This window comes from Mus caroli, unplaced genomic scaffold (assembly GCF_978045245.1).
Source record: "Mus caroli unplaced genomic scaffold, Mus_caroli_1 scaffold_13, whole genome shotgun sequence".
NCBI lineage: Eukaryota > Metazoa > Chordata > Mammalia > Rodentia > Muridae > Mus > Mus caroli.
The window spans coordinates 14932-87020 of NW_028227268.1; the positions used below are offsets into that span (position 1 = coordinate 14932).

A 72089-nucleotide genomic window follows, 5' to 3' on the forward strand; every position below is an offset into this window, starting at 1 on the left:
TTGCATATTCATAGGACAAGGACTTCCAGTCTAAATACTGTCCGGACGACAAACAAGCCCAAGTAATATTATTCCAGTCCCCTGGGGTGAGGCAATATCTAGCAAGCGCCTCGACCTGTGCAACTACAAAAGCTGCACTCACCCCGTAGGTACGGACTGACTCAGCCAGTTGCTTAATAGTTTTAAAACCTATTGGCTCATGATACTGTCGTCCCTGGCCATCTAAGAAGACAGGGAAAGTCAGTCCAACTTCCTTCCAAACCTCTGGGCAAAATGAGGTACCTTGTTTACCAGCTTTTGTGGATTCCTTTTTTCCTGTATACTCAGGGTTAAGAGGTGGAGCGGTCGGCACTTTCGATTTTACTCTTTTGCCAGCCGACCCCCCTCTTATTAAAGGATTGGTTTTGTATGACCAGTCTGGATCATACCTATCCCTCTCATACTGAGCTGCCTCTTCTTCTAGGTCAACTTCCTCATCTTTATCAAGCTCTGAGTCACTGGAGTCAGAACTTGCTGAACTTATTGTTAAGTCTTTTAATGAGGGATATATTTTTGCTATTTCCTTTTCTTTCTTATTATTTCTTTTCCTTTTGAATTTGCCTTTTCTCCCTTCTCCTTTTCTCTCTCTTTTTCGCCCCTTTTCTTTCTTTTGCTTATGCATTTCCTATCTTCCTCTGACATACTTTCTTGTTGTTCCATAAGAATTTTCTGACCTGCCTTAACTGCTTCTATCAAACAAAAGCAGAGGCCAGAAATCACAAAAAACGAAACAACAAAGTTAAGAGCTACCCACACTGGGTACACGGGTGAGAAAAACATATCCCCTCTTTTAATCGGGGATCATTTTGGGAGACTTACCAGTACTGCCGTTCCTCAGCTGAAGAGTTCTGAATCCATGAGATCCTCGGGTCCCCGTGCCGGCCACCAATTTGTTGCGCCCACCTTGTCTGTCAGGCAAGGAAAATACAACATGGTCGGATACTTCTCAACAGCTTTATTGCAGGAACGCCTTGATGCTACAGGAACCCCGGCCACCCAGGGAGGATTCCTTATATACACCCCAGCACAGGGAAAAGCTTTGTGTCCTCCTGGGATTGGTCAGTCTGCCGGCACCTTAATTTGCATGTACCTGCTCGGGAGGGGTTGGTGCCAGATTCGGGCTAGCACCTGTGCAGTGGTGTTGCGACAGTGTACCAGAGACTGGCGCCATCTTTTAGGCATCGGCTGCCTACAGTTATATTAAAGTACATAAAAGAATTCATACTGGAGAGAAACCTTACAAATGTAATCAATGTGGTAAAGTCTTTACCTGTAACAGTGAACTTTGAATACATGAAAGAATTCATACTGGAGAGAAACCTTACAAATGTAATCAATGTGGTAAAGCCTTTTTACGTCATGATGCTCTTCAAAGACATGAAAGAATACATACTAGAGTGAAACATGAAGAATGTAATCAACTAGTAAATCCTTTGCTTCTCCTGCTCAACTTCGAAAACATGAAAGAATTCATTCCTTACACATGTAGTCAATGTGGTAAAGCTTTTGTACATCAATATGATCTTCAAAGACATGAAAGGATACATACTGGAGAAAAACCATATGAATGTAAGCAATGTAGTAAATCCCTTGCTTCTCATAATAAACTTCAAATACATGAAAGAATTCATACTGGAGAGAAACCTTACAAATGTAATCAGTGTGGTAAAGACTTTGCCTATCATAGAACTTTCTAAGTACAAAAAAGAACAATACTGGAGAGAAGCCCTATGAGTGTAATAAATGTGTCAAAGCCTTTGCATATCAAAATTATTTCCAATTACATAAAACTATACATACTGGAGAGAAATCCTCTGAATGTAAGCAATGTAGTAAATCCTTTGTTTCTCATGTTTCATGTGGGAAACATGAAAGAATTCATACTGGAAAGAAAGATTATAAATGTAGACAATGTGGTAAAGTCTACTCATAATCAAGTCACCTCCAACTACATAAAAGAACATGTACTAAAGAGTAACCCTATGAATATAGCCAAAGTGGTAAAGCCTTTACAGTGTTATTGAAAGCTCATGGCAAGTGGCTGTATTTGGAAGTATGGCCTTTCTGGAGTAGATGTGACAATTGAGAAAGTATGTCACTGTGGGGTTGGACTCTGAGATCCTAATTAAGCTCCACCAAGTGCAGAAGACTATTCTGGCTGCCTTCTGATCAAGAGGTCAAATTCTCGTCTCCTCCAGCACCATGTCTACTTAGACACTGACATTTTTTTTTCAGCCTTGATGATAATAGAGTGAACATCTGCATCTATACACTTCTCCCAATTAAATGTTCTTTATAAGAGTTGCCCTGGGCCGGGCGTGGTGGCGCGCGCCTTTAATCCCAGCACTCGGGAGGCAGAGGCAGGCGGATTTCTGAGTTCAAGGCCAGCCTGGTCTACAGCGTGAGTTCCAGGACAGCCAGGGCTATACAGAGAAACCCTGTCTCGAAAAAACTAAAAAAAAAAAAGAGTTGCCTTGGTCATGGTTTCTCTTCACAGCAATAAAACCTAAATTAAGACAAACAGCATAAAAGATATCACACTGGATAGAAACTGACAAGCAGATAGTTCTCTGCATGTTTGATTACAGACATAACATGTTTTAAATAGTCTCTTCCATCTCCTCTTCTTCCCTTAACATTTTCCTCATCTATATTCTTCTACATCTCCTTTTCCTTGCCATTTCCTTTTTCTTCCCCATGAGGACAGTGATGTATTAAGGTAGAATCTCATATGTATTCCAGAGTAGTCTTGAATTAAAAATCCTCCTACTTCTACCTCTTGTAGGCTGAGGTTATAGTTGCGTATATCATGCCCATGTTTTTCAAGAGAAATCCATGGATGTGGAACCCTGAGCTAGAAAATAACTGTCTAATCTTTGGAAAATTGCTAAGGTGATGGCAATATTGAGGAATAAACTCAGAGAGTACAGTCATGCCTCCACTTCTGTTAGCTCTTGGAAGCCAACTACTGTAGAGATATGGCGTAAGCTTAGGCAGAATTATAAAGCTGCCTGTTTGACATGAGACAATAAGAGGCAACAAAATGACCAAGAGGGACTAGAGCTTAAAGCACAGTAAAGGCCTTCTCAAGGCAGACAAGGACTCCAGGAGATGCTCTAACAGATTCATTGATCCTTTGCCTGAGACTACCAACCCCTTTGTGGTAGGAGGTGTATGAGAGGGTTCCAAGGTGCTTCCATCTAGCTTCAGATAGTGATTATTTTATTTAAACACTACTGTTTATTTAAACCCAAATACATATTGGATAGAGTAGTGATGATTTTCTTTAACATGGCAGTCTTTCTAGACCATCATCCATGTCCAAAGGGCATCAGAACATGGGATCTACTGCTGACACACTGAAGCAATTCCAGAAATATCCCTGTTTGTAAATGTTTGTTTTTGAAATGTTTAATTCCAAGTTTCTTCAGAATTTGGAAGGCTCATAGAAAGAACACACAGTGCCCAGAGTTGGCTATGTTACTGATCAACAGGGAAAGGAACATCTTGTGGGTTTTCCTTAAAGGTTTCCTTCCTGAGTTCTTCTACATCATGCAAAGCATGAACTATGATTGTTCTCTGAGGTCTTGCACTGTTTCTCCTTGTTAATATTTCCTGATGAGCTTATAATTAATTCTGGTCTTCAATGAGCATGCAGAGATCAAGATTTCCTAATTATTCAATGTGTTTTTTTAGAATCAACATTGTACTGAATATGTAAAACATCTAAACTGATTTACAGTGTAAGTAGGATTTGTCTGTGTTCTGTGCTAATACTACACAATTCTACATGCATTGAGTGTAGTTTAACTCCAATACATTGTTTTGGCTGCTCACTATTACTTATTGATCATCTATCTCCCAGAAAGTACATTATACAATGAAAGTATCCATTCAATGTGTTATTTCATAAAATTTGCACTAGCAAATATTAAATTAAAAAGTGTTATTTCTTTGGAGTGTGCTCACCAATTCATTTTGTATCAGCAAATTAAGAGAGCAGCTTTCAGATGCACACATTCACAGTTAACAGAGTCTGCTATTGAAAACTGTTGTCAAGTGCAATGCATACTTCTTCCTTCTAGTCATATTGATCTACTACAAATTTGTTCATTCTCAGAAAATTAAATTTAAGTAATTACCTAAATTATGGATATGGTGATACTGGGAAATTATTTTAAGAATAAAAATGCACTGGAGAGATGGCTTAGAGTTTGAATGGACTGACTGCTCTTCCAGAATTCAATTCCCAGCAAGCACATGGTGGCTCACAAGTATTTGTAACATGATCTTGATGCCCTCTTGTGGCGTGCAGGCAGAACACTAAACAGAATAAAGGAATAAATCTTTAATAATAATAAAAGGAAAATAAAAACCCTTGCCCAAAAAGGGGAGAATTCTTGTCTTCCCTTCCTAAGAAGGTAGGTGAAATTTATTTGAGATAGCAAAAGGCTCTATGGCTATTTGAAGAAGATGGTGTGTTACCTAGATGCTTTATTAGCACCTAACCTAAAGTGCAGATCAGAATATTCCCTTTTATCTGGGAGGACAGTCATGCAAAATACATGTAAATGAGCAAGTTTGCACATCTTATCCTCCAGCTAGAGTGCTGATTACATTGTAATAAACTACTGAAAATGTGCTTCAAATACTCACCCAGAAACAATTTTTCTTTTAAAATTAAAGACTGTGAAAACTTTTTTACATTTAATTTTTATTTTAAAAATGTATTTATATATATGATATAACCATTAAATTAAATTATTTATAAAGTTCTTATAAATTTTTTCCCAAGTGTAATTATGTTGTGGACAATATTGACCATCTCTATCCTAATTTCTTGGTGAATGAACTCATTCTCAAACAGAAGCAAAGATTTGAGGAAAAGAGGTTCAAATTGGACCACTCAGTGGGTAGCACCAATGGGCATAGGTGGCAAATATTTCAAAATCTACTATAGGCACAAAGGTGGGAAGTTTCACAACCACAGCAGTATACCCTGCCAACATTCTGCTAAAAAAACATGTCCTTCCGGAACTATTACAATCTATATTTCTGTCGGGGGGAGCAATTTTCGCGTCAGCCTCTCTGGTACCCAAATCGGGTGTTCTTGACCCTGTGGAAAAACACAAACAGCTCCCCTGGATATCGAAATAACGGGATCTGGGCCATACCATTTTCCAGTGAGGACATCTTTCCATTTTGACATCCTGTTTAAGGATAGGCGAGGTCATGGCATGCCTATCTGCAGCCGAACGACCATGTTCGTCCAGAATTAAAAAATTTAAAGTAAAGAGAGCTAAAGATAATTGTTCTTTGGGTGGCCGGCCATCAGCGATTCCCCCTTTTTGTTTTTGTAATAGTTCTTTTAGGGTTTGATGTGCTCTTTCCACAATGCCTTGGCCCTGTGGATTGTAGGGAAGACCAGTAGAGTGACTAACCTGCATTATTTTGCAAAAGGTTTGGAATGATTTTGATGTATATGCGGGGCCATTATCAGTTTTTAAACTATCTGGCCTTCCCCAAGCTGCCCAGGCTTCTAGGCAATGGCCAACCATGTTGTGGGATTTCTCACCGGACATGGGGGAGACAAAAATGACACCTGAACAGGTGTCAATTGAAACATGAACATATTTTAATTTTCCAAATGCTAAGGCTCGAGAGATATCAAATTTCTGCTGCAGTGTGGCAGCAGGAACATGATACAATTGATGAAAATTTTTTGCAAGCTCCAGTGGGGTGGTATGAAAAATAAATTCCATGCGAGTGCTAGCATCCACTAAGGCATTTCTTTCTGCCATAGGGCCTGGCAAGGTAGAGTGAGCTCGAATATGTTGAATGAAGAATTTATGTGTTCTTTTCCAAATCAATTTTTGTAACTCTAATAAGATGGTGCACACAGGGCTGGTGGGTCTAATGGGTCCTGCAATTTCTAATGCACGCACTGCATTTACTACATAAGCTGAATCAGAGACTAGATTAAAAGATTCCTTAAAAGCTTTGAATACTTCCAACACAATTTTACATTCAGTAAGTTGCGGGGTGCCAGGATTGTATTGAAAAAGAACAGGTTTTTGAGAATTAACTACATAGGCACCAACACCTGTTTTAGAATCATCTGTATAAATATCCAATGCACCCGATATGGGTTTAGATGCTGTGATTTTTGGAAAAATCACTGGATGTTCACTAAAAAATTGTAGCAAAGGATCTTTGGGATAATGATTATCTAATTCCCCATCAAAACTACAGCACAATAGGGCCCAATCATCTATCAAAGAACTTAGAATCTGTATTTAATTAGCATTATAAGGTGTAATGATTTTCTGAGGGGGCACTCCAAAATGTTGAATACATGATTTAATGCCCAAAATCGCTAATTGAGCTACAGCAATGGGATAATATTCAAGGGTTTTATTGGGAGACACATGAAGATAAATCCACAATAGAGGACCTGACTGCCACAACACTCCTGTTGGTTGACGGAATGTCTTCAAAACGCATAGGAGGATGTCCTCTCCTTCTTTCCATCTATACAGCTTGGACTTTTCTAAACACCTTTCTACCTTTTCTAATGCTACTCAGGCCTCAGGGTTGAGAGCACGAGGTGATGAAAGCTGTGGATCGCCCTTCAATATATCAAAAAGAGGGATTAATTCAAAATTTGATAGCCTCATATATGGATGAATCCAATTTATATCTTCCAACAACTTCTGGAAATCATTCAATGTTTTCAAATGATCTTTACACAATTCTATCTTTTGAGGTGTAATAAAATGTGGAGTAATTCTAGTACCCAAGAACTCTCCTAAATTTCCCATTTGAACTTTATCAGGAGCTATAAATAATTGTTTCATTTCTAATTCTTTTACTAGCTTAATATAGGCTTCACCTAAACTTTCTTTATTCTTTGAGGCAAGAAGGACATCATCTATATAATGTACTATCCTTAATTTTGGGAATGCATCACGGACAGGTTGTAGAGCTTCTCTTACAAAAAGTTGACACATAGTAGGACTGTTTGCCATCCCTTGAGGTAAAACTATCCACTGATACCGTTTATCAGGCCCTTCATTATTCACAGAAGGAATAGTCAAGGCAAAGCACTCGCTATCACACAATGCAAGGGGAATAGAGAAAAAACAATTCTTAATATCAATGATTATAATAGGCCACTCTTTGGGCAAACTAGAAAGTAGGGCCAGACCCCTCTGTATGGGGCCCATAATCTGCATTTGATTATTAATGGCTCGAAGATCATGCAGGAGCCTCCATTTGCCTGATTTTTTCTTAATCACAAATATGGGTGTATTCCAAGGTGACTAGGAAGGTTTAATATGTCCTAATTTCAATTGTTCCTCTACTAATTATCTGGCAGCTACTAATTTTCAGAGGAAAGAGGCCATTGAGGAACCCATACAGGCTCCTCTGTTTTCCAAGTAATGGGTATACCACCCTCAATGGCCCCTAGGAAAAACCCAATCCCCTTTTATCTTGTTTGAACTTTGCAGGCACTGGCATAGTCATGCCTTGTAATGACTTTCCTAACCCTTTTCCTGGAGTGTAGCCCATACTAGACATAATTTCTTGGGCTTGTGGGGAATACTCATTAGTTAGTCTAAGATCCATTTTGGTTAAGACATCCCTACCCCATAGGGTCACAGGAATATCCACAATATAAGGAAAAAATTTCCCTGACTTACCTTCCTCATTTTTCCAAGTTAATTCCTTAGCACTTATAAGGGAAGCAGTCTCATAACCTAGACCACGGAGGCTTTGAGATGAGGTTTGTGAAGGCCACTTTGATGGCCAATCATGAGTGGAGATAATACTGCGATCTGCACCTGTGTCTTACAACCCCAGAAAGGATCGTCCTTCAACCTCCAAAGTTAACATGGGGCGATCTCCTAATTCCATTGATAAGAAAGTGAACCGAGAACCTGTAGAACCTAGTCCACTCTCTCCTCTTATTTTATTATTTGCTGGAAAATATTTATGCAAACTTGGCAACAGTAATAATTGAGCAATTCTATCTCCTGGGGAGATAGCTGAAATGCCACTGGGGGAGGCCACTAAGATTTTTCACAACCCCAGTATAGTCTGGATCAATCACTCCAGGGGTAATTTGTAATCCTTTTAAAGCAGAAGATGAGCGGCCAAGCAATAGTCCTACAGTATCTTTGGGAAGGGGGCCTTTAAAATCTGTATCTATGGGTTGTACCCCCATCTGTGGGGTTAATACGAGTCTGGTGGTGGAGTGGAGGTCCAATCCTGTGGAGCCAGTAGTGGCTCTCCGTGGTCTCTCGGATGATGGAGAGATGGCCAAGGTTTCTTCTGGTCTTTCTAAAGAGCCCCATGTATTTGAGGGCCCTGGGGACATGGACCCCGCTGTCCGTTTTTTGGCCTAGTGCCACCATATCCTGCTTGTAATGGTCGGCCTTCTATGTCATTTGTTGATCTGCACTCATTAGCCCAATGTTTTCCTTTTCTACATTTATGGCATATTCCTGGCTGTCTAGGTTTATCTAATGGAGTCCTTTTCTCATTTTTGGGGCATTGTCTTCTAAAATGTCCTCTCTGGCCACATTTATAACAAGTATCATTATTAGATCTACCCAACTGCACTACAGCTGCTGCCAGGCCTGCATTGGTTAACGGGCCCCCTAGTTCTCTGCAAACCTTCATCCAAACTTCTAAACCTTTATGTTTATAGGGTGTAATGGCTGCTCTGCATTCTTTAGTACATTGCTCGTATAATAGCTGCTTCACCAAAGGCATAGCTGTATTAGGGTCTCCAAAAATTCTAGCAGCTGCTTCAACGAGGCGTGCTACAAAGTCTGAAAATGGTTCTGTGGGACCCTGCAAGATTTTTGTAAGATTGACTGAGACTGTGCCTTTGTTTGGCAATGCCTTCCAGGCTTTGGTAGCTAACTCATTTATTTGGGCATAGACCGCTTCAGGATAATTTGTTTGATGTAAAGCAAAACGTCCTAAACCCAGAAGCATGTCTGCATCCCAATGTCTCTGAGGATCTTGTCCTGTGGCTAAATTTGCTGCTGCCTGACTGTTTGCATATTCATAGGACAAGGACTTCCAGTCTAAATACTGTCCGGACGACAAACAAGCCCAAGTAATATTATTCCAGTCCCCTGGGGTGAGGCAATATCTAGCAAGCGCCTCGACCTGTGCAACTACAAAAGCTGCACTCACCCCGTAGGTACGGACTGACTCAGCCAGTTGCTTAATAGTTTTAAAACCTATTGGCTCATGATACTGTCGTCCCTGGCCATCTAAGAAGACAGGGAAAGTCAGTCCAACTTCCTTCCAAACCTCTGGGCAAAATGAGGTACCTTGTTTACCAGCTTTTGTGGATTCCTTTTTTCCTGTATACTCAGGGTTAAGAGGTGGAGCGGTCGGCACTTTCGATTTTACTCTTTTGCCAGCCGACCCCCCTCTTATTAAAGGATTGGTTTTGTATGACCAGTCTGGATCATACCTATCCCTCTCATACTGAGCTGCCTCTTCTTCTAGGTCAACTTCCTCATCTTTATCAAGCTCTGAGTCACTGGAGTCAGAACTTGCTGAACTTATTGTTAAGTCTTTTAATGAGGGATATATTTTTGCTATTTCCTTTTCTTTCTTATTATTTCTTTTCCTTTTGAATTTGCCTTTTCTCCCTTCTCCTTTTCTCTCTCTTTTTCGCCCCTTTTCTTTCTTTTGCTTATGCATTTCCTATCTTCCTCTGACATACTTTCTTGTTGTTCCATAAGAATTTTCTGACCTGCCTTAACTGCTTCTATCAAACAAAAGCAGAGGCCAGAAATCACAAAAAACGAAACAACAAAGTTAAGAGCTACCCACACTGGGTACACGGGTGAGAAAAACATATCCCCTCTTTTAATCGGGGATCATTTTGGGAGACTTACCAGTACTGCCGTTCCTCAGCTGAAGAGTTCTGAATCCATGAGATCCTCGGGTCCCCGTGCCGGCCACCAATTTGTTGCGCCCACCTTGTCTGTCAGGCAAGGAAAATACAACATGGTCGGATACTTCTCAACAGCTTTATTGCAGGAACGCCTTGATGCTACAGGAACCCCGGCCACCCAGGGAGGATTCCTTATATACACCCCAGCACAGGGAAAAGCTTTGTGTCCTCCTGGGATTGGTCAGTCTGCCGGCACCTTAATTTGCATGTACCTGCTCGGGAGGGGTTGGTGCCAGATTCGGGCTAGCACCTGTGCAGTGGTGTTGCGACAGTGTACCAGAGACTGGCGCCATCTTTTAGGCATCGGCTGCCTACAGTTATATTAAAGTACATAAAAGAATTCATACTGGAGAGAAACCTTACAAATGTAATCAATGTGGTAAAGTCTTTACCTGTAACAGTGAACTTTGAATACATGAAAGAATTCATACTGGAGAGAAACCTTACAAATGTAATCAATGTGGTAAAGCCTTTTTACGTCATGATGCTCTTCAAAGACATGAAAGAATACATACTAGAGTGAAACATGAAGAATGTAATCAACTAGTAAATCCTTTGCTTCTCCTGCTCAACTTCGAAAACATGAAAGAATTCATTCCTTACACATGTAGTCAATGTGGTAAAGCTTTTGTACATCAATATGATCTTCAAAGACATGAAAGGATACATACTGGAGAAAAACCATATGAATGTAAGCAATGTAGTAAATCCCTTGCTTCTCATAATAAACTTCAAATACATGAAAGAATTCATACTGGAGAGAAACCTTACAAATGTAATCAGTGTGGTAAAGACTTTGCCTATCATAGAACTTTCTAAGTACAAAAAAGAACAATACTGGAGAGAAGCCCTATGAGTGTAATAAATGTGTCAAAGCCTTTGCATATCAAAATTATTTCCAATTACATAAAACTATACATACTGGAGAGAAATCCTCTGAATGTAAGCAATGTAGTAAATCCTTTGTTTCTCATGTTTCATGTGGGAAACATGAAAGAATTCATACTGGAAAGAAAGATTATAAATGTAGACAATGTGGTAAAGTCTACTCATAATCAAGTCACCTCCAACTACATAAAAGAACATGTACTAAAGAGTAACCCTATGAATATAGCCAAAGTGGTAAAGCCTTTACAGTGTTATTGAAAGCTCATGGCAAGTGGCTGTATTTGGAAGTATGGCCTTTCTGGAGTAGATGTGACAATTGAGAAAGTATGTCACTGTGGGGTTGGACTCTGAGATCCTAATTAAGCTCCACCAAGTGCAGAAGACTATTCTGGCTGCCTTCTGATCAAGAGGTCAAATTCTCGTCTCCTCCAGCACCATGTCTACTTAGACACTGACATTTTTTTTTCAGCCTTGATGATAATAGAGTGAACATCTGCATCTATACACTTCTCCCAATTAAATGTTCTTTATAAGAGTTGCCCTGGGCCGGGCGTGGTGGCGCGCGCCTTTAATCCCAGCACTCGGGAGGCAGAGGCAGGCGGATTTCTGAGTTCAAGGCCAGCCTGGTCTACAGCGTGAGTTCCAGGACAGCCAGGGCTATACAGAGAAACCCTGTCTCGAAAAAACTAAAAAAAAAAAAGAGTTGCCTTGGTCATGGTTTCTCTTCACAGCAATAAAACCTAAATTAAGACAAACAGCATAAAAGATATCACACTGGATAGAAACTGACAAGCAGATAGTTCTCTGCATGTTTGATTACAGACATAACATGTTTTAAATAGTCTCTTCCATCTCCTCTTCTTCCCTTAACATTTTCCTCATCTATATTCTTCTACATCTCCTTTTCCTTGCCATTTCCTTTTTCTTCCCCATGAGGACAGTGATGTATTAAGGTAGAATCTCATATGTATTCCAGAGTAGTCTTGAATTAAAAATCCTCCTACTTCTACCTCTTGTAGGCTGAGGTTATAGTTGCGTATATCATGCCCATGTTTTTCAAGAGAAATCCATGGATGTGGAACCCTGAGCTAGAAAATAACTGTCTAATCTTTGGAAAATTGCTAAGGTGATGGCAATATTGAGGAATAAACTCAGAGAGTACAGTCATGCCTCCACTTCTGTTAGCTCTTGGAAGCCAACTACTGTAGAGATATGGCGTAAGCTTAGGCAGAATTATAAAGCTGCCTGTTTGACATGAGACAATAAGAGGCAACAAAATGACCAAGAGGGACTAGAGCTTAAAGCACAGTAAAGGCCTTCTCAAGGCAGACAAGGACTCCAGGAGATGCTCTAACAGATTCATTGATCCTTTGCCTGAGACTACCAACCCCTTTGTGGTAGGAGGTGTATGAGAGGGTTCCAAGGTGCTTCCATCTAGCTTCAGATAGTGATTATTTTATTTAAACACTACTGTTTATTTAAACCCAAATACATATTGGATAGAGTAGTGATGATTTTCTTTAACATGGCAGTCTTTCTAGACCATCATCCATGTCCAAAGGGCATCAGAACATGGGATCTACTGCTGACACACTGAAGCAATTCCAGAAATATCCCTGTTTGTAAATGTTTGTTTTTGAAATGTTTAATTCCAAGTTTCTTCAGAATTTGGAAGGCTCATAGAAAGAACACACAGTGCCCAGAGTTGGCTATGTTACTGATCAACAGGGAAAGGAACATCTTGTGGGTTTTCCTTAAAGGTTTCCTTCCTGAGTTCTTCTACATCATGCAAAGCATGAACTATGATTGTTCTCTGAGGTCTTGCACTGTTTCTCCTTGTTAATATTTCCTGATGAGCTTATAATTAATTCTGGTCTTCAATGAGCATGCAGAGATCAAGATTTCCTAATTATTCAATGTGTTTTTTTAGAATCAACATTGTACTGAATATGTAAAACATCTAAACTGATTTACAGTGTAAGTAGGATTTGTCTGTGTTCTGTGCTAATACTACACAATTCTACATGCATTGAGTGTAGTTTAACTCCAATACATTGTTTTGGCTGCTCACTATTACTTATTGATCATCTATCTCCCAGAAAGTACATTATACAATGAAAGTATCCATTCAATGTGTTATTTCATAAAATTTGCACTAGCAAATATTAAATTAAAAAGTGTTATTTCTTTGGAGTGTGCTCACCAATTCATTTTGTATCAGCAAATTAAGAGAGCAGCTTTCAGATGCACACATTCACAGTTAACAGAGTCTGCTATTGAAAACTGTTGTCAAGTGCAATGCATACTTCTTCCTTCTAGTCATATTGATCTACTACAAATTTGTTCATTCTCAGAAAATTAAATTTAAGTAATTACCTAAATTATGGATATGGTGATACTGGGAAATTATTTTAAGAATAAAAATGCACTGGAGAGATGGCTTAGAGTTTGAATGGACTGACTGCTCTTCCAGAATTCAATTCCCAGCAAGCACATGGTGGCTCACAAGTATTTGTAACATGATCTTGATGCCCTCTTGTGGCGTGCAGGCAGAACACTAAACAGAATAAAGGAATAAATCTTTAATAATAATAAAAGGAAAATAAAAACCCTTGCCCAAAAAGGGGAGAATTCTTGTCTTCCCTTCCTAAGAAGGTAGGTGAAATTTATTTGAGATAGCAAAAGGCTCTATGGCTATTTGAAGAAGATGGTGTGTTACCTAGATGCTTTATTAGCACCTAACCTAAAGTGCAGATCAGAATATTCCCTTTTATCTGGGAGGACAGTCATGCAAAATACATGTAAATGAGCAAGTTTGCACATCTTATCCTCCAGCTAGAGTGCTGATTACATTGTAATAAACTACTGAAAATGTGCTTCAAATACTCACCCAGAAACAATTTTTCTTTTAAAATTAAAGACTGTGAAAACTTTTTTACATTTAATTTTTATTTTAAAAATGTATTTATATATATGATATAACCATTAAATTAAATTATTTATAAAGTTCTTATAAATTTTTTTCTAATAAAATAAGCATCACACAGGAACATTTGATTAAAGGAGATTTACTTTACACATTATAGCACCTTTCTTAGAGTTAGTCTTTCATCATCATCTCAATGCTGTCTTCCACTTGTGTTCTACTTAAGGTGTCCTGGACACAAGGTTACACTAGAAAATAGACTTCTCTAGGAATGCTGCACATTATTCAACGAGTTTAACAGAAAAAAAACAAAGTTTAACAAAGAGGAAATAAAACAGTGGAAATGAATCTTTCAGTAATGTGGAAGAAAAATAGAAATGAGATCCTGATGAAAAAAGGACTGTGACTCTCACACCTACTACCTACGACCAATCTCTTCTACCACATCCACAATCTGTGAACTCCCCTATGCCTATATGTAGAGGTATGTCATCACATGTCACTGATACATGGCTGCTGGTCTGTGTCTTATGTATGAAATTCTGCATCAGTCATGAAGAACAGTTTTCTTTAAAATAGCATCCTCAGGAGGAACAGAAATGACCAGGCCCCACACCACTCCTACCATGAATGGTGGCCTGTTCTCCACTGACAGCCACCAGTGCCCTTCTGCCTTTCTATCTGTGCCTGTGTGACATCTGAAGAATCAAATTCATAGGTCTTTTCTCAGAAGATGAGATTTAAAGGATGTGGCTGAAAGAATAAGAGAAAAGGTTTCACTAGGCAAGCATCTACCACACTTCTAGCACGGCAGTATGGGGGCTCTGTGACTCAGCTCAAAGATGTTTAGCGTTAGGAAATTATGAGGTGAGAAATAGCCAGTGCAGGCACATTGACAGGCATAAGAACTGACAGCTTGATAGAGTGAATAGTAGTTAGCTGATGGCAAGTCCCACCATTACCCATCCCTTACATTGGAGTTTTTTCATGTGGGAGCTAACAACCCCAGAATTCCTGGTCACTTCTAACATGTCTTTGTGTTCATCGCCTCATTAAGTAATTCATATTTTGTAGCCGCCTGCTACAAAATATCCTGAGTTCCAGAATAGCCAGAGCTACACAGAGAAACTCTGCCTCAGAAAAAACCAACATAAAAAAAACTTCCTATCACTAATTGAACTCTGTGTGCCAGGATTTTTGTTCTGTGTTTTATAGGGATTATCTCATTGTAGAAGTATTCCCATAGAAAACAGCTCTAACTAAAAATATTTTGGGAATTAAACTTTAGTTGGCTGAAAATTGTACATATATGGAAAACACATTTATTAAGGAGGATTTGATTAAATGAGGCTTTCATGTTCTCCTTTTGGACTGTGTGTGTGCATAAAGATATTAAGTCTGGTAAGTGTGTTTAGCATGTAGTTTTGTAATGTGCTCTGTCCTTCAGCAGTACTAGTAATCCCTTACCCATGGGAAATGCATGATGATACTCCTCGTGGTATGCAAGCTGTTTTTCTGTGCATGAATGCTGATAATAAACTTTATCCTATAAATTAAACACAATAACAGGTTAACAACAATGTTTAACTGTATGCTACAGTAAAAGTAATGCAAACCGGATGTTTCTGGGCTCCAGTCCTCCCTCAAATTACCAAGTACCAAAGTTCCAAACTAGTAATGGAGTTCAGTTACTTCAGTCTTTCCCTGGTGACAAAAAAAAAAAAAACATGTCCTGAATCAACCTCAGTGCTGAGAAAGAGAACCTCATTTTCCAGAGTAGAACATATGAAGTTAGGGTCTCACTCTAGTTACTTACTTCACTGTCACAGAGAACAGTAGAACTTGATGAAATAAACAGCTCATGTGCATGCTTAACATGGTCCCAGTGTGTATGTTGAGATTAAATTTTGTAACTGTTGTGCCTGCTGCTTGGTGTTAGTCAGACAAAGAGTTTTATTTGTTTATCTGTCCTTCTGCCTTTTAAAAATGCTTTACACTTTAATCACAGTACTTGGGAGGCAGAGGTAGGCAGATTTCTGAGTTTGAACTGGTCTACTTTGAGTTTCAGGACAGCCAGCGCAACACAGAAAATCCCTGTCTCAGGAAAAAAAAAAAGAAAAAAAAAAAAGCTTAACACCAATGCTGAACTTTTGTTGCAGAACAGATTTGGTCTTTCTGAAGTTTCTGTCTCTATTGTTAGTTCATTTAGTTATATTTCCCTGTGTAATAGGTTTATATGGCTTTATTTGATTATTTTTCCCAAGTCTTTATTATCAACTGCTTCTCCTCTTTCTTAGAAAGAACTGAATTCATATAATCATGTGTTTCTACCTGTTTGACACACTGAAGACAACTGTGTTCTACTGTTTGTGATCTTAAGCCAATCTAAGATATACTATTAAAAGTAATGTATGGACTTTCCCCTTGAGAGGTGATTTATGAGAATAAAAATCCTGTAAACATGCTAACATCTAAAAAATAGTTCAGCTTAATTTATGTAAATGTGGCAAAAAACCTCCAGGACACTTTTAGGAATCATTTTCTTCCATTTATATGTATAGTTAAGAGAGTCATGAGTTAAGGGTAATTTTCTCTGTTTTTGAAACAATGTTTTTCATGTGTGAGTGTGTGGGAGAGATGCATTTGTGGGTCCTTGTCTGCTGTGCTGCATAGAACATCTAGTGAACAGGACCCCAGGTTTGCACACACTCTGCACTTCCCTAGTCCCAGCCAACTGACTTTCTCAAAAAGTAGTGCATAACAAACATAACAAATGTGCCTTTAAGATAAATGAGGAGACTTCACATATAATCACAGTATAGAAAAGGAATGATGAAGACCTCTATAGGATTTACAGTTGAGTGAAAGGAGCTCATAAGCTTTCTATGTAAATAACATCATAAGCCAAATATAATGACCTGAAAATTGCATCTTAGACAAGTACCTAAGCTTTGTACACCAAAACGGCTATGGTTCCCATGATTCAAAGACAGAACTCATCTGACTTTAAGTACAGTATATGATTTTAATGGAAAGTCTTACATCGCTAGCTGAGTGGTTCCTCTGGCTTTTCTCTCTGTGATGTTCTTATTTAAATATTTCAGAATTCTGTATAAGCTTGCATTTTTAAAATATTTTTTATTAGGTATTTTCCTCATTTACATTTCCAGTGCTATCCCAAAAGTGCCCCATACCCTCCCCTCCAACTCCCCTACCCACCCACTCCCACTTTTTGGCCCTGGCGTTCCCCTGTACTGGGGCATATAAAGTTTGCAAGTCCAATGGGCCTCTCTTTCCAGTGATGGCCGACTAGGCCATCTTTTGATACATATGCAGCTAGAGTCAAGAGCTCCAGGGTACTGGTTAGTTCATGTTGTTCCACCTATAGGGTTGCAGATCTCTTTAATAAGCTTGCATTTTAAAGTATAAATTGTGTTTACAATTTTTTTATTTTTAATATTATTTATTTATTTATTTTATTTAGATGAGTACACTGAAGCTGTCTTCAGACACATACCAGAAGAGGGCATCAGGTCCCATTACAGATGGTTTTGAACCACCATGTGGTTGCTCGAATTGAACTCAGGACTTCTGGAAGAAGCAGTCAGTGCTCTTAACTGCTGAGCCATCTCTCCAGTCCCATATTTACAAATTTTTATCTTCTTGAATTCATGGGCTTTTTCGGAAGACCATGCACTCCTTACCTATCTGTGAGGTTGTGTCTTTTGAGGCCTCTGGGTACCTAAATTTCATATTACAAACTGAAAATATCCTTCACCATTTGCTCAATCTTGCTGATCATTGTCCTTTCTGCTCCTTTTTTCAAGCTAATAAATAGGAGGTGGTGAGCTGCATTGAGCCACTGACAGGAAAGGACTCCAACCTTCTTTCAAAGCACTGACCTGCTCTAAGTTCTGTCTTTAATGTGTTTTTTTTTTTTTCTGGAGAACACAGATTCATTTAATGACATTAGTATTTATACAATAGCATTTTACTTATTTTTGTACTTATTTTTTTGTGGAAAACCAGTAAAGGTCACTATCTCATGTGGACATTAGATCATGTTATAATGTGACTCCATGCAGATAGCCTACATACATGCAGGATGCTGTTGTGGTGTATAATCTGAAGTACAATTTAGACATTGTTGTGACTGCCAATTGGTATCCCTTAAAAAAGACAGTCCTTTTTTTTTATCTTCCCTTTTTAACCTTAAAAGTGATTTGCTCCTACCCTGAGCTTTTTCTTAGGCCGCTTTATTTCCATTTCTGTCTCCATGGTCATCTAACTTACAGTTGTCTATGTGGTCGTGTTCAATGGCCTTTTCCCTCAATCATTGTCCCAAAGCTTACTGTTGTTCGTTTCTTCTTTCAGAAGAAGCAGAATCATTTTTATAATTTATGATTTATTAATGTCATTATACATTATACCATATAACTATAAACTGCTCAATGCATAATGTGAAGTATAATTAAGCAATTTTTTTTCTGTTTGATGGTGTTTAATGATTTAGGTTCTCAATAACTTAGGCTTGCCTACTAGCTATTTACTGACAAACAGAAAAAGAAGAGCTTAAATGTACTGTTAGGGCTCAAAATTTTAGGTAGGATAAGGTAATTTCTTTTACATGAGACATCCTTTATAATAGTAAAAGTCACATAATTCTCTTTTTTTGTAAAATTTTAAAAATATGATGGTTGTTATCAGCACTGCAACCAATACTAAATTAAATATGTTGGTTCACATTTTTCTACTCTAGACAAAACTAAAATATTTTCATTTCTTATCTGTAACTATTGAGAGTGTGAGTAGCCGAGTATATATTAAGACAGTTAATTGATAAACATTAAGTAGTTGCTCTTTTCTCTTTATCCATACCATTTAATATGTAAAAACAGAGTCCTTTTGCAAATAAGCATTCCAAACATGAAACATTCCACCTTCTCATCTTCAGAAAATATATAAAGAATAAAATTAAAGAAAAATATGGCATAAGTTCCTACACTCAGAGCAACCTGCTACGGAGACATGGAAGGAAGCATGGTGTGAACACAGTGGATGATAGAACATGCTCTCTTAAGTAAATCATTTAAGATTTCAAAGTGAAAATTTGTATAGTTGAAAATGATGTTTGTCCCAAGGAAAAACGACTACCTCATATCTCTAAGGAAAAAAAAAGATTAAAGGTAGTTCCATTTTAAAAAACAGTATATTTTTGTTGAGAGCAAAGATGTGTTAGCACATGTGTGCAGTGCTGTAGAGTGTATAGATAAGGGGATCTTATCTGGACAGCTTTGTCCATGTCATGGACCTCCTACACAACCTCAGTCCCCACTGTGTCAGGAGCCATAATGGGACAAGCTAATAACTAGCAGGTAATCACCCTGAAATGGCCTGCCTCAGATTATTATATAATCTGCAACAGGTGAGCCCTCATTGAGCAAGGCTGTGAGGGACTCATTTTAGGAAAGATTCCTGCTATATATGCTTTTCCTGTTGTTCTTGAACATATATAACCACCACTAAGTATGAGCACATCCCTTTGGAGCAGATCTCTGCAGATCCACGAAGATGTACTATCTTGTAGTGATGCTATATAGACAAATAGATGACATAATACTTAATGAGGATCCTATAAGAATTCCTAAAATTGTATCTCTGATTATTAAGCTTTTTATAATGGGACTGCTATTAGGTCCTTTACTGATAATCAAAGCTGCAATGACAACTCTCCCAGTCTCTCAAGTGTCACCAGTTAATTGCTCTTAGTAGTTAGACTTTCTTCTACTCAGAGCACATTCCAAGAGGTTGTAAAACAATTAACCAACAGTCATAAAAGGGAACTAACAATTTATTATAGGTGCTAGGGCAGAAGATAAAATATTGACTGGATTTATCTATACAAAACCACTTATAACTAAGTTATGGTTTTAAGCCTTCAGTGAACCTGTGGAGCTGAGACAAGTGATGGCTGTTTAGGTCGATAATCACGCCTAATGGATATGCATATAAACATCCTCTGTTGTAACATTCTATTTCAATTTATGATTTGATTTTCTTTTTTTTTAAAGATTTATTTATTTATTATATGTAAGTACACTGTAGTTGTCTTCAGACACTCCAGAAGAGAGAGTTAGATCTCATTATGGATGGTTGTGAGCCACCATGTGGTTGCTGGGATTTGAACTCCGGACCTTTGGAAGAGCAGTCGGGTGCGCTTACCCACTGAGTCATCTAACCAGCCCCCATGATTTAATTTTCTGTGTGAACTTTTGATGAACTTTTAAACATGTGATCATGTATTATGAATGATGTTTAAGGGCTGAGGATAAAGAGAAGAGACAAAACTGGAGGCCAGGGTTGAGAGGAATGGAGGTGAGAGAACTGAGCTGAGAGAGGAACTGAGCTGAGGAGAAGTGTTTAGAAGGAGAATGCAGAGTGGAGTAGGTTAGAAATTATAGGTAACATAAACTACTAAGAGAACAATGTGTAGAATGCAGAGGGAAAGAGGAAAAAAGTAGATGTTGCAGAGAGCAAAAGGAGAAGGCAGGCTTCTCCTTACCATGGGACAGAATAGGCCCCATGGTAAGGACAAGGCAGGTTTAGTCTTATTAAAAGAAACAAAGGTTTTTTCTTACAAACATAGATTTAATTCATTTAGCATTAAGAAGGAAGAAGCCTTTTCTTTCTCTATGTAATATAGATTGGAGTGCACTTATTTTTCATCTAGAATGTGTGAGTTCTTTCTGCAACCATGCTTGGTCTTATGCTCCATATGCATATGTAAGTATGGATGTGTGTGTTAGTATGTAATTGTGAGAATGTCTGGATGTGAGGTTGTAAGTATGTAACTGTGAGAATACATGAAAGCTGGGCCCAGTTTGCTTAGAATGAAAATGAATAAATGAGCATGAATGAAGCTGAATGTGAATTTATGTGAGATTATTCATATTTGCTTATGTAAAAGCCTTTCTTTCTGTGAGTGTTATTCTCTTCTCCTGGCTCAGTAGAAGTTTATTGCTCCAAACATCCTCCTATCCTGAAAGCAAGTGGCATCTGGAGAATAGGGGAAAGGGTCTAACAATTAATCTTTTACTTAATCTCCTGCTGTTTTAGGATGAGATGCTGAGTGCCAGAGACTGCAGTTTCTGACCTCAGAGGATCACAGAAGGCAGGTCAGCTACAACTGCATAGTAACTTAGACTTAGATATGTAAACTTTTTATTATACAGCAACCCTAAATTTTTGGTAAGACAAAGTCTTACTCTCCGCCTATGCTCTTATCCCTCTGCTCCCTCAAGAAGAACTGACAAGAAAGAAGAAACACCGCACGCTGGGGCTGGCCCATATCACAACTGCATCCTTCTCAACTGATCTTTAAAAATGTAAGCAAAAGGTACTCTCATTCAACTACTTCCCCTGTATTTCACTTAATAAGAACTGCAGAATGCAAGCATGATGCTGTGTATTTAGATATGTAACAAGTGTTTGCTCTCAGCAAAAACTGTGAAAGTTCTTGATTCAATATGAAAAAGGTAAAATACGTTATGCTGAGGTTGTTATGATGTCCAATAAAGTATATTAGAAAGGAAAAAAAAGATGTAAGCAAAAATAAATTACACTATGAACATAATAAGCCAGAAATTAATAAGCCTATTCATTTCTATAAACTATAGTTACCCAAAATCTCTCTTTAATTGTTAATATCCTGGGCACTCTTCCATTGGTGGGACAGATTGATAACTCCACTGCAAGTTGAGTAATGGGCTATGCAAGCTCCCTACCTTAATTCTAGGAGGGAGAAGGCAAACAGGCTAGTGAGTGAGGGAAGCTGGGGCTGAAGTCAGGACCTGGTGAGCACAGGATCACTGCCCACATAGGGGAGGAGCAAGCGACTGAGCAGTGGCAGGTGGAGTGGTGGGGTCTCCCTGAGGCTGTGCGGGGAGACAAATGAGTAGGCTATTGGAGGACCCGCACCAGTACTATGGAAATGCAATTCCCTGTAGATCTGGAAAAGGCGAGGCACTGGACTTGAAGCTAGGACTGAGAACCTCTACACGGAGTACGTTTAAGGGAGGTGATGGAGTCACTCAAGATTTATTGGCCAATCAGAGCCTTGAGGCTGACCTGCCAGTCAGAAGGGAAGGCGGGTTTTTCCGGATGCCTTGGCGCGAATTTCACTTAGTTGCTGAGCAGGCTTGAATGGGCCTGTGTGCTGTGCTCCTTGTCCTGCCGCTGAATGCTGTGGATTGTGCTCAGGCAAGCTCCGAAGTTGAGACATGGTGAGCACAGGGTCACTGCTAACAATGGGGAGAAGCAGGGGTCTGAACAGCGCGAGCTTGGTGTGGTGGGTCTTTCCCGGGACTGACTGGGAATCGGCGGTCACGTGTGAGGTCGCCTGAGGTCCTAGCCACTCTTGGGACCCACCTGTAGCCTCTGAATAACCTCACTGTGGGGGGCTGCATCTGTGCAGAGCATTTGGCCTGTGTGTAGAAAGATCTTTGGCATGATCCCAAACTCAGAGAGTCCTAGTTTCTACAAGTTCTGTTCTTAGCATTTGACGTTAAGGTGGACAATCCATTTGGAGTTAATTTTGTGGAGGTTGTAAAAGACATCTCATGTTCTGGGTAGCAATCCAATATCAAGCTGTGATGTAAAAGTGCAGGATTGATGATGTAAAGGATTTTCTAAAGCTTAGGAGATAGTAAGGCACTCCAAGTAGAATTTATCTGAGGGTGGACTGCATGTAAAACATCCCACAGGTAAGTAACCCCACAGGTAAGATGTGCTAACCAGGGCAGTTAGAGTTTAGGTTGCTAGGATACACATGCTTGTTCACAAGGATTACCCAGAAATATGGCTCCAAACCATAATAAACAAAACAACTTGATTTACAACCAGCCACTAGGCCCATCTCCATATCAAAGAGCAGGCCTCTAACCAGCTGCTCAATGGGGCCTTACAGGATCACAATCTACAGTAAGGCCTAGTGTGCCATAAAGGTTCAGTCTTCTTGAAAGAAGCATAGTTATGCCACATGGGCAAGATGACAGTGACAACCATGTGAAAAGTGTAAAAAGAAAAGAAAAGAAAAGACTGTTGTATTATTGAGTGCTGGCCTGATTGAGCTGTCATTTCCCTGAGGTCCCCATGTCTGGAGCATGACATAGCTCCTTCTGAAATCCAGGAACATGCTTGGCAGAGCCAGTCACAGCCTGGGGCCTACTCAGCTGGCTCCTTGGGAGCTTACCCCGAGGCCCTGGGTATAGAGATAAAACCAGGAATGTGCTTGGGAGAGGGCTAGGGCCTTTGGGAGGGGTTGAATCAGATTCTGAGAACAAGACTCTTCCCACCCTATGGAGTTGTGGTTATCAGTCCCAAGGCCACAGGAGGCTTGGTCAGAAATGTTTTTCAGATGCACTGAGTTTCCCCTTGTGCAGCAACTATTTGATTAGACTTCTCCTGAGTGTGTCCCATTGTATGATGCTTCTGCTGACGTCATAGTTTCTTCATCTTTCTCCTGACTTCATAGATGTCTCCCATCTCCTTCCTTTCCCTCATGTCAATCGTGTACAAGATGGTATTCTTTAGAAGCTTACTTAGCATGAGCCATAGCTTGTGTAAGACCTCCCCACCCCAGCTTTTTTACTTTCTACCTTTTCCATGTCCAGTGTTTTTCATCATCTGGAACCTTCCACTTAGGACACTGTCACTAACCTGCTGTGTTAGGGCACTGTGTATTTAAGAAATGATCCTGGGAATATGCTTACTGTGTAAATTTCCCATGTGTCTTAGTGGCTAGAATTGCAGCCTCCAGTCTGTATTTAAGTTGTTCAAAACATAACCTCAACCTGAACCTAAAAGAGACTGAAGGGTGGCAGCATATGTGGAATGCAAAATCCATCCTAGTCTGGCTCCTCTTTTAGCCTTAATCAATGTAGCTGGTCTTTGCTACTTTTTCCCTACCCTTAAACCCTTCCCCAACAGCACCCATGCTCCACCTCCCCCCGATTCCTGTGTCCCCCACACCCCTGTTTCACCCCCTAACACCAGATAGGAGAGTAACAAGGATGTAGGAGAAAGAGATTTTTGAATCTACTTTCTTTCCTTGTACTGCACTCCCCAGCATGAGTCAAACAGTCTCTGATACCCAGAGCAAGGATTAAAGATAGGAAAGGCAGCCCGGTGTGATGGCACACGCCTTTAATCCCAGTACTTGGGAGGCAGAGGCAGGCGGATTTCTGAGTTCGAGGCCAGCCTGGTCTACAGAGTGAGTTCTAGGACAGCCAGGGCTATACAGAGAAACCCTGTCTGGAAAAAACAAAAAAACAAACAAACAAAACAAAACCAAAACCACCCTAACTGAAGTAACCCACACCCAGAATGACAAACATGGCATGCATTCGCTTATAAGTGGATATTACCTATTAGGTAAACAATAATCAAGCTGTACTCCACAAACCCAGAAAGGCTAGGTAGAGATAGGCTATAGGAGGGAAGCACAGATCTCCTTCTAAAGGGGAAATAGAGTAGTTTCTGTGAGTAGACTGGGGTTTGATGGGAACAGGAGTGGGAGGGATCAGTTGGGGGATGCAGGGGTAAAGCACAATGCAGGGAGAAACAGCTGGAATGGGGTCATTTGGGGGTTACTGTAAAAACCCAGTATAACAGCAACTTCCTGGATGCTATAGGGTGACCCTAATGAAGACTCCAAGTAATGGAGAATATGAAGTCTGAACTGAACATCCTTTGAGGCCAGGGCTTCAGTGTTGGAAATGGGTTATATTTGGTTGAGCTGTTGGCTAAGGTGGTCCCTTGGAGATCCTTACAGTAGGATTGTGACAGATACAGCTTTTGTTCTGTTTTTGTAGATAGTGACCATCACAAAGGAGTGTAAAAATATCATCTTGGAGGCTCAATTCCTCATGATCATCTAGACCTAGTCCTGTACAATTTTATCTAGGTCTAGAATGTTTTGGGCATCTGAGACTTTAACTGCTGAATAAAATCACCCTTTTTTTTTTCTTTCTGAACTTTGGCTGGCTGGCCAACTCAGTTGTTCTGACTCAAACTCCTCTTCATGCTAACCGATTCAAACTGGCTTCTTTCACTTCTGACTGAACTGCTGTGCTTGGCCTCAAATGAACTCTAGCAATCTGTTCTCATCTTCTGGAACAGTCTCGTTCTCTGGCTCATTCTTTCTTCACCTGTGTCTAGCTTGTTTTCTCTTTAGCCTGTCTCTGTTAAACTCTCCAGGTAAAACTGCCTCCTCCTCTCACCCTCTCAGCTGCTTCCTCTTATGTTGCCTCTCTTCCCTCTCTCTTCTCTTGAGAGTTGGGCATATCCTATTTTGTCAGATCTTTCTCTAATTCATCATTTTGTCAGCCACTCAATTAGACATTGCTTTCAAACATGAGTGCTTCCTTCTAAAACTAACTTTATTTTCATCGCTTGGCAGCTAACGTGTACTAAGGGCTGAGCCACACCACAAATAGAAACAGCTTCTCTACCTTATCCCACTCCCACCCCCAAGTAAACTGGATATTCCCTGGGTTAACACTGTGATCAAATACCCTGCAACACAGGAGTTCATGATAAGCTCATCTTGGGCCCAGTCTATGTCTGTGAAATCAGAAGTTTTGCTCTCGGCAATGTGAAATATATATCACGTAGGAAACAAAAGCAGTCATTTTCTTATTTTAGTTTTCACTAGTTTGAAATGTGGAATCACAATGTTTCTTATTTCATTCCAAAAGCAAACTCTTGATTGTTGTCAAGAAAAGCCAATGTCTAAATAATTTTTTAATAAAATAAATATGTGATATTCTACAAATTTGCTGCATTAACTATATTATACATTAAGAATAAATACAGCAAGGTATAAAAATGTTAAATGTTTAAACACATTCTCCAAAGCAAAAATGAATGTATTACCATCTAACTTACTTAATTCAGAGAAAATAGAGATGAATCGGTTATTTAAGGCTATAACATGTGTGTCCATTGTAATTTATCATCAGTATTTAAATTCAAACAAAACAGTCTGTTTCTTAAATTCATTTTTACTTTTTCATGCAGTATGACTCATAGGCAGAAAGCTTTCATACCATCCAAATGAAGCCACTTTCTGCATTTTACAGTGTACTATAATTCCACATTTGCTTCCCATCTATAACAACTCTTGCTACAGAAAGCTTGATAGTTCATTCCTCTTCTCTATATAATGTGCTAACTAAACATTATTAAAATCCTTTGAAGGAGATTGCTTCAGCTAGATTCTGTGCTTTCTGCCATTCTGTAGGGAGTTGGCAGGAATTTGACATTGAACAAGGACATGGAAGTAGGCTCAGAATAGAATAGTTACATTTGGGCTAATACAAAGCTCCAGGTAATCTCAGCCAAGAAATGGGTGGCATTCCTTTTATCTTGGCCGTGCTGATAACCCCCTTAAAACTATGATTCCTGGACTTTGTTCATTAGCTTGTGTATTCCTTGACCTAGAACTGACCTTATTATTGGCATGTACTTAAAATGGTATAAAAGCAGACTTGAGAAAGGTAGACCTGCTCCAGCCTCAGCACTGGCTGGAGTCATGTTATAGTGTTGTCTAATTGTCTTCTTTTCAATCCTCCCTTCCTCCCTTGAGATCCTGTTGACTGACTGAGCTGAATGGTCAACCCTTCATTTTCCACTGCTACCTGCAGATAGACAAGATGGTTCAAGTTCTCATATCCATCTGAGTATAAGAGTGCACAAAAGATTAAAATTATATGGGAAAAAGAAATGGGTCAACAATGCTTAAGCTGTAATTACATGCCGTTTTTATGACCAATACAGCACTGACTGTGAGAGTCTTTACAAGAACTCAATCCTTTAACTTTCGCTATTGTCTTCATTCCTTTAGCACAATGTCACCTTAAGGCACCCAGCTTGTCCTCAACAAATGAGCACTGAGGTAATTAGGCTACCATAATACAACTGTAATGAACATGAGAATTTTGGTTCTTCTTTAAACTAATTTCAAGTGCATGGAAACTATACTGAGAAGACTGCTGGGATCCATGGCAATTCTGTCATTTTTATGAGAACTCAGTAGAATGGGGTTGCTTGGGAGTAGGTATTATGTGCAAATGTATCAGAATACATACATTAACTATGTAAAATTTTATATCAACTATAAGACAACATGAACTTAACTAATTTTAGTTGACATCTATGAAAAATTCCAACCTACTGCTTTCAGAGTTTATTCCTAATACACAACCATTTATCCACATTCATATTCATTATTCAATTCTGGACAATGTCTTATTTTCACTCTTTTTGTTTTCTCAATTAAGTTATACTTAGTGAGATATCATTTATGTAACCCTAACAATATATTCTGTGTCCCTAAAGTCTATGCTTAAAAGTCCTCTTTCTATAGCTTTGTCCATTATTTCACATCATTTTCAGTTTCACATACTTACAACTGTAAAAAACACCATTATAGGGAGGTTTTAAAAAATAAAAGGGATGTTGGGTAGGTTTAATTTGCACCATAAATTCAAAACATCTAAAGAAAACTCCTAACAGGAAAGCTGATTCCAAAGTATTTTGTTTGTTTGTTTTAAGTTGCATTCACTTGGCTGTAAATTCATGATGTTGGGTGTTTGTTTGTTTTAAACAGTTGAGTGATACTCCATTTTATAAATGGACCACATTTTTTGTTTATCCATTCTACAGTTGAGGTACCTCTTAGTTGTTTCCAGTTTCTGGCTAGGATGAATAAATATGCTATGAACCTAGTTGAGCAAATGTCCCTGAGGTAGGGAGGAGCACCTTTTGGATAGATTCCCAAGAGCAGTGTAACTGGGTTTTGGGTAGATGGATTCTCAGTGTTCTGAGGAACCACGATTCTGAGGAAATACTGATTTCTATAGTGATGGTATTAGTTTGTACCCACGATTCTGAGGAAATACTGATCTCTATAGTGATGGTATTAGTTTGTACCCACAAGGAGTTGGGGTTTGTTTCCCTTTCTCCACATTCTTGCCAGCATGGGCTGTCACTTGTATTATTGATCTCAACCCTTCTGACATGTACAAGATAGATGCTCAAAGTAATTTTGATTTGCATTCCCCTCATGGCTAAGATGGCGATGATTTCATTAGGTATTTCTCAGCTTTTTGAGACTCCTCTGTTGAGAATTCTCTGTTTACATCTATACCACATTATAAATTGAACTTTTTGCTTTGGATAGTCTAGTTTCTTGAGGTTGTTATATATTTTGGTCTTTATAATATGTGAATTTGGGTAAAAAAAATGCTTCCCATTCCTTAGACAGCCTTTATGTCCAATTGACAAGGTTTTTGCCACTTTTAATCTATTTTGTTTTATTGGCAAAGAGGAGAAACAGAATACACAGGATGAGTATTGGCCTTTAATTTCTTAATTTTTTTTATTATAGTCTTGTACTTCATTTTAAAAAGACTTATATGTCTATCTGTCTTTTGGTCTCTCTTTATTTGTGGTGCTATCTACATTGTGTGATGTTATTCACTATAATCTAATTATATTATTTCTCTGGAAAATAGTAGACCTTTACCTATTTTTGTCTTCTGAAAATTTACTATGAGTTTCTTGAGTTTTTGATAGTTGGGAAACAGTTTTAGTTTCCTCTTCTTGATCCTGAAGGCTTACCTCTCCTCATTTTTGGCAACTCTGTTTTCCAGTTGATGCAATCAGCAATTTTTAGGGTTTTGCTACTTAAGTGATTGATATGGTTAACACATTAGATTTGGCTTTTTAAACCTTTCTGATATATTATTGTCTGTGTGTTCTAATTAGCTTAAGTTGTCAACATTTTGTAGTCTACAGTCATCTCTCATTTAAATGGTAGGATGTTGTGTCTGTGAGAGATTATGTTGTGTGATGATTGATGTGGGAAGGAAGGCTCTTCCACTGAGGGTGGCAGGATCCCTAAGCTAGTGGGCCTGGGCTACATAAGAGAGCTAACTGAGCATGAGACAGTGACCAAGCAAGAGGGCAAGGCAGGAAACAATGTTCATCCATGGTTTTTGCCTTATTTTCTTGAAGCTTGAGGTTCTATCCTAAGCTCCCAAAATGATGGAGTATGATCTGACAGAACCAAACAAGTGAACCTGTTCATTAACTGAGATGCTTTTGGTTAGAGGATTCAATCAAAGTAGCAGAGTAGTGAGTCAGAACTAAGAAAAAAAAAGAAAAGGCACATAAAGATATTTTGTTGCTGGACAGAAACTGCACATGTTCTCCTTTGGAGGAATGTGGGAGTTATCAGTACTTGAGATGGCAAACAGCATAGAAAGCTGTACTTAGAGCTTAATTGTAGCATCTGGAAGATTGGAGTATTGCAAATAATGCAGTTGAGGTCATAGGATTTTAGTTGAAAATGGACTGCATGAAAAATTTAACTAGAGGTGATTTGTGTGGTAATTTGACCCCAAATCTTTCTTATTCGTCCCATGCTCTTACAAATTGAGTAAGGCAGAATTAAAAGATATTGAATCTGTTGGATGATTATTTCCAGTAACTCACTCAGGACTACAATGAGGAAAACAACAACAACAATAAATGCAGAAATAAATGCAGTCTGTGGCTTGTAGAGAAAAGCAACATTGGGTAGTTTCAAATGGCAGCCAAATGCTGAGACAGGCCTGAATTCAGGATTGAAAGCCAGGAAGGTGTCCTAAGGAAAACACACCCTCCTGCTAAGCCTTCAATGAATGGAAAGGGGGGTGAAGTGGGGGGGGGGGTAAGAAGGCTAAGTGATTCCTAGTCCAGAATTCCCGGAAGGAGCTTCGTAGAAAACCTGCTACAACTGTGGTCCAAGCATGGCAGAGTCCATCCAAACGTAGAATCCAAACTTAAAAGGAGCACCCAAGTTCTGGAAATAAGAAAGATGTAAAATGTAAGGTCATGAATTCTTCCCTTGTGGTTTCTGTTCAGCACTGTTCCAGCCATCTATGTTTGCCAGAGTAAGAGCCCCAGTGAGGGAGGAAACTGTGAGAGTGCATTGAATGAACCTGTGAGGATGAAGCCTGAGTTGCATTTTGAGACCACAAGATGTTGAGATACCTAAGGTATGAGACACCTGCTATGGAGAGCTGCATATAGAGAGTGCAAGTAACTAAACTGAGAGATGTATGAGAAGTTTCATGGATAGGGCCATCTATGCCTTTTGAAACTGAGGCCCCTTGTGTCTGAGATAGAGTTACATGGTGTGGTGTTTGCCCTGCTGCGTTTCCTGCCTTGGTCCACTCTTCCCTCACTATGTACACATTCCTCTCTATTGGAAAGGAAAGGGGCATTCTGTGCTTTTGTATGTAATATAATAACTTGACTTTTGATTTTACAAGATGTAACAATCAAGAATGTCAGAAGAGTGCATGGAGAGATGCCTCAACAGTTAAGAGAACTGGCTGCTTACTCTTTCAGAGGTCCCAAGTTCAATTCTCAGCAACCACATGATGGCTCACAACCATCTGTAATGGGATCTGATGCCCTCTTCTGGCGTTTCTTTTTTTTTTTTTTTTTTTTTTTTTTTTTTTTTTTTTTTTTTTTGGTTTTTTTCGACACAGGGTTTCTCTGTATAGTCCTGGCTGTCCTGGAACTCACTTTGTAGACCAGGCTGGCCTCGAACTCAGAAATCCGCCTGCCTCTGCCTCCCGAGTGCTGGGATTAAAGGTGTGCGCCACCACGCCCGGCTCTGGCGTTTCTTATATGAATGAAATAAATAAATCTTGGGAAAAAAAAAACAAAACAGTGTCCTAAGAGACTTTGCTACATTTGAAGAATGCATGGGCTGCTGCAGACTGTTAGGGTCATTGAACTTAAACTGTGTACATTTTCAACATGGATGACCATGATCAGAATGTAGTTGTTTGAGTCAAAAAGCTCATAGATAGGGTGATGTCTTTGAACACTTGTTTCTTTTTGTGGATTTCTTTGGGAGAGCTTAGAATGTTAGGGTCCAAGAATCACTTAAGGAAGAATCCCCCAACTCAAGTAGTATACAAAATTGTTTTATTCTGCAGAATTCTATCATGCAGGGGTTTACCATTCACTAGGATGGAGGAAGACACTTAGGCTTTGCAAGCTCAATTTAAAAACAGTTTGGGGAATTCCAGGAAGAAGTAGGTGAACTTTATTCTGATTGGTTGGCTCAGTTTCCAGGTGAATGGGTGTCTTTGGGATTGGTTAAGGTCCTGGGATATTTTGGGGAATTTCCATAACCAATGCTGACTAAGTATTCTTGGTTTAGGCTTGGCTCAGGCCTGGTGGCAGGTGCAGCTCCTAGAAGCTCCTGATTGTCTGTGAGGGTGGTTTTCCTAGAATTGACTTGTTTGGACTTTTCCAGTTCTAGGAAACAGCAACTTAGACCTAGTCTCCCAAACTGTCAGTTTGCAGCCTGTCATGCAGTCAGCCTGGCTCTGGCCAAGTCAGTCTTCTCAATCTTTTGAAGGAGGAAACTTTCTAGATTGCTTATTGGGGATGAAATTTGAGTGTCTATAGACTCAACCCATTTCCTTTGTGTGTGTGTGTGCGCGCGCGCGTGCAAGTGTGTCTACTGTGTTGTGATTGGACCTGATTAGTCAGCTTCCTTCTTATGTTGTCTTGCCTTCACCAATATAGACTATCCGTAAATTACATAAGATGAAGTTGAAGGAATTGTTATTCAGTGCTAAGCTATTTTGCAAGCCTATTTTATATTTTATAATTTTAATTTTGTTGTTTTTGTCTTTGAGGACAATGTTTCTTTGTGTAGCCCCAGCTGTCCTGAAAGTAGGTGTGTAGAACATGCACCCTCAAACTTAAAAGTCCACCTGACTCTGGTTCTGGGCCAACATGCCTAGCATTTTCTTTGTTTTTTTTTTTTGTTTGTTTGTTTTTATATTATTGGCTGATGGGCTAGAATGTAGGTTTTTGTACAGCATATGCTGTTGTGTTGATAGTCATCCACGTTGTGAATTTTGAAATTTGGCAGAGAGAATATTTTGTTTCTTAGTATAGCCTGTATTCATGACATTAATACTGCCTGAGTTTTACCTCCTGAGCTTTCTGAGTCACTGGTTTGCAGGTACATAACATTCTTCCTACCTGTTGTGTTTGTTTTCATTTTTTAAATGAATATGAGTATTTGAGTGTATGCATGAATATGCACATCATGTATGCCTGGTAGCCATAGTAGTGAGAAGATGGGTTCAGAATTCCTGAACATGGAGTAATTGATAGGTGTGAAGCCCCTTAAAAATACTGGCAATTGAGCCCAATTATTTGGAAGACCAGCAAGAGGGCTTCACTGGTGAGCCAGTACCTGTCCAATGTAGGATCAACATTTTCATTTGTATCTGTTCAAAGATGCATCCCCTTTAAGTAAGATCTCACTACTGTTACAGATTAAACTGGGACACTTCAGGATTCTAGAAAATGAATAGAGAATTGGAGTAAATGTGTCATTCTTTGTAGGAACTCTAGTAAAAACCTCAGAGTCCTTTCTCTCCTTCTTCTTTGTTTGTTCGCTTATTACAGGGGAGACAGAGCCTTAATATATACCTCTGGCTGTCCTGGGTAGACTAGAGATATACCTGCCTCTACCTCCTGAGTGCTGCCATTAAAGACATGAACTACTATGCTCAGTGTTTCCATCATTTTTTGTAGTTAGTAATTGTTCATAAAATTTCTCTGATTTTTACTACTCACCCCCTCTGTTAATTAGCATTTCTCTTGCAAGGCTACTATTCAAAGAGCAAAGAAATGACAGAAGTGAACCTTATTATTCAGTTTCCTTCTAAGATGATTTGATAATTACATTAGAACTTCTTGGTCATAAAATAAGTGTGGGAAGCACCAGTATCATACAAATATATTGTCAATGAAGCATACATTTACAGTGATGTTGGTATCATGGTTTCATTTTTACACATGTATGGAATATTTTAGGATGAACTGACCTATGATGATGTGCATGTGAACTTCACTCAAGAAGAATGGGCTTTGCTGAATCCTTCACAGAAGAGCCTCTACAGAGATGTGATGTTGGAGACCTATAGGAACCTCAATGCTGTAGGTAAGACTATGAATTTTCCTTTACTTCTTAAAATCAGGAAACAACTATTTCTTTGTTATTGATGCTTTTCTGAAATTTCAATTGAGAATGGGGAAGAATAAGGTAAATAAATCAGGTTTATAAAGATAGTAACTTAAATTTGCCTAATATATGATAAATTTTCTGGTACTATATTTTAGGCTACAATTGGGAAGACCGTAATATTGAAGATCATTATAAAAGTTCCAGGAGACACGGAAGGTAATTTTCATGTGCAAGTTGCTATGAATATTCCTCTGAAGAAATGTTAATGTGTCTTGGAACTTTTCAAGAAAAGCAACAGTGTAAAGAAAAATGCACTTCTTTAAGTGTATTTATTATTAAATTCTCACAAATCCATGTACCTCAATGTCAGGTGTCTGATTTGTGCTTTCAAGGCCTTTGTCTGAAAGATAAGACAAGGAAACAATGCCTTAACTTATATTACCATTTGAATCATAGCCACATTCCAGCTACTCTGTAGAACTGCCCATCTGGTCTCATACCACTCACATATTGCCAAAGATATATATTAGGTGATAAGTGTATGTTTCTAATAAGCAAATATTTCATAGTAAAGCTGATTATTCATATAGTAACATTGCTAAGTTTAAGTGAGAGGGGCAGTTTATGAGAGTCAACAATGTTGTTGACGAGAAACCCTAATTCCTATATGAACAAACAATCAAACTGTGTGAAAGCTATGTAGAAATCTTTTATTTGCTATTCTTTTTTTAATAGATATATCCTGTATCACAATGGATACAATCCATGTTAGCATAGCAATATTGAATGAAACAGAACATTCCCTCTCTCCCAGAACAATTAAACTCTCTGTAGTAGTCCACATTTGAGCAAACTTTCTCAGTGTGATACAAGTTTATAATCAGTTGGTTTTCCAACTACAGTGGGAATATATTCATAATCTCACACTGCAGGTAATCCCTATGAGTACTAGGATTGTGGAACTTCTTTTATGTCTGTCCTGGTCTACTTTGCTAATGTAGTGTGAAAATGTAGTGTATTTAACAGTATAGGAAATTAATAAATGTACACAGTGTGGTAAAGCTCCGAGCTCTTCCATTTCCCTTCAATTTTGTGAAAAATCTCATAGATAAAAAGGATGCTATAAATGTGAGCCATGTAATAACACTCATAATTCATTACAGTTATGCCAAACAACCCATAATGGGAAACCATGAATGTAAAGAAAGTGATAAAAGTCTTAAGATGTGATTCCTCTTTACAATTAGACCAACTTGTAAAATTGATTCCTCCAGATAAAAATATTCCTCTGGTTTAGTGAATGTGCAAAGCTTTTACATGTGCCAATTATCTTTGCAGGCATGAAAGAACTCGTAATGGAGAGAAAACCCCTGAAAATACTCAGTGTGGTAAAGCCTTTGCATGCCACAGTTATCCTCCAAGGCATGAAAGAATTCATAATGGAGAGAACCTCTATGAAGGCATTCAGTATGGTGAAGCCTTTCTACATCACAGCAGTCTCCAAATGCATAAAATAATACATACTGGAGAGAAACAATACAAATACAATCAATGTGATAAAGCCTATTCACAAAAAAGTATTCTCCAAATACATAAAAGAACACAAACTGGAGAGAAACTCTATGAATGTAATCACAGTGGTAAAGCCTTTCCACGACACAGTCATCTCAAAATGCATTTAATTCCATATACTGGAGAGAAATCTTACAAATGTAATGAATGTGGTAAAGCCTTTGCATATCATAGTACTCTGCAAGTACATAAAAAAACACATACTGGAGAGAAACTCCATGAATGTAAGCAATGTAGTAAATCGTTTGCCTCTCAACTTCACCTTCAAAGCCATCAAAGAAGTCATACTGGAGAGACACCTTTGAAATGTAATCAATGTGATAAAGCCTTTGTTCGACAACGTTATCTCAAAAGGCATTTAATAACACATACTGGAGAGAAACCTTACAAATGTGATCAATGTGGTAAAGCCTTTGCATATCATACAAGCCTGCAAGTACATAAAATAACACATACTGGAGAGAAACCTTACAAATGTGATCAATGTGGTAAAGCCTTTACATATCATACTAGTCTGCGAGTACATAAAATAACACATACTGGAGAGAAACCTTACAAATGTGATCAATGTGGTAAAGACTTTGGAGAACAGAGTCGTCTTAAAATGCATAAAATAGTACATACTGGAGAGAAACCTTACAAATGTAATCAATGTGGTAAAGCCTTTGTATATTATAGTACTCTCCAAGTACATAAAAGAATACATACTGGAGAGAAACTCCATGAATGTAAGCAGTGTGGTAAATCCTTTGCCTGTCAAGGTCACCTTCAAAGCCATCAAAGAACTCATACTGGAGAGAAACCTTTCAAATGTAATCAATGTAATAAAGCCTTTGCTCAAAAACGTGATCTTAAAAGGCATTTAATAATACATACTGGAGAGAAACCTTACAAATGTGATCAATGTGGTAAAGCCTTTGCATATCAAAATTCTTTACAGGTACATAAAATAACACATACTGGAGAGAAACCTTACAAATGTGATCAGTGTGGTAAAGACTTTGGAGAACACAGTCGTCTTAAAATGCATAAAATAGTACATACTGGAGAGAAACCTTACAAATGTAATCAATGTGGTAAAGCCTTTACTCAACAACGTAATCTCAAAAGTCATTTCATAACACATACTGGAGAGAAACCTTACAAATGTGATCAATGTGGTAAAGCCTTTGGACATTTTCGTACTCTGCAAGTACATAAAAGAGCACATACTGGAGAGAAACTCTCTAAATGTGATCAATGTGGCAAAGCTTTTGCAGATCAAAGGTATTTTAAAGTACATAAAAGAATTCATACTGGAGAGAAGCCCTATGTATGTAATCAATGTGGTAAAGCCTTTGCATATCAAAATTCTTTACAGGTACATAGAAGAATACATACTGGAGAGAAACCTTACAAATGTAATCAATGTGGTAAAGCCTTTGCATGTCAAAATTCTTTACAGGTACATAAAAGAATACATACTGGAGAGAAACCTTACAAATGTAATCAATGTGGTAAAGCCTTTGCTCAGAACTGTGACCTCTTAACACATCAAAGAATTCATACTGGAGAGAAACCTTACAAATGTAATCAATGTGGTAAAGCCTTTGTACGTCATTATGGTCTTCGAACACATGAAAGAATACATACTAGAGTGAAACATGAATGTAATCAATGCATACCCGCTTAATCTTTGAGTTTTTTTTAAAAGATATTTTCTTTACTTACATTTCAGAGTTAGGGTTAGGGGTTTATGCTGGTGAGGATGTGGAGAAAGAGGAACACTCCTCCATTGCTGGTGGGATTGCAAGCTTGTACAACCACTCTGGAAATCAGTTTGGCGGTTCCTCAGAAAATTGGACATAGTACTACTGGAAGATCCAGCAATACCACTCTTGGGCATATACCCAGAAGATGTTCCAACTGGTAATAAGGACACATGCTCCAGTATGTTAATAGCAGCCTTTTTTATAATAGACAGAAGCTGGAAAGAACCCAGATGTCCCTCAACAGAGGAATGGATACAGAAAATGTGATACATTTACACAATGGAATACCACTCAGCTATTAAAAACAATGAATTTATGAAATTCTTAGGCAAATGGATGTATCTAGAGGGCATCATCCTGAGTGAGGTAACCCAATCACAGAAGAGCTCACATGATATGCACTCACCAATAAATGGATATTAGCCCAGAAACTTAGAATACCCAAGATACAAGATACAATTTGCAAAACACATGTAACTCAAGAAGAAGGAAGACCAAAGTGTGGATACTTCATCCCTCCAAGAATGGGGAACAAAATACCCATGTAAGGAGTTACAGAGACAAAGTTTCAAGCTGAGACGAAAAGATCGACCATCCAGAGACTGCCCCACCCGGGATCCATCCCATAATCAGCCACGAAACCCAGACACTATTTCATAAGCCAGCAAGATTTTGCTGAAAGGTCCCTGATATAACTGTCTCTTGTGAGGCTATGCCAGTGCCTGGCAAATACAGAAGTGGATGCTCAGAACTCAGGGCCCCATTGGAGGAGCTAGAGAAAGTACCCAAGGAGCTGAAGGGGTCTGCAACTGTATAGGTGGAACAACAATATGAACTAACCAGTACCCCCAGAGCTCGTGTTTCTAGCTGCATATATAGCAGAAGATGGCCTAGTCAGCCATCATTGAGAACAGAGGCAGGCCCCTTGGTCTTGCAAACTTTATATGCCCCAGTACAGGGGAATGCCAGGGCCAAGAAGTGGGAGTGGGTGGGTAGGGGAGCAGGCTGGGGGGAGGGTATGGGGGACTTTTGGGATAGCATTTGAAATGTAAATGAAGAAAATATCTAATAAAAATTTTGAAAAAAAAAAAAGAATTGTGACCTGATTCTTATTGTAGGTCTATAGAAATGCTTAAGTCCCTGAACAGGATAAGAGCTATAACTATTAAAGATAAATGAAAATAGCGAATTCTCTATTATTTACCAACACTAACTTCATTATCTACAGATCCCTAGTCCTACATGAATAGTCACTTGCACTCTTGGATACCAAAATATTACATCAGGAGAGAGTAAGAGCTGGCTGTTTTGACTGTTCCCCTTGCAGTGAGAATGAGATTTCAAATGACAAGGTGAATGCTCTCTTGGGGAGAAATTCTTAAGATTGATCATCTTCTCCCTCTTTGTTCACTAAAACACTGTAGGGTCATTCAAAGCAAGTGATGATGTAAACACACTTGATTCTTAATTTAATGAATTAAACTGTTTAATGAGTAATTTTTCTCCAAAATAACAGATTTTTACTTAAACTGCATATATGGATAACTTTACAATGCTTGCAAAGAATGCATTTTACAGAATTTTTTTGGGTAAAAGAATCAGAGTCAAAACTGCTTTCTTAGATATTTTTCCATGTCTTATTACTTATGCATATGTGTAAGCATGCTCTTCCATGATCCTAAATACAAGTCCCACTGAAAACATGAATATTCTATATCTTCCTAGAGTGAAACTTGATCCTTAAAGAATTATCATCTAAATTATTTCCAAAGAAATATGTATGTTTAGGGACATTAAAGTTAGCTATTTCCTAAGGACCTCAGAAACATGAATGCTGCGTGTACATCTATGATCACATGTGTCTAGGGGATTTGTGAGGAATCAGGCCAATAGCTAGTATCTTGTGGCCAACTAGCATGTCACATGCAATGAGAACAATCCATCATGATGGCTAAAATATGGTAAAGTGTAAGAATGACACTGGAGACTGTCTTTTGACCACTGCATAAATGTCTTTGCACTGACAAAGATACTAACAGTATTTCCCAAACTTAATCCTATATGTGCTTACACTATACAAACCTCATTGATCTATGTCAAAAAAACAAATATATTTTTTAATATTTTCAAACACATTAGAATTGTTCAGCACATGATTAATGAGTAGATTGAACTATCTGTTGTCCTCTTGATCATGGTGGATAATGGTTTAGGTGTGTACTTGGGTTCAGTTTGTGAATATTTTTTTTGAATATTTTTGAATCAATGTTCACAAGAGAAATTTGATCTGAAATTCTCTTTCTTATCAGGGTGCCTGTCCTCATGGAATGAATTTGGCAATTCTGTATTATTGGTTTTCATTTGTTTATCTTGACTCCCATTTTTCTGTTCAGTTAGCTGTTTGTTTTTTGATTCATGTTTGCTTCTTTGAGAGATAGAACCTAAAGCTGGGTGATTAGAGAAGTGGGAATGATTTGGGAAATTTAGAAGATTAAATGTCAAGATCTAATGTGATCTGCCATAAAAATATAGATTTAAGGAGAGAACAATTGTTAATAAATTCTTAGGGCAAGAGTTAATGGTAGTGGTTTGGGAATTAGATTTCAGTCCTTGAAATCAGTCATATCTAGGTTCCCGAAAATCAATCATGAATCTACAGCTGATTTACTATATCAGTGGTGTTCAAAATATTTAGCTCTGTCTAGAATATTTGTTTCATGTGATTAGTATTATAACCTTCCTACAAACATCATGAGAGATTCTGGAGAAAATTACAGAAAGCTGTGTTTCATAAATGATTTTCATATCGATAATGTGATTGTTGCCTTCAAGTGATGGATGTTAACCTTCCTGCAGTGTTGATCATCTAGAGCTAGACCATTTTAATATGTGTGTTTCTGTGGAATGAACTCCACGAGTTTCCTTTCTCCTCTTCCAATTGAAAGTATGTTCTCACCAAAGGTACTAAATCCCTGCCTGACTATCAGTATCTCAGTCATATTCATAGGCACATTTAATTTAATTCATTGGTAAGAACTGTTAGACTGATTGATTAGAAAAATAACTTGGGAGGGGGAGGGTATGGGAGACTTTTGGGATAGCATTGGAAATGTAAATGAGGAAAATACCTAATAAAAATTTTTTTAAAAAAGAAAGAAAATTAAACCAAAAAAAAAAAAAAAAGAAAGAAAGAAAAAATAACTTGAAATTCACTGTTGTGCAGTTGGAGTGGATCCAGAAACTATTCAAGAAAGAGGGTGAACATTCTTTCAAATACACTATGTGAAATCCTCAAAGAATTAATAAACTTGACATGGAAAATAAAGTGTACAAGTTCATGGAAGCTAAACAACATACTACAGCATAATAATCACCTGAAAGATGCAAACAAGAAGAAAACTTAAAATATGGAAAGTCAAAACAGAACATAACAAAATGTATGGGACACAATGAACATAGTTAAGTGAGAAATGTTTTCAAGAGAGACAGAGAGAGAGCGAGAGAGAGATTATGAGAATGATTTATGGTTCTCTTTGAGTTCTTGGAAAAGAAAAACAAACAAACAAAAAAAACCAAGAATATACAACAATAAATAAAATTAGAAATATTTAAGCAAATTCAGGTATGAATTAATGAAATGTAAATAAAATAAAACAAATAATTATTCCTTTGAAATGATCAATAAGTTTAAAGCATCTCCTCCCAAACAGAGTAGATCCAATTCAGTAAAATTATACTTGCGAAGAACAACATTAAAATAGACACAGGATTGAAAGTCTTATGGTTTATAATTTTAATAATCTGAAGTACACTAAATTGGAAATGTGTAATAAATAAGAGGGTGTGTGTGTGTGTGTTTGGTGTGTGTATCTTAACTCATATTAACACTAAGAAAATAATTTACATAGCCATATAACAGAGAATGACATGGAAATTATTTTAAAATCCCACTCTAAAACAAAACAAAAACCAAACCAAATAAATAATCAAACATAAAAGCACTGAGCCAGAACTTCTCAGCATAGAGTTCTAGCAGATCTTCAAAGTAGAATTAACACTACTACTGAGAAAATGAAAGACAGTTTCCCATTTTTTAAAATTCAATCTTGTGTGCTTGCTAGATTTGTTTGCTTGTTTCATTCCAACATTTGATAGAGTTACCTGAAAGAATTTAATTGTTAAAATATCTGCATAATATTCAGCTGTAAGGCATTTTCTTCCTTTTTTCTAATCTCAATGCCTATCCTTATATCCATAAATAAGCATAGTCCTGTTTACTCACAATATGGATTATGTGTAATAGACTTGTAGCATTGCAGACAATCTCAACTTGTTAACATGTAAGGACAACTAACTGAGGGTGTCCAAGCCCATGTGATATATACACAACATGACCCCTGCACCCACAGCTCAGGGAACATGTAAAGGGACTAGAAGATAGTGAAATCTGGAGGACTAAGCTGCCTGCTGAGAGAAAATGTCTTCTATGTAATCGTGGAGCTGCACCTGTGATAACTTAATAGGTGGGTCACCTAAGTAAGACCTACAAAATGACATTACCAGTTGGCATGCCATTAGGGAAGGGGACATTTTCACATATTCACACAGCTAAGTGGAGAACTACAAACATTCATGTGATGCTGAGAGATGGAGATTCACTCATCTATGCTATCTGACACCCTCATCAATTGCTGGCATCAGGAATACCTGTTTTCCATGTACATCTATGAGCCTAACCATTTATATGAATAAACATTAATAAATCTATCAATCAATCAATTATAAAAAACATGACTTGTACAAATATTCTGAACTGTAGGATTTGAGCTACTCTTTTCTCCATTGTAGTCCTGGCAGTACTACAGACTTTAAGTTACCGTAAAAGAAGAACTTAGGAGAAATATAATTAGATTTTTTGATGCTATGTAGTTGGATTATTAGACCATGGCACAAAAATGAGGATAAATCCTGACTGTGTGTTCCTAGATTTATTTCCCAGTATTTATAACCATATACTTCTTTTAAGTGAAATATTTTTAAAGATTGTCTACTCAAGACTGGAGAGGTGGTTTGTTTTTTTTTCATTCATTCATTCATTCATTCATTCATTCATTCATTCATTTACTTTACATTCAATACACTGCAACTTCTTTGAGTTCTACTCTTATATATTCCATCCCCCACTTCACCCCTTATTCTATGAGAGAGCAGAGTACCCTCTGGGTATCTTATCACTCTGGCACATCAAAACTCTGTAAGGCTACACATATACTCTCCCACTGAGGACAAACAAGGCAGCCCAGTCAGGAGATAGTACAAGCGTTGCTGCATCAGGATAGGTATAGCTACCAACACCCAAATACAGCTGTGTCACAGCTACTACATCTTTGCCCCATACAACATCACTGAGGATGCAATGAAAAGAATACCAGGTCATCTACTGTAAAACAGTTCCACTAGAAAATTATAGCATAAACAAAAAAAAAAATCCATGCAATTTCAATGTACTTATGAAGATGAAAGGGCACAAATTTTATGGGGCTTCATGTTCATCCCTCATAACAAGCAAAAGACTACTAACAAGGACAGTGGAAGAGGAGAATTAACCTCTCCTACAGATGCAGAGTATCATTAATTGGTTGTAGAATGTAGCATGTTCAAACCTGACACCAAACACACCCCAACAAGTTCTTCTCATTTTAGAGCAGTAGTTCTCCATCTTTCTAATGCTGTCAATATTTTATTCCTATGTTGTGATGATTACCACTAATACATTCTCTGTTCCTACTTCAGAACTGTAATTTTAACAATGAAGGACCTACCCGATTGGGATCCATCTTATTCACAACCACCAATTCTTGACACTATTAATGAAGTCATGTTGTGCTTGCAGACAGGAGCCTATTTTGGCTGTCTTCTGAGAGGCTCTATCAGCAGTTGACTAAGACAGATGAAGATACTTATCAGCAACCAGTGGACTAAGGTCACAGATAACTTTGAAAGAGTTAGGGGAAGGGTTGGAGGAGAAGAAGTGGATGGCAAACCCATAGGATTAACAACAGTATCAACTAATCCAGACATTTCAGAGCTACCAAAGACTTTTCCACCAACAAAAGAACATACATGGGCTGGTCTGTGTCCCCCAGCGCCTATGTAGCAGAGGACTGCCTTCTGTGGCCTCAGTAAGAGACGATGTGAAAATCCTGTAAAGCCTTGATGCCCCCAGGGAAAAGGAATGCTGGGGAGGGTGAGATGGGAGGTATTGGTGAGGGTGGGGGTGTAAATGTGGGACCCTTTCAGAGGCAAAGGGGATGGGGGATGGAATGAAGAATTCTGGGACTGAGGAGGAGAAAGGGGGCCTATGAATATTTGGAATGTAAATAAATAAAATAATTTAATTTAAAAATCACCTAGAGTCATAGCCCACAGGTTGAAGGAATGCTGCTTGGTAATGGAGCTCCATGGGAAGAAAAAGAATCAGAGAATTCATATCGGGGCACAGTGAAGCAACAGGTAAAGGGTTGCTGGAGGTGTGGAAGATATGGGCTAAGGTTAAATCAGTTCTAACCCAACGCTGGATTCACTTATGCGGCAGCGAATTATCAGAACTAGGAACTGATCAGGTGGTTATCTTCAGTTTTCAAAAAACTGCTTTAGGAGAGAGGAAAAAAGGTTTAAATTAAATAATCAGGTGGGTGTCCGCAGTCAGGAGCTGCATCAGACGGCAGAAACAGGGTTTGTTATAATAAAATAATATAGAGGAAAATGGATTTTGAAACTCTCCCAGAGGCAGAGAGAAATTCAGGGGATGCCCCGCCTTTTTCCTTCCGGCCCTTACAGCAGAAGTTCTCTGCCCTCTTTGTGTTGTCTAACATCTAATGTCTGGTGCACCTGTCTGTTCACGAGTTCAATACATGTGTGTTTTGTCTGAATGACTGAGTGTTCTGTGTTTCATGTTGGAAAATAAAGATGGCTAAAACTTTATCTGCTGGTTCAGCAAGAGAGTGGCCACATGCTTTAGCCAGGATCAGGCACAGCAGGGGAGCCACTGCTGGAAAAGCTGCTCTCAAAGAAAGGGAGTCTGCAGCCTCTTGGTTTTGGGGCAAAAAAGCTGATAGATGTTTTTTTCCTAGAGGGTCTCTGCAATCGTGATTATTGTGTTTAGCTAATGACAAGGTGCTTTTCTTATCTTATAATTATAGCTAGAAAAATTAAAATTCTTTGATTGGTCTAAATTTATAAGATTCATGTAGCCACTTAATTTGGTTTTTTTACTGGTCAAAAAGGTGTAACCCTGGTTACTAGAAAGTTAGCTTTAGCCCCTTCTGGTCGGTGCCAGCACCAGCACTGGGGCACCTTGGGCGAGGAGTCTGAGGGCACCCCCAAGGTCCGCAGAGGACTCTCCACGGGATCTTAGGACCTCTGGTGAGTGGAACATAACTGCTGCTCCAATCCAATCGTGTGGGACCTGAGACTGTATTAATTAGGGAAGCAGAAAACCCGGCCTGACCAGGGTCACAAGTCCCTTCTGGTCCCACCGACGCACCTTGGGAGGGGAGTCTGCGGACACCCCAAGGTCCCCAGAGGACTCTCTACGGGATCTTAGGACCTCTGGTGAGTAGAACACAAGTTCTGCCAGGAGGCAGGTTCGAACACCAGATATCTGGGCACCTTCCCTGCAAGAGGAGAGCTTGCCTGCAGAGAGTACTCTGACCACTGAAACTCAGGAAAGAGCTAGTCTCCCATGTCATAATCACCTGAGGAACAAGCTCTAACCAGAGACAACTATAACAACTAACTCCAGAGATTACCAGATGGCGAAAGGCAAACGTAAGAATCTTACTAACAGAAACCAAGACCACTCACCATCATCAGAACGCAGCACTCCCACCCCACCCAATCCTGGGCACCCCAACACACCCGAAAAGATAGACCCGGATTTAAAAGCATATCTCATGATGATGTTAGAGGACATCAAGAAGGACTTTAATAACTCACTTAAAGAAATACAGGAGAACACTGCTAAACAGGTAGAAGACCTTAAAGAGGAAGCACAAAATCCCTTAAAGAATTGCAGGAAAACATGAACAAACAGGTGATGGAATTGAATAAAACCATCCCAGACCTAAAAAGGGAAGTAGACACAATAAAGAAAACCCAAAGTGAGGCAACACTGGAGATAGAACCCTAGGAAAGAAATCTGGAACCATAGATGCGAGCATCAGCAACAGAATACAAGAGATGGAAGAGAGAATCTCAGGTGCAGAAGATTCCATAGAGAACATTGGCACAACAATCAAAGAAAATACAAAATGCAAAAAGATCCTAACTCAAAACATCCAGGACACAATGAGAAGACCAAACCTACGGATAATAGGAGTAGATGAGAATGAAGATTTTCAACCTAAAGGGCCAGCAAATATCTTCAACAAAATTATAGAAGAAAACTTCCCAAACCTAAAAAAAGACATGCCCATGAAATAGACTGGACCAGAAAAGAAATTCCTCCCGACACATAATAATCAGACAAACAAATGCACTAAATAAAGAAAGAGTATTAAAAGCAGTAAGGGAAAAAGGTCAAGTAAGAATTACACCAGACTTTTCACCAGAGACTATGAAAAGCCAGAAGATCCTGGACAGATGTTATACAGACACTAAGAGAACACAAATTCCAGCCCAGGCTACTATACCCAGCCAAACTCTCAATTACCATAGATGGAGAAACCAAAATATTTCACGACAAAACCAAATTCACACATTATCTTTCTACGAATCCAGCCCTTCAAAGGACAATAACAGAAAAAAAACAATACAAGGACGGAAACCACGCCCTAGAAAAAGCAAGAAAGTAGCCGGGCGTGGTGGCGCACGCCTTTAATCCCAGCACTCGGGAGGCAGAGGCAGGTGGATTTCTGAGTTCGAGGCCAGCCTGGTCTACAAAGTGAGTGCCAGGACAGCCAGGGCTACACAGAGAAACCCTGTCTCGAAAAACCAAAAAAAAAAAAAAAAAAAAAGAAAAAGCAAGAAAGTAATCCTTCAACAAACCAAAAAGAAGACAGCCACAAGAACAGAATGCCAACTCTAACAACAAAAATAATAGGAAGCAACAATTACTTTTCCTTAATATCTCTTAAAATCAATGGACTCAACTCCCCAATAAAAAGACATAGACTAACAGACTGGCTACACAAACAGGACCCAACATTTTGCTGCTTAAAGGAAACCCATCTCAGGGAAAAAGACAGACACTACCTCAGAGTGAAAGGCTGGAAAACAATTTTCCAAGCAAATGATTTGAAGAAACAAGCTGGAGTAGCTATTCTAATATCGAATAAAATTGACTTCCAACCCAAAGTTATCAAAAAAGACAAGGAGGTACACTTCATACTCATCAAAGGTAAAATCCTCCAAGAGGAACTCTCAATTCTGAATATCTATGCTCCAAATGCAAGGGCAGCCACATTCATTAAAGAAACTTTAGTAAAGCTCAAAGCACACATTGCACCTCACACAATAATAGTGGGAGACTTCAACACCCCACTTTCATCAATGGACAGATCGTGGAAACAAACTAAACAGGGACACAGTGAAACTAACAGAAGTAATGAAACAAATGGACTTAAGAGATATCTACAGAATATTTTATCCTAAAACAAAAGGATATACCTTCTTCTCAGCACCTCATGGTACCTTCTCCAAAGTTGACCATATAATTTGTCACAAAACAGGCCTCAACAGATACAAAAATATTGAAATTGTCCCATGCATCTTATCAGACCACCATGGATTAAGACTGATCTTCAATAACAACATAAATAATGGAAAGCCAACCTTCACGTCGAATTTGAACTACACTCTTCTCAATGATACTTTGGTCAAGGAAGGAATAAAGAAAGAAATTAAAGACTTTTTAGAGTTTAATGAAAATGAAGCCACAACATACCCAAACTTATGGTACACTATGAAGCATTTCTAAGAGGGAAACTCATAGCTCTGAGTGCCTCCAAAAAGGAACTAGAGAGAGCACACACTAGCAGCTTGACAACACACTTAAAAGCTCTAGAAAAAAGGAAGAAAATTCACCCAAGAGGAGTAGAAGGCAGGAAATAATCAAACTCAGGGGCAAAATCAACCAAGTGGAAACAAGAATAACTATTCAAAGAATCAACCAAACGAGGAGCTGGTTCTTTGAGAAAATCAACAAGATAGATTAAACCCTTAGCCAGACTCACTAGAGGGCACAGGGACAGCATCCTAATTAATAAAATCAGAAATGAAAAGGGAGACATAACAACAGATCCTGAAGAAATCTAAAACACCATCAGATCCTTCTACAAAAGGCTATACTCAACAAAACTGGAAAACCTGGAGGAAATGGACAAATTCTAGACAGATACAATGTACCAAAGTTAAATCAAAATCAAGTTAACAATCTAAACAGTCCTATAGCCCCTAAAGAAATAGAAGCAGTCATTAATAGTCTCCCAACCAAAAAAAGCCCAGGACCAGATGGGTTTAGTGCAGATTTCTATCAGACCTTCAAAGAAGATCTAATTCCAGTTCTTCACAAACTATTCCACAAAAATAGAAGTAGAAGGTACTCTACCCAACTCATTCTATGAAGCCACAATTACTCTGATACCTAAACCACAGAAAGATCCAACAAAGATAGAGAACTTCAGACCAATTTCCCTTATGAATATCGATGCAAAAATACTCAATAAAATTCTCGTTAACCGAGTCCAAGAACACATTAAAACAATCATCCATCCTGACCAAGTAGGTTTTATTCCAGGGATGCAGGGATGGTTTAATATCTGGGAATCCATCAACATAATCTGTTATATAAACAAACTCAAAGACAAAAACTACACGATCATCTCCTTAGATGCGGAGAAAGCATTTGACAAAATCCAACACCCATTCATGATAAAAGTCTTGGAAAGATCAGGAATTCAAGGCCCATACCTAAACATGATAAAAGCAATCTACAGCAAACCAGTAGCCAACATCTAAGTAAATGGTGAGAAGCTGGAAGCAATCCCATTAAAATCAGGGACTAGACAAGGCTGCCCACTTTCTCCCTACCTATTCAACATTATACTTGAAGTCCTAGCCAGAGCAATTCAGCAACAAAAGGAGATCAAGGGGATACAAATTGGAAAGGAAGAAGTCAAAATATCACTTTTTGCAGATGATATGATAGTATATATAAGTGACCCTAAAAATTCCGCCAGAGAACTCCTAAACCTGATAAACAGCTTCAGTGAAGTAGCTGGATATAAAATTAACTCAAACAAGTCAATGGCTTTTCTCTACACAAAGAATAAACAGGCTGAGAAAGAAATTAGGGAAACAACACCCTTCTCAATAGTCACAAATAATATAAAATACCTTGGCGTGACGCTAACTAAGGAAGTGAAAGATCTGTATGATAAGAACTTCAAGTCTCTAAAGAAAGAAATTAAAGACGATCTCACAAGATGGAAAGATCTCCCATGCTCATGGATTGGCAGGATCAACATTGTAAAAATGTCTATCTTGCCAAAAGCAATCTACAGATTCAATGCAATCTCCATCAAAATTCCAACTAAATTCTTCAACGAATTAGAAAGAGCAATCTGCAAATTCATCTAGAATAACAAAAAACCTAGGATAGCAAAAACTCTTCTCAAGGATAAAAGAACCTCTGGTGGAATCACCATGCCTGACCTAAAGCTGTACTACAGAGCAAGTTTGACAAAAACTGGATGGTACTGGTATAGCGACAGACAAGTAGACCAAATGGAATAGAATTGAAGACCCAGAAATGAACCCACACACCTATGGTCACTTGATCTTTGACAAGGGAGCTAAAACCATCCAGTGGAAAAATGACAGCATTTTCAACAAATGGTACTGGCACAACTGGCGGTTATCATGTAGAAGAATGCAAATTGATCCATTCCTATCTCCTTGTACTAAGGTCAAATCTAAGTGGATTAAGGAACTCCACATAAAACCAGAGACACTGAAACTTATAGAGGAGAAAGTGGGGGAAAGCCTCGAAGATATGAGCACATGGAAAAATTCCTGAATAGAACAGCAATGGCTTGTGCTGTAAGATCGAGAATTGACAAATGGGACCTCATAAAACTGCAAAGCTTCTGTAAGGCAAAAGACACCGTCAATAAGACAAAAAGGCCACCAACCGATTGGGAAAGGATCTTACCTATCCTAAATCAGATAGGGGACTAATATCCAATATATATAAAGAACTCAAGAAGGTGGACTCCAGAAAATCAAATAACCCCATTAAAAAATGGGGCTCAGAGCTAAACAAAGAATTCTCACCTGAGGAATACCGAAAGGCTGAGAAGCACCTGAAAAAGTGTTCAGCATCCTTAATTATCAGGGAAATGCAAATCAAAACAACCCTGAGATTCCACCTCACACCACTCAGAATGGCTAAGATCAAAAATTCAGGTGACAGCAGATGCTGGCCAGGATGTGGAGAAAGAGGAACACTCCTGCATTGTTGGTGGGACTGCCAGCTTATACAACCACTCTGGAAATCAGTCTGGAGGATCCTCAGAAAATTGGACATAGTACTACCAGAGGATCCAGCAATACCTCTCCTGGGCATATATCCAGAAGATGTTCCAACCGGTAAGAAAGACACATGTTCCACTATGTTTATAGCAGCCTTATTTATAATAGCCAGAAGCTGGAAAGAACCCAGATGACCCGCAACAGAGGAATGGATACAGAAAATGTGGTACATTTACACAATGGAGTACTACTCAGCTATTAAAAAGAATGAATTTATGAAATTCCTAGGCAAATGGTTGGACCTGGAGGGCATCATCCTGAGTGAGGTAACCCAATCACAAAAGAACTCAAATGATATGGTGTGATGGTTTGTATATCCTTGGACCAAGGAGTGGCACCATCTGAAGGTGTGGCCTTGTTGGAATAGGTGTGACCTGGTTGGAATGGGTGTGTCACTGTGGGTGTGGGTATAAGATCCTCACTCTAGTTGCCTGGAAGTCAGTCTTCCACTAGCAGCCTTTGGATGAAGATGTAGAACTCCTAGCTCCTCCTACACCATTCCTGCCTGGATACTGCCATGCTCCCACCTTGATGATAATGGACTGAACCTCTGAACCTGTAAGCCAGCTCCAATTAAATGTTGTTTTTTTATAAGACTTGCCTTGGGCCGGGCGTGGTGGCGCACACCTTTAATCCCAGCACTCGGGAGGCAGAGGCAGGCGGATTTCTGAGTTCGAGGCCAGCCTGGTCTACAAAGTGAGTTCCAGGACAGCCAGGGCTATACAGAGAAACCCTGTCTCGAAAAACCAAAAAAAAAAAAAAAAAAAAAAAAAAAAAAAAAAAAAAGACTTGCCTTGGTCCTGGTGTCTGTTCACAGCAGTAAAACCCTAACTAAGACATATGGTCTCACTGATAAGTGGATATTAGCCCAGAAACTTAGAATACCCAAGACATAAGATACAATTTGTGAAACACATGAAACTCAAGAAGAACGAAGACCAAAGTGTGGACACTTTGCCCCTTCTTAGAATTGGGAACAAAACACCCATGGAAGGAGTTACAGAGACAAAGTTTGGAGCTGAGACAAAATGATGGACCATCTAGAGACTACCATATCCAGGGATCCATCCCATAATCAGCCTCCAAACGCTGACACCATTGCATACACTAGCAAGCGTTTGCCGAAAGGACCCTGATATAGCTGTCTCTTGTGAGACTAGGCAGGGGCCTAGCAAACACAGAAATGGATGCTCACAGTCAACTATTGGATGGACCACAGGGCCCCCAACAGAGAAGCTAGAGAAAGTACCCAAGGTGCTAAAGGGAACTGCAACCCTATAGGTGGAACAACAATATGAACTAACCAGTACCCCGGAGCTCTTGTCTCTAGCTGCATATGTATCAAAAGATGGCCTAGTCGGCCATCACAGGAAAGAGAGGCCCATTGGTCATGCAAACTTTATATGCCCCAGTACAGGGGAACACCAGGGCCAAAAAGTGGGAGTGGGTGGGTAGGGGAGTGGGGGGGGGGAGGGTATGGGGGACTTTTGGGATAGCATTGGAAATGTAAATGAGGAAAATACCTAATTTAAAAAATGTCAAAAAAAAAAAAAAAGAAAGTTAGCTTTAAATTGGTAACTCAGGTTTGGAGTCTTTCCAACATGTGGCATAAAGCAGGCCAAAAAACTAGGCCTCTAAGGTATACTTCTATTTGAGATAATATTTAATATGATTCTTATCCTAAAAGGTAGACTTAAAGATAAGATTTAAAACAATGTCTCTTTGATGAAGCATTAAAATCTGCACTGACATGCATTCATCGGTATAAATTGGCAGCCAAATTTCGCAACGTGATAGTGAAGTTTTGATGTTTATTCTAAGGTGATAAATTGTTTTGAAAATGGGTTTTGCTTTCCCAAGGTTGTAGTTATAGTCTAATATTGCAAAAGAAACTTAAAAATTCTGAAATCTGTTCTCATGCCAGAACTAAGCTCAGAGCAGCCTCTGTGAGGCTTGTGTGACCTTCGTTTGTCTTGCAAATGGTGCCTAAGGAAACTAGAAACTTGCCTCTCCTTGCCTTCAGGGAAAATCCCTTTTATCTAAAAGAGCACCTTTGCAGATCTACCCAGATGTTGTTCTAAATAAAGTTTAAATTCTAAGTTTATAAAAGGTTAATCAGGCTGTAGAATTTATCAGGACATTGCAATTTGACTTGCCTACTTCATGTAAAGTTATTATAGATTTAAGTTTGCTTTTTCCTTTGCATCCTGATAATTGTAAAGAGTTTTGCTTCTAGTGAACTGGTGATCACTGGAAAATTTTGCCTCTAGGTATGGCTAAGATGGCTTTACATTATGTATGAAAAATTTTTATCATCTCTGCTTCAATATAAGAAGCTAAGAGTTTGAATATTTCAGTGTATATTGTTTCCTAAGTGGAAAGTATTTTATTAGCTAATGCCTCTCAAGGGAAGTTTACTTAAAATCCTTATTCTCACACAAGGAGCTTTTAAGTTCTGGGAGTAGCTGTTGCTCCAGAAAAGATTCAAAGGCAATATCTTTTTAATACTTAGGGTTTTAGTTATACTATAAAAGGCTTTGCAGAAAATAAAGAAAGCTTTTATAATTGTTATCAATTATAATCAATGGCAATTAAATATTAGCTGTGTCCACAGCAATTCTTTGGCAAGAGAAAACATTATTGTAAAGTCATTTTTCTTCTTCTCCCGGCAAACCGTTGGCCCACGTGGAGCCTGCTGACTGCTGGCTGCTGCGGGGCAGGGCCTTGGGGCACACAGCTTTCCCTGAGCAGTGGTGACACGGGAGGCCCAGAAAACCAGCGCCTTTGTAGGGAACTCAGGGGAGGGTCGTGTTCGCCATTGCTCTCATGAGCCTCCACCTATCCCCGCTGGGAGTAGCCATATTTTCCCACTAGAACTCGGGGTGCTCTGCTGCCCTCACTCGGGCTTTCTGGCCTACAACAGATTGGGCCGCTTCAGCCTCTTCTGCCTGAGAGGAAGGCTGGAGGCAGGCGAGGCCGAGGTGGCGTTCACCTCAAAGCACAGTTTTAACATCCTATTAAGGCTGCTGTGGTGCTAATAAAGAATTGTAAAATATATTCGTATATTTTAGAAAACCTACAACAAAAATTGTGTCTTAAGAACCTGACAAAGTGTCTGTTCCTTGTTCAAAACAGCAATTAAATAGGTTATTACAGAATATTAATATTTGATCTATTGCATACCATCATTTTAAATAAAATTGACAATCATTATCCCAAAGATAAGTTAAAAAATTGTTCTTATGCATGCTTCTGTATCTTCTAAAAATTCATGCATGCATGCATGCCAATTACTGTGTTTAAAAACAGCCCTTCTATGGGAGAAAAGTATATGTGAATTGGATCACACACTTATTCTTTTGAGCTTCCTCCTGCTTCTGAAGGAAGATGGAATATTGTAACTTGTTTAAGATCCCACAGCTCTGATCTGGGACTGAGAACAAAGCAGAACAGCCCCCAGGCATGCCAGGGCAGGGCTGTTGTTAAGGCATTCCTAAGAACATCTTGGCCGTAAAGATGAAACGGTATTCAAGGACAAATGGGACTATATTATCTAAGCTAACACCATCTGGCCGGAATCTCCCCTCAATCTGTAGACAGGCAGGGTCATCTTATCTAGTCCACGCCATCTGGCCGGAACCTCCCCTCTGTCTATTGCCCCTTGGCGCCAGGAAAAAGTCATACATCAACTGGTTGCTATGTGAACAAAGATAAGCCCAAGCCCACCGGAACAAAGCTCTGATGCCCCTTTTGCTGATATGTAATCTTTCTGTTAATGAATCAACCCCATGCCTTTGTCAAAATTCTTTGTATTCCTAACCCTTTGCTTCCTTAAAAACCCCTAACTCCTGAGCCTTGGGGTCGATTCCCCTGCCTCCTGTGTGAGGTACGTATCGACCCAGAGCTCTGCTAATAAAGCCTCGTGCGTCTTGCAACAAGAGAGATTCTTGTGTTCATGGGTGCTTCCCGTCCCTGGACTAGAGTGGGGTCCCTATATTTGGGGTCCTACACTTCAACACAGATAATTAAATTGTGTGCTGTAAATGGTGTTTTAAAACATTGATTAATCAAGCACATTATTTTAATCATACTTTTATTTTATGAATTTTGAAATTTGGATGTCAAAGAACTTAATAAATGCCTTATAGTATCTTAAAAACCAGACATAATCATGTCTAGGTGAGATGAAAAGGATCTACTTATTGGCATATGGCTTGATCCTGAACAGCTACCTTATTGGGGAAGGGAGAAGCATAGGTTCTCTTGACAGAATGCTGTAGAAGCATGACGGCTAATTCGTGTGACAAGCTGACAGGTGAGTTCACTGAGTGCCCTGACTGTAGTGACAAGAAAGCTGAATTAGGTAAATGTTTTTGACCTACCTTTGTTTGCCATTTTCCCAGTTTGGACAAGCTAAGCTGCCTTGCTTCAAGCTTTTTAAACCTTATGGGACATAGAACATTAGAGACTGTGTAATCTGACTTAGAAAGATTAGTCACAAGAAAGAGTTATAGTGATTCTTCTCCTTCCCTCATTGTGACCGGTTATTCCAACTCAATCTTGGACTGGTCTAGTAATAATTCTAGTATTAGAGAATCCTAGGGAAGATAGCTAAAATCTTAATTACCTAGCAAAGTTAATTTGGAGCACAGCCTCCACTCCCAGAAAGTTACAGCCTTTCTGTGATTCTCAAAGCCACCTCCCCCACACCCGGGAGCTCTAAGTCTAAACCTGATTGTTGCTAATTTGCAATTGGATGGAGTACCTGGACTTTCCCAAAGAAGCTTTTGTACTGTTGCTTTTCACTGTCTCAACTTTGTTTTTCAAGCAGGTCAGTCAAGGCCCTTCAGCCTGACTGCAGCAGGTGTGCATCCTTGCCTTCAACAGTGCAGGTGGCAGTTATTAATTGTCATTGAGGACGCATTCTAAGTACATATTGTGGCTTTTGGTCTGATTTGGGAATAAGGTTTGCTATGAGGGCCGGACAGTCTAAGACGGGCACCCAGATCTCAGAATCATACCAATCTAGACAGAGGTACATGCCAAGAGGCCGTGGCTTATTAATAATACACCACAGAGCCATGTAAAAAATTGGAGGAAAAGGTTAATGTCTTAGAAGTAGTAGTGAAGGAAAATGAGATTTTGTAACTAGTGATTCATGTAAAAGAGTTGTCCATGATCCTGGATGCCAGGGCAGGGCTCTTGACTGTAAAGATAAAAAAAAAAAAAAAAAAAATGCAAGGACGCAGGCAAGGCTATCTTGTCTGAGTTGACACCATCTGGCTGGAACCTCCCCTCTGTCTATTGCCCCTTGGCGCTGGGTTAAGTCATATATTAACTGGTTGCTATGTGAACGAGATAAGCCCCTCACCCCATAAAAACCCCTAGCTTTCGAGCCTTGAGGCCAACATCCGTTATCTCCTGTGTGAGATGCATGTCGGTATGGAGCTCTGTCATTAAACGACCTCATGTAATTACAGCAAGATGGGTCCTCGTGTTTCTTTGGGCGCTCTCTCACTCCTGAGACTAGAGTGGGGGTCCCCGAAAGTGGGTCTTACAGTAGTCTTTACAATAGGGCAGGACATAGCATATATTAAGGCTATAAAGGCAGAAATTTCAGATATTAGCAAAAGTCATTTGGACACTTGGAACATTGATGAATTGTCCAGAGACTTAAAAAATTAACCTAAGTGCATTGAACCCCCTGGATTGGTTCAATATATATTCCTAATTGCTATTATTATTGGCACTATTTTATTAGTAAATCGTTGTGTTTCCACTCATCTTTAGAGCACTCCTGAGATCTGTAGCTACGACTAGGTGGGATGGTCTGGAACTTTGGCAGAAATATAAGAAAGGGGGAGAATGCTATGCACACTCCAGTGAAGTTTGCTTGGCAGGCCGAGAGGCTTGGGAGCACTCACGAGGCAAAGAGTTTCACGGAAACTCACCTCCTGGAACTTTGGCATTCTCATACTCATACTATCCCCGAGTTAGTCTGGGTGTATGGATCCACGTGCTCTCTTTTAGTATTATCTTATTATAAGTGCCTGTTAAGACTGAATTCTGACATAGCTAAGCCTTCACCAGAGTTCCAACATCCTAGAAAGACCTTGAAGCCAACAAACTTGGAATTCAGTAGGAATTCAGTAAGAAAGTTACCTATTCAGTAACTAATTAAGCATTACAAAGGACCAAGCCGGAATAGCTCACGGCCAGTCTGCAGAGTGTTTACTTGAGGCAGTAAACGGTCTTACCCAAACACAATGGCCTAGTGAATAGGTGGGTTTACCATGAGAAAAGTTAGGGAATCCCACTGAGACACGTTTCTTCACTAGGCCCAAAGAAATCAGGCAGAACTATAGAGCATAAATAAGTTTTATGCCTCAGTCCAGCTTTTTTTTTTTAAATATTAATAACAGGGAGGAAATTGAAACCTCCCCCAAGCCTGAAGCAGGCTGAGTCAGACCTTGACCTTTTCTGCCACTAAGGAGATTACCTAAGATGGAGCCTTCCTAGATCACTTTGTTGTTCAGCCACTGCCACTGTTCCTATTCAAGATACTGCGACCTGCTGAGAGGCCGCCTAGCTATTCCTCAGACTACATCCTATCCTGTACGTGGTCACCTGCAGCTGGGCTCCAAGAATGAATTGGCAGGAATGGGCCTCCCCCCTCCTTTATAAGTGCATTCGCTATTAAACATTTTGAGCCTTAATCAGGAACCTTGTCTTGGCTCCATTTCTCTCTCGTCTGCCTAGTTCCCCCTCTCTTTCCAGCCCCAGTTTGCCTCCCAGGTGAAACCCCATTTCTTGTGAGTCTCGGGCCTGTTTCCAACAGTTTCATAGAAATTAAGTTATAATGATGAGAAGTCACCAGAGTGAACATATCACATTCCTTTGTAAATAGAAAGTTGATAAATGATACTTTGGTGGTGGGGCAAGCCATTTTTCTCTGCATTAAGAACCTGGCAGAAGTGTACACCTGCACATTTGAAGGGAGGATAGTCTTTAACAAAGTATCTTATAAAACACTTGGATGTAGCCGGGCGTGGTGGCGCACGCCTTTAATCCCAGCACTCGGGAGGCAGAGGCAGGCGGATTTCTGAGTTCGAGGCCAGCCTGGTCTACAAAGTGAGTTCCAGGACAGCCAGGGCTATACAGAGAAACCCTGTCTCGAAAAACCAAAAAAAAAAAAAAAAAAAAAAAAAAAGAAAAAAAAACACACTTGGATGTATGTGGGGCTGTGAAAGGCAGCCTATTTTGGATGAATGAAGCTTTCTCTGGAGACCCAGTAGGAAACTCTACAAGGGATGGAACAGTGAGCCATGTTCCCAAAGACAGGTGCCTGACACCACAGAGCCCCCCAACTCCATAATTTTGTGACTATAAGTCACTCAGACAATGTCCCAAGCTTCTGGCATTCTGGCTAGACTCCACCCCCACAGTTACCTGACTATAGGTATGCTCCTTCCTACAGTTACCTGACAACAGCAAGGTAGCCCAGCCCACTATAAAAGGAGCTACTTGGCCCCTCCTTGCTCTCTTTAAGTTCTTACCTTTCTTATTCTCATCTCTAGCCCTCCTTCTCTCTCCCTTCCCTCCCCTCTCCACATGGCCATGGCTGGCTTCTCTCCCTCTTTCTACCTTCTCTCTTTCTCCCTGCCTTTCTACAGTAATGCTCTATAACTGTAGACTGTCTCTGCTTATCAAGGCCTGCCGTGCTTGAACCATGGGATAGGCTTTTCCCTAATGAGCCACATCTAACCTCCCTCCAGAAGGCCTTTCTGTGTTCCAGCCACGGACCAGATCAAGGATTCTCACCCATGTGGGAACCAACCAACACCCCCTTTCCCCCTGCCCTCTCTTCCCTTTGTCCCCAGGGCTGACTGAGCCACCCCCAGGGCTCCCATTTTGTTCTCAGCTCTTCTGTGGTGTCCAGCAACATCTGGAATGCCTGAGATTGAGAACCTGTTACCTAGGACTGCACCTTGTCCATCCCCCAGTCAGCTGGGATTCAATGGCTTCCCACAGCCAGGCACCTACCCAGGGCCAAGTGGAAAGCATGCAGCAGTCTTCTGCATCTGCCTGCCCAGAGCACTGGAACTCTGGTGGGACACGGGTTTTCTCCCACTCCCTTTATTCCCCTACACCCATTGCCCCGCAGATGTATTGCCCTATTATGACCTAAATGAAAGTTGCTCAAACACATACCAACATATGCATAGACATGTATCAATTACCAAATGCACGTTGGATATTTGAATTTATTTAAAAATAAATCTTTAGAATAGATTTTCTTTCAGGAATAAAATTGAAAGCAAAAAATTATCAAGATGAGAATAGATATGAAATGACATTTTAAGAATACTGGCCACTAATTAGAAGTGATTGTAAGTACAGGAACCAAATATTGCTGCAGAAAGACTGATATATTTTCACTGCTTTAATCAATTCAGTTAATTTCACAAGGAAAGATCATAAACACAATGGCTCTCATAACACAGGTATTTTTATATTGAGCAATAATTTCAAAATGAAGACATCACCAGAATTTTAGTTTTGTCAATATCTGGGGGTTTTCTCTTTACCTTCTCTTCAAGCATTCAAAAACACAGATCAAAATGCTTTTTGTGCATGAGATCAACACCATATTTTATTTATAGGAGACACACTGTCATGAACTTTTAAAGTGTTTGCTTTTCTCCAGGTTCTCATGTCAATCCAATTTCACAACAAAAATCATTTGTTTCCAACTTTAGAGATCAGATGCAGAAGAGAAAGAAAGAAAGGAGGTATAGAGGAGTCCATGAAGAATGGAGTCTGGCATAGTTGTAGAGAGAATCTTGCAGCCTTGACTGATTGGCAGTCAGAATGTTTATTTGCACAAAACTCATTAAGCAGAGATTGATTCATCTTGTTCCAAAACATAGAACATATTATTTCTGTCTCCAGATATGTATTATCATCATCTCAGTCATAAGTTTAGATTATCATTGAGAAACTGAAATAACAGAGATATGATTTACAATTATGGTGGTGATATAAGTTTAGTCATCAGTGATAAATTGTAATGGATCAGACATATATTTTACAAACATTTTCTCTATATCCCAACTTTTAAATATCTGGACTAATTTTTTTTTAATTTTTAAATTTTTTTTTATTTTTAATTTTTTTTCAAAAACATGACAGACCGTTCTTAGTCTGGCAACCTATGTTATTACTGTGACACTAGACAGGATGAAAACCTCTAATCCTGTTTGTGGAGTTAGCCATTTTACTACCAGTGAGTGTATGACCAACCATTAAGGGTCAGAGTGCCAATAGTCATTAGATCCTCTGGCAAAAAGTTCAGCAACATACTGCTATACTTATTATAAATCATTTTATTTAATAATGTAATGATCATGTCATATTGTTGTGCTCACCTTGTACAGCAAGAAACGATGCAACAAGGTCGGATTCTTCTCAAAAGCTCTCTTTATTTCTGGAACACCTCCATGCTACTCGGGAACTCTGGAAACCCCCGGAAGGACTCCCCTCTCCACCCCCGCACTGGGGAGATCTACGTGTCCTCCTGGGATTTGTCAGTCTGTCGGCCCCTTTGATATGTAACACCCACTCGGGAGGGGTTGTCGCCAGATTCGGGCTGGCGTCTGCGCAATGGTGTACTGGAGGTCGGCGCCATCTTTGGGTGTGCGGCTGCCTACATCTCCCCCTTTTTTGTTTAATAATACGATGCTGGACTAGGCTACGGCTCCTGTCTTAGGTCGATCCTTTCATGTCACAGCCTTACCCGTCCTAGGGTTACCCTATCGCCACTGGGCCCCGTGTCTTAGGTTGGTCTGTGCATAAGGAAAGTTGCCTGTCTCTGGATACCGCGGTGCTGTGTGACAGTAACTGCTAAATGACCTAGGACGAACTCTACAAAAGAGGAACTAAACTTCAGGGGAGACGCCCTCTTTAATCGCCATCAATGCTTGGTACACCACTGCCTTATACTGAGCGTGCTCTCGTTTGCCAGACACAAAAGACACAACCCAGGAGGACCACTGCTCCCCAGGCCAAAATTCCCACCCACTCCTTAAACTATGAGAAGGCATTGGTGATCCAGGAGGTGAAGTCCCCCAAGGTGACAGGGTCAAGTCGAGTGCTGTTGAGTTTGGCAATCTGGAGGAGCAGCTTTCTGGATAACTGCTCCGCTTTAGCCGAACAATTTCCTACTCAGATAAGAGGTGAATCTGTTCAAGAGACTGAGAGAAATTAGCTTATACAACTTTATACAAGGGGCACCTAATGGGCATAGGTGGCAAACATTTCAAAATCTACTATAGGCACAAAGGTGAGAAATTTCACAAGCACAGCAGTATACCCTGCCAACACTCTGCTAACAAACATGTCCTTCCGGAACTATTACAATCTATATCTCTGTTGGGGGGAGTAATTTTCGCGTCAGCCTCTCTGGTACCCAAATCGGGTATTCTTGACTTTGTGGAAAAACACAAACAGCCCCCCTGGATCTCGAAATAACAGGATCTGGGCCATACCATTTTCCAGTTAGGACATCTTTCCATTTGACATCCTGTTTAAGGATAGGCGAGGTCATGGCATGCCTATCTGCAGCCGAACGACCATGTTCATCCAGAATTAAAAAATTTAAAGTAAAGAGGGCTAAAGATAATTGTTCTTTGGGTGGCTGGCCATGGGCGATTCCCCCTTTTTGTTTTTGTAAGAGTTCTTTTAAGGTTCGATGTGCTCTTTCCACAATGCCTTGGCCCTGTGGATTGTAGGGAAGGCCAGTAGAGTGACTAATCTGCATTATTTTGCAAAAGGTTTGGAATGATTTTGATGTATATGCGGGGCCATTATCAGTTTTTAAACTATCAGGCCTTCCCCAAGCTGCCCAGGCTTCTAGGCAATGGCCAACCACATTGCGGGATTTCTCACCGGACATGGGGGAGGCGAAAATGTCACCTGAACAGGTGTCAATTGAAACATGAACATATTTTAATCTTCCAAATGCTGAGACATGAGTAACATCCATTTGCCACAGTTTTAGAGGAAGCAATCCTCGAGGGTTAATACCAACATGAGGAGGGTGGTGAAATTGTACACACTGTGGACATTGTAACACCACATCTCGTGCTGAGGCTCGAGAGATATCAAATTTCTGCTGAAGTGTAGCAGCAGGAACATGATACAATCGATGAAAATCTTTTGCAAGCTCCAGTGGGGTGGCATGAAAAATAAATTCCATGCGAGTGCTAGCATCCACTAAGGCATTTCTTTCTGCCATAGGGCCTGGTAAGGTAGAGTGAGCTCGTATATGTTGAATAAAGAATTTATGTGTTCTTTTCCAAATCAATTTTTGTAACTCTAATAAGATGGTGCACACAGGGCTGGTAGGTCTAATGGGTCCTGCAATTTCTAATGCACGCACTGCATTTAGTACATAAGCCGAATCAGAGACTAGATTAAAAGATTCCTTAAAAGCTTTGAATACTTCCAACACAATTTTACATTCAGTAAGTTGTGGGGTGCCAGGATTGTATTGAAAAAGAATGGGTTTTTGAGAATTAACTACATAGGCACCAACACCTGTTTTAGAACCATCTGTATAAATATCCAATGCACCTGATATGGGTTTAGATGCTGTGACTTTGGGGAAAATCACTGGATGTTCACTAAAAAATTGTAGCAAAGGATCTTTGGGATAATGATTATCTAATTCCCCATCAAAACTACAGCGCAATAGAGCCCAATCATCTATCAAAGAACTTAGAATCTGTATTTGATTAGCATTATAAGGTGTAATGATTTTCTGAGGGGGTGCTCCAAAATATTGAATACACGATTTAATGCCCAAAATTGCTAATTGAGCTACAGCAATGGGATAATATTCAAGGGTTTTATTGGGAGATACATGAGGATAAATCCACAACAGAGGACCTGACTGCCACAACACTCCTGTTGGTTGACGGAATGTCTTCAAAATGCATAAGAGGATGTCCTCTCCCTCTTTCCATCTATACAGTTTGGCCTTTTCTTTTTTTTTTAATTAGGTATTTTCCTCAATTACATTTCCAATGCTTTCCAAAAAGTCCCCAATACACTCCCCCCCCAGTGCCCCACCCACCCACCCCCACCCCTTGGCCCTGGCATTCCCCTGTACTGGGGCATATAAAGTTGGCAAGTCCAATGGGCCTCTCTTTCCAGTGATGGCCGACTAGGCCATCTTTTGATACAAATGCAGCTAGAGTCAAAAGCTCTGGGGTACTGGTTAGTTCATAATAATGTTCCACCTATGGGGTTGCAGTTCCCTTTAGCTCCTTGGGTACTTTCTCTAGCTCCTCCATTGGGGGCCCTGTGATCCATCCAATAGGTGACTGTGAGCATCCACTTCTGTGTTTGCTAGGCCCCGGCATTGTCTCACAAGAGACAGCTATATCTGGGTCCTTTCAGCAAAATCTTGCTAGTGTATGCAATGGTGTCAGCGTTTGGAAGCTGATTATGGGATGGATCCCTGGATATGGCAGTCTTTAGATGGTCCATCCTTTCTTCACAGCTCCAAACTTTATCTCTGTAACTCTTTCCATGGGTGTTTTGTTCCCAATTCCAAGAAGGGGCACAGTGTCCACACTTATGTCTTCGTTCTTCTTGAGTTTCATGCGTTTAACAAATTGTATCTTATATCTTGGGTATCCTAAGTTTTTGGGCTAATATCCACTTATCAGTGAGTACATATTGTGTGAGTTCCTTTGTGAATATATTACCTCACTCAGGATGATGCCCTCCAGATCCATCCATTTGCCTAGGAATTTCATAAATTCATTCCTTTTAATAGCTGAGTAGTACTCCATTGTGTAAATGTACCACATTTTCTGTATCCATTCCTCTGTTGAGGGGCATCTGGGTTCTTTCCAGCTTCTGGCTATTATAAATAAGGCTGTTATGAACATAGTGGAGCATGTGTCCTTCTTACCGGTTGGAAAATCTTCTGGATATATGCCCAGGAGAGGTATTGCTGGATCCTCTGGTAGTATTATGTCCAATTTTCTGAGGAACCGCCAAACTGATTTCCAGAGTGGTTGTACAAGCTTGCAATCCCACCAACAATGAAGGAGTGTTCCTCTTTCTCCACATCCTCACCAGCATCTGCTGTCACCTGAATTTTTGATCTTAGCCATTCTGAGTGGTGTGAGGTGGAATCTCAGGGTTGTTTTGAGTTGCATTTCCCTGATGATTAAGGATGTTGAACATTTTTTCAGGTGCTTCTCTGCCATTCGGTATTCCTCAGGTGAGAATTCTTTGTTCAGTTCTAAGCCCCATTTTTTAACGGGGTTATTTGATTTTCTGGAGTCCACCTTCTTGAGTTCCTTATATATATTGGATATTAGTCCCCTATCTGATTTAGGATAGGTAAAGATCCTTTCCCAATCTGTTGGTGGTCTTTTTGTCTTATTGACGGGGTCTTTTGCCTTGCAGAAGCTTTGCAACTTTATGAGGTCCCATTTATCGATTCTCGATCTTACAGCGCAAGCCTTTGCTGTTCTTTTCAGGAATTTTCCCCCTGTACCCATATCTTTGAGGCTTTTCCCTACTTTCTCCTCTATAAGTTTCAGTGTCTCTGGTTTTATGTGGAGTTCCTTAATCCACTTAGATTTGACCTTGGTACAAGGAGATAGGAATGGATCAATTCGCATTCTTCTACATGATAACCGCCAGTTGTGCCAGCACCATTTGTTGAAAATGCTGTCTTTTTTCCACTGGATGGTTTTTGCTCCCTTGTCAAAGATCAAGTGACCATAGGTATGTGGGTTGATCTCAGGGTCTTCAATTCTGTTCCATTGGTCTACTTGTCTGTCGTTATACCAGTACCATGCAGTTTTTATCACAATTGCTCTGTAGTACAGCTTTAGGTCAGGCATGGTATTCCACCAGAGGTTCTTTTATTCTTGAGAAGAGTTTTTGCTATCCTAGGTTTTTTGTTGTTCCAGATGAATTTGCAGATTGCCCTTTCTAATTCGTTGAAGAATTGAGTTGGAATTTTGATGGGGATTGCATTGAATCTGTAGATTGCTTTTGGTAAGATAGCCATTTTTACAATGTTGATCCTGCCAATCCATGAGCATGGGAGGTTTTTCCATCTTCTGAGATCTTCTTTAATTTCTTTCTTCAGGGACTTGAAGTTCTTGTCATACAGATCTTTCACTTCCTTAGTTAGAGTCATGCCCAGGTATTTTATATTGTTTGTGACTATTGAGAAGGGTGTTGTTTCCCTAATTTCCTCCTCTGCTTGTTTATCCTTTGTGTACAGAAAGGCCATTGACTTGCTTGAGTTAATTTTATATCCAGCTACTTCACCGAAGCTATTTATCAGGCTTAGGAGTTCTCTGGTGGAATTTTTAGGGTCACTTATATATACTATCATATCATCTGCAAAAAGCGATATTTTGACTTCTTCTTTTCTGATTTGTATCCCCTTGATCTCCTTTTGTTGTCTAATTGCTCTGGCTAGGACTTCAAGTACAATGTTGAATAGGTAGGGAGAGAGTGGGCAGCCTTGTCTAGTCCCTGATTTTAATGGGATTGCTTCCAGCTTCTCACCATTTACTTAGATGTTGGCTACTGGTTTGCTGTAGATTGCTTTTATCATGTTTAGGTATGGGCCTTGAATTCCTGATCTTTCCAAGACTTTTATCATGAATGGGTGTTGGATTTTGTCAAATGCTTTTTCAGCATCTAACGAGATGATCATGTGGTTTTTGTCTTTGAGTTTGTTTATATAATGGATTACATTGATGGATTTTCGTATATTGAACCATCCCTACTTGGTTCCTTTTTCATTTCTTATTTTGTTAATTAGAATGCTGTCTCTGTGCCCTCTAGTGAGTCTGGCTAAGAGTTTATCTATCTTGTTGATTTTCTCAAAGAACCAGCTCCTGGTTTGGTTGATTCTTTGAATAGTTCTTTTTGTTTCCACTTGGTTGATTTCAGCCCCGAGTTTGATTATTTCCTGCTGTCTACTCCTCTTTGGTGAATTTGCTTCCTTTAGTTCTAGAGCTTCTAGGTGTGCTGTCAGGCTGCTAGTGTGTGCTCTCTCTAGTTTCTTTTTGGAGGCACTCAGGGCTATGAGTTTTCCTCTTAGGACTGCCTTCATTTGTCCCCTAAGTTTCGGTATGTTGTGGCTTCATTTTCATTAAACTGTAAAAAAGTCTTTAATTTCTTTCTTTATTTCATCCTTGACCAAGGAATCATTGAGTAGAGTGTTTTTCAGTTTCCACGTGAATGTTGGCTTTCTATTATTTATGTTGTTATTGAAGATCAGCCTTAATCTGTGGTGATCAGATAGAATACATGGGATAATTTCATTACTTTTGTATCTGTGGAGGCCTGTTTTGTGACCAATTATATGGTCAATTTTGGAGGAGATACCATGTGGCACTGAGAAGAAGGTAGGATAAAATGTTCTGTAGATATCAATTAAATCCATTTGTTTCATAACTTCTGTTAGTGTCCACATGTCTCCGGTTTCTGTTTCTAGGATCTGTCCGTTGGTGAGAGTGGGGTGTTGAAGTCTCCCACTATTATTGTGTGAGGTGCAATGTGTGCTTTGAGCTTTACTAAAGTTTCTTTAATGTATGTGTCTGCCCTTGTATTTGGAGTATAGATATTCAGAATTGAGAGTTCATCTTGGTAGATTTTACCTTTGATGAGTAGGAAGTGCCCTTCGTCTTTTTTGATAACTTTGGGTTGGAAGTCAATTTTATTCGATATTAGAATGGCTACTCCAGCTTGTTTCTTCATACCATTTGCTTGAAAAATTGTTTTCCAGCCTTTCACTCTGAGGTAGTGTGTGTCTTTTTGTCTGAGGTGCGTTTCCTGTAAGCAGCAAAGTGTTGGGTCCTGTTTGTGTAGCCAGTCTATTAGTCTATGTCTTTTTATTGGGGAATTGATTCCATTGATGTGAAGAGAAATTAAAGAAAAGTAATTGTTGCTTCCTGTTATTTTTGTTGTTAAGGTTAGGATTCTGTTCTTGCAGCTATCTTCTTTTAGGTTTTTTGAAGGATTACTTTCTTGCTTTTTCTAGGGTGTAGTTTCTGTCCTTGTGTTGGTGTTTTCCCTTTATTATCCTTTGAAGGGCTGGATTCATGGAAAGATATTGTGTGAATTTGGTTTTATCATGGAATACTTTGATTTCTCCATCTATGTTAATTGAAAGTTTGGCTGGGTATAGTAGTCTGGGCTGGCATTTGTGTTCTCTTAGAGTCTGCATAACATCTGTCCAGGATCTTCTGGCTTTCATAGTCTCTGGTTAGAAGTCTGGTGTAATTCTAATAGGCCTGCCTTTATATGTTTATTGACCTTTTTCCTTTACTGCTTTTAATATTCTATTTTTATTTAGTGCATTTGTTGTTCTGATTATTATGTGTCAGGAGGGATTTCTTTTCTGGTCCAGTCTATTTGGAGTTCTGTAGGCTTCTTGTATGTTCATGGGCATCACTTTCTTTAGGTTTGGGAAGTTTTCTTCTATAATTTTGTTGAATATATTTGCAGGCCCTTTAAGTTGAAAATCTTCATTCTCATCTACTCCTATTAACCATAGGTTTGATCTTCTCATTGTGTCCTGGATTTTCTGGATGTTTTGAGTTAGGATCTTTTTGTATTTTGCATTTTCTTTGATTGTTGTGCCCATGCTCTCTATGGAATCTTCTGCACCCGAGATTCTCTCTTCCATCTCTTGTATTCTGTTGCTGATGCTTGCATCTATGGTTCCTGATTTCTTTCCTATGTTTTGTATCTCCAGAGTTGTCTCACTTTAGGTTTTCCTTATTGTTTCTACTTTCCTTTTTAGGTCTTGAATGGTTTTGTTCAATTCAATTACCTGTTTGGTTGTGTTTTCCTGTAGCTCTTTAAGGGATTTTTGTGTCTCCTCTTTAAGGGCTTCTACCTCTTTAGCACTGTTCTTCTGTATTTCTTTAAGTGAGTTATTAATGCCCTTCTTGATGTCCTCTAGCAGCATCAAAAGATATGATTTTCAAATCCGTGTTTTGCTTTTCAGGTGTGTTGGGTTATCCAGGACTGGCTGAAGTTGGAGTGCTGGGTTCTGATGATGGTAAGTGGTCTTGGTTTCTGTTAGTAAGATTCTTACATTTGCCTTTTGCCATCTGGTAATCTCTGGAGTTAGTTCTTATAGTTGTCTGTGACTGGAGCTTGTTCCCCCTGTGATTCTGTTAGCCTCTGTCAGCAGTTCTGGGAGTCCAGCTCTCTCCTGAGTCTCAGTGGTCAGAGTACTCTCTGCATGCAAGCTCTCCTCTTGCAGGGAAGGTGCACAGAGGTCTAGCATTCAGACCTGCCTCCTGGCTGAAGATGAAGGCCCAAAACAGGGCCTGTCCCAGAAGATGTGTTGCCTCTGCAGTCTGCACGCTCACCTGCACAGACTGGTCTCTGAGGGACACGGGCCACAAGATGCCTCTTTCACCTGCTCTGGTGGTCAGAGCCCTCCCGGTGGAGACCTCTCCTCTGTCAGGGAATGTGTTTGGATGTCTGGAGCCCAGAACAGGGTCTGTCCCAGAAGTCCAAACTCTCATCTGCGCAGACTGGCCTCTGAGGGACCCAGGACCCAAAATGGCTCTTTCACCTGTTTAGGCAGTCAGAGATCTCCTGGACAGGCACCTCTCCTCTGGTGATGAAGGTGTCAGATGTCTGGAGCCCGAAACAGGGTCTGTCCCAGAAGCTGTCACTTCTGCAGTCTGCTTGCTCACCCTTCACAATCCGCCAGTTGACCTGCACAGACTGGTCTCTGAGGGACCTGGGACCCAAGATGGCTCCCTCACCTGCTCCAGCAGTTCAGTCTTTGAATTCTTAAAAGAATACATACTGGAGAAAAATCTCTATGAATGTAAGCAATGTAGTAAATCCTTTGTTTCTCATGCTATACTTTGAAAACATAAAAGAATTCATACTGGAGAGAAACATTATAAATGTAGACAATGTGGCAAATCCTGTTCACAATCAAGTCACCTCCAACTACATAAAAGAACATATACTAAAGAGTAACCCTATGGATATAACCAATGTGGTAAAGCCTTTACAGTGATATTGAAAGATGTGGTGGTTTGAATATACTTGGCCCATGGCAAGTGCCAGTTTAGGAAGTATGGCCTTTCTGGAGTAGATATGGCATTTAAGAAAGTCTGTCATTGTGGGCTTGGACTCTGAGATCCTATGAAACACTGACATTTCTTTTTAGCCTTGATAACAGACTGTACCTCTGCATATATACACTACTCCCAATTAAATGTTCTTTATGAGAGTTGCCTTGGTCATGGTATTTTTTCCCAGAAATAAAACCCAAATTAAGACAAACAGCATAAAAGATACCACACTGGAGAGAAACTGACAAGCAGATAGTTCTCTTCATGTTAATAGTCTCTTCTTCCTTCTCTCCTTTCATTTTGTCTCCTCTGTATTTTTCTATATCTTCTTTTCCTTTCCATTTCTTTTTTTCCCAATGAGGACAGTGATGTATTAAGATAGAATTTCACATGCAGCCCAGGGTATTCTTGAGTTGAAAAATCATCCTACCTCTCTATCTCTCAAAGGATGATATTATAGGTTTGTGTGTCATGCCCAGGTTTTTCAAGCTGAATCCAAGGATGTGGAACTCTGAACTACAAATTAACTATAATATTTGGGAAATTGCTAAGGTGATGACAATATTGAGGAGTAGACTCAGAAAGTACAGTCATGCCTCCACTTCTGTTAGCTCCTGCAAGCCCATTACTATAGCGATATGGAGTGAGCTTAGGCATTAGTCATAAAGCATCCTGTTTCACTTGAGACAACAAGAGGCACCAAAATGACCAAGAGGGACTAGAGCTTAAAGCCCTATAAAGGCCTTCTCATGCCAGACAAGGACTCCAGGAGATGCTCTTAAGAGCATCTTTGGCCAGATGAAGACCAACCCCATTGTGTTAGGAAGTGTATGCATGGGTTCCAAGGTGCTTCACTCTAGCTTCAGATACTGTTTATTTTATTTAAACACTAGTATTTATTTAAACCCAGACATATATTGGATAGAGTAGAGATGAGTATATTTATGGATTCACATGGTCCAACCAAACATTACACAAGGAGGGACTCATGGCTACAGCCACATATGTAGCAGATGGTGGCCTTTTGGGACATCAATTAGAGGAGATGCCACTGGTCTTGTGAAGGCTTGGTGCCCCAGTGTAGGGGAATCCCAGAATAGGGGAGCTAGAATGGGTGGCTAGTGAGCAGGGGGAAGGGGGACCGAATAGGGGGATTTTCAGAGGGGAAAGGGGATAAAATTTGAAATGTAAGTAAAGTAAATATCTAATAAAAAAAGACTAAAAACAAATTCACATGGCAGGCTTTCAAGGCCATCATCCATGTCTAAAGAGCATCAGAACATGGTATCTGCTGATGATGCACTGAAGCAATTCCAGAAAGATCACTTTTATGTGACTATTAGTTTTTAGAATGTTAAATTCCAAGCTTCTTCAGAATTTGGAAGGTTCTGTCGCCTCCGATTCTGACCAGCAGAAAGGAACGGCGGATGACACAGCGTTCTTCTCAAAGCAGTTTATTCAGGAACCTTTCAACATGCATGCAGGAATCTCTCTCCAGAAATCAATCTCTCTAGGAATCTCCCCGCCCCCAATCGCAATCCCTTATATAACCCCTCAACCATGCCCCATCAGCCCAGTCCACGCAACAGCAGTCCATTGGCCAGAATCATCACTCGTCATATGGTCAAATCTTACATCATGGTGCACCTGCACAGTTCTCATGATGGTCGTGGCTTACTTTCAGGTGTATGAGGAAGTCAGGTGCAAGACATAAGACTTGGCTGCAGTCCCGGGCACCATCTTGGGACTGATGCCACACCCGCTCCTCACAAGGTTCATATTAAGAATACATAATGACCAGAGCCCCTTTGGCTATGTTAGTGACCGGTAGGGAAAGAAAAGTCCTTGTGGGTATTCCTTGTGGAGTTTTGTGTGTGTGTTCTTCTTCATCATTCAAAGCCTGAATTATGATTGGTTTCTGAAGTCTGTTACTGTTTCTCCTTGGTAATGTTGCCTGATGAGCAGGTAATGAATTCTGGTCTTTACTGTGCATGCAGAGATCATGATTTCCTAATAATTCAAATGTGTTTTCTTAGAATCAACATTGTATTGAATATGTAAAACACCTAAACTGATTTACAGTGTAAGGAAGAATTTGTGTTCTGTGCTGGTAGTATGCAGTTTTACATGCATTGAGTATAGTTTAACTCCACTTCATTGTTGTGGCTGCTCACTATTTCTTATTGACCATTTATCTCCCAGGAAGCACATTATACAGTGAAACGCCATTCAATGTGTTATTTCTTGAAATTTGCACAAGCAAACATTAAATCAAAAGATGTGTTATTTTGCGGGGCAATGGTGGTGCACACCTTTAATTCCAGCACTTGGGAGGCAGAGACAGGTGGACTTCTGAGTTTGAGGTTAGCCTGGTCTACAGAGTGAGTTCCAGTACAGCCAGGACTATACAGAAAAACCCTGCCTCCAAAAAAAAAAAAAAAAAAAAAAAAAAAAAAGTGTGCTGTGCTCACCAATTAATTTTGTATCAGCAAATTAAGAGAGCAGCTTTCAGATGCACACATTCATAGTACATGGCACAGTAGGCGTTCACTCATGTCTCCTGGACTCAAGGCTCCTGTCGAAGTTGTTGCCCCCACAGGAGAAGTGTGTGGCTAGTAGTCACATAGACAATGTCCCAAGCTTCTGACCTTCAGGCTAGACTCCTCCCAGTTACCTTGCAATAGTAAGATAACAGTCCACCATAAGAGGGGCTGCTTGGCCCCACCTCACTCTCTCCTCATTCTCTCCTCCTCTCTACTCTCCTCATCCTCTCCTCTCACTCTCTTACTCTCTCCTCGCTCTCTCTCTAACCTCTTACTCTAGCCTTTCTTCTCTCTCTCTCTCTCCTTTACCCCTTCTCTCCTCTTGGCCATGGCTGCTCACTCTCTCTCACTCTCTCTTTCTCTCTCCATTCTCTTCTCTCTTTTCCTCTGCCTTTCTACAATAAAGCTCTAAAACCATAGACTGTCTCTGTTCATCAAGGCCCACTGCGCTTGAACGATGGGATAGGCTTTTTTTTTTTAACATACTTTTTTTATTGGATATTTTCTTCATCTACATTTCAGATGCTATCCCAAAAGTCCCCTATACCCCTGCCCCGCCTTTGCTCCCCTACCCACTCACTCCCACTTCTTGGCCATGGCTTTCCCCTGTACTGGGGCATATAAAGTTTGCTAAACCAAGGGTGCTCTCTTACCAATGATGGCCAACTAGGCCATCTCTGCTACATATGCAGCTAGAGACATGAGTTCTGGGGGTACTGATTAGTTCATATTATTATTTATTTATTTATTTATTTATTTATTTATTTATTTTGTGGTTTTTCGAGACAGGGTTTCTCTGTGTAGCTCTGGCTGTCCTGGAACTCACTTTGTAGACCAAGCTGGCCTCGAACTCAGAAATCCGCCTGCCTCTGCCTCCCGAGTGCTGGGATTCATATTATTGTTCCACCTGTAGGATTGCAGACCCCTTCAGCTCTTGGGTACTTTCTCTAGCTCCTACATTGGGGGCCCTGTGTTCCCTCCTATAGATGGCTGTGAGCATCCACTTCAGTATTTGCCAGGCACTGGCAAAGCCTCACAGGAGACAGCTATATAAGGGTCCTTTCAGCAAAATCTTGCTGGCGTATGAAATAGTGTCTACGTTTGGTGGCTGATTATGGGATGAACTCCGGGTGGGGCAGTCTCTGGATGGTCCATCCTTTCATCTTAGCTATAAACTTTGTCTCTGCAACTCCTTACATTGATATTTTATTCCCTATTCTAGGGAGGAATGAAGTATCCACGAGTTGGTCTTCCTTCTTGATTTTCTTGTGTTTTGGAAGTTGTATCTTGGGTATTCTAGGTTTCTGGGCTAATATCCACTTATCAGTGAGTGCATATCAAGTGACTGCTTTTGTGACTGGGTTTCCTCACTCAGGATAATGTCCTCCAGATACATCCATTTGATGAGCTTCTCATGAGCTGTTTCTAATCTCCCGATGGAAAGCCTTCTGTGCTCCAGTCAAGGCCCAGACGAAGGACTCTTGCCTGCATGGGGACCTCTCTTCCTCTGCCTTCTCTCCTGTATCCCGGGGCTGAAGGTGTCACTCCAGGGCCCCTGGTATCAGGGACTGCCCTTTGTCCACCACCCCCCGCCCCCATCGAGTGGGGTCAGTGGCTTAGATGCCCACACCAGGGCCAAGTGGAAAGTGTCTGGCAGCTCTCCCATGTCTGCCTGCCCAGAGCATAGGAGGAACTCTGGCCAGACGTGGGCTCTTTCCCTCTTCCTCCTTCCCCTATATCCCCCTATAGTTCCCAACATTTGAATGTTCTTTCTTTCTTTCTTTCTTTCTTTCTTTCTTTCTTTCTTTCTTTCTTTCTTTTCTTTCTTTCTTTTTCTTTTTTTCTTTTTAATTTTTTTTTGAGATAGGGTTTCTGGCTGTCCTGGAACTCACTCTTTAGACCAGGCTGGCCTTGAACTCAGAAATTTGTCTGCCTCTGCCTCCCAAGTGCTGGGATTAAAGGCATGTACTGCCACTGCCAGGCTAAATGTACATTTTGAAGATAAGGAATCTTTGTGGAGTAGGATTCACTTGGTCTTTATTTCCTTTACCTTTTCCTCTGGCAGCTTGTAGTGTACTTTCTAGCAACTTGAATTCTAGTCATTAGAGGTAAAGCTTGTAGTTGAGGACCAGCTGAACTTTTTCATATTTGATAACATAAGTAAGGTTTGTCTCAGGACTATCTCCTTGTCACCAGTTTATATAGAACAACACCAACACTCAGGGATCTAAGAGGAAAAGCAAGGTCAATTAGTATAAGGGATAGATGTATTAGGTGACTTCAATGAAACAGTATCATTAAGAAAAAGAGGACTGATAATTATATGAACTCACAGGGATTTCTCAGCATTCATAAGACCTGCACAGGATCAAGTCATACAGTGGCCCTGTATTAACAAGGAGACATGGACAGCTGCAAACACATTATAAATTTAGAATGCATGGCAATGTCTGTCAAGAAATAATCTTTTGTTATCTTGAACTTAAATATGATTACCACTGATACATTCTATATTGATG

The 72089-nt window shown here is 39.7% G+C and overlaps 1 protein-coding gene and 1 pseudogene across 1 annotated transcript; both read left to right on the forward strand.

The window, feature by feature from the left end:
• Positions 1 to 1217: 1217 nt before the first annotated feature.
• LOC147001356 (uncharacterized) lies at positions 1218 to 36196 on the forward strand (the record flags this gene model as incomplete). Its single annotated transcript, XM_085829201.1, is given in 4 exon segments — positions 1218 to 1366; positions 1523 to 1728; positions 10344 to 10535; positions 34893 to 36196. Coding segments are annotated over 4 exon segments (1851 nt in total), but the record flags the coding sequence as incomplete, so codon positions are not given.
• Positions 32766 to 33172, forward strand: LOC110289059 (zinc finger protein 431-like; annotated as a pseudogene).
• Positions 36197 to 72089: the final 35893 nt, after the last annotated feature.